We start from the raw sequence: 70,433 nt of genomic DNA, 5'->3' as shown, positions 1-70,433 counted from the left end.
ATATCCCAGCATGCTGTAACAATAAGAATTCCATAAAATGAAACCAAGGGGCCATGCCCAAACCTGCAAGGAGACCCACACCTTAAGGACATATGGAAATGGGGGTCCAACAACTGTTATGGTTAGGACCCTCCCTATCTGCTAACTCCCTGGTAAGCGTAGCATTTGTGTTGGTTCTTAAACTAGATTCTGTCTCGGAGTCTGGTGAAAGGAGTTTCTGTTTGTCCTGAATTAATTTAACTTTATATCAAACAATTATGTTTGATATCCTGTTGTTAATTCTCCATCTTCTCTTGAGGCTTCTTCAGCAGCCGGTGTTGTCCTCTCTGAAGAGTTTTTCAGCTATCAGAAACAAAAGTGTATCGTCTTTGTGCTCCACAGCATCATGGAGAAGGTGATCGTTCCACTTTGCGTGTTACAGCTTTTAACAAAAACACTGTTTAGCAGGCTTACGTGTGCAATGTGTGAGTTCACGGCAAACGTTTCTATCATCAGCTCTCACCATTTATTTCAGTAATGACTTTTCTTTCAGATTTTTGCATTACACCCTCAGACCCGTCTGCTTGCAATTTTGGAGGCAGCTGTTCTGCAATGTTTCTGACCATTTTGGGCCTTTTTTCTCCATTTCACAACCTATTTTAGCCAATTCTCTAAACATTTCATCTTTTTGTTGGGAAATTGGTCGCTGAGCGTGTCTCTTAGTAGCTTCTTTTCACACTTTCAGCCATGCCAACATGTAATTCGAATCACAGCGTGGGTTCCTGTTTTCCTTTAACACTTTTTACAGGAAAGGCATTTTTCCTTTGTTGAAAGACTAGTTTAGAGGCCACTACTTCCACTACTGCCACTGAAATCACAAAAAAAAATAGATATCGGTATATGGCGGCTTTATTTGCCCAGGTTTTAAAATATATGTCTCTGAGATTTCTGCCAACAGTCCAATACAATAGAGGGGAATATAATTTAGTTTGAGCTGCTTGAAACATATCTCTTTCCAGAAACCTGGATAATCCACAAACCTCATTGTAAACAGTTTTAAACTACTACACTTCTACTGAAGAAGTAGTCCCTGTGAAAGTGATTGACACTAACTGGGACACAAATTCTGGGGAAAACATGTAGCTGTGCAATGTAATTATTTCAGTATGGTGGTTTTATTTCTATTTGGTAACCAAGCATTCAAGGGCAACAGAAAAACCTTTTTCAGACCCAGTTTAATGCAGCTTTAAATGTCAAGTTCAAAAGTTTAAATGGTCTTCTTTTGCCCTGTTGCATGGCCATAATATTCAGCTCATGAAGACGTAGTTGATGTTAGCCGGGGGGACAGTTGCCATGCTGACATGTGGTGTAGTTCAACACCTCCTAGACAGCCTGCAGGGCATCAAACCACCGCTGCTGGGGTGACTCGCTTGCCACCATATGGTGCCGTGCTGCTGTGACCCCACCTGTCTGTTCGATCTCTGGTCCGGACTTGACGCTGGCAGAAATAAATCTCAGCAAATCATCAGCATCTCCAAATGGCGTCAGATTCTTTCTTGAAACAAAAACAAGCGTTGTCATCGAGTACACAGAGCACTTTTCACTTCTAATGGGATTAGCGTGATATTTTGTCATCTCACAAGGGGGGCACCACTCACACACTGCTTTCCTTATGACAGGCATCCCAGTGACTTGCTAATAACGCCATCTCCGCCTGTGTGAATTAAAAAAAAAAATCCCTCAATGCACATATTGTTTCCTGCAGGGCACATTTGTTTGATGAATGTAATCCCTTGACTAAAGAAACAAAAGGTGTAACATTTGATGATGTAGATAAACCCATTTCTCCCAAACCCACACAGGCTCCTAATCCTAGAAGATCAAGTGTAACCAGGCTGGAAGTATGACTGGGCGGGAGCCAGCATGATGCTTTTGCTTACGTTGACTCACTCTGTGATCCCTCCTTCCTCAAAACAACCACAGTATGTCATGCTTCTCTAACCGTCTGTTGCTTTTGATTCAAACATTATTCTTATTTTTATTCAAAGGCCAAATGTTCTCCATTTTTAATGCACAATATTATCTGTCATCATCGGCCTACATCTGCAATGTTTCCCTACATTATTCATGACTTTTTTTTACACCTATGCTATTTTGACTGATAGCGGAAAAAAAGGAAAAAGAAAAACTTCTGAAGGCCAAACAGATGTTTATGCAGTAAGGGAAGGGAACATGTCAGGTTTGTGTGCAACCATGCGTGGTCTTTACAGTAAACATCTGTGTGAAGGCTTTGCATGCACTTGTGATTCATATATACGTAACATAGACCTTAACTGTTAATTTTCACAGTGCCGTGGGCAGTAAAGATTAACTGAGCACAAGCAAGAGCCAGGGAGCATTGACATGAGCCTATTTCTAAATCAGGTACTGTGAGTAATGTTGTTTTCTGTATTTGACCGTGAAGGTCTCATTTTACTGCCACATGCTCTTATTTAACAAACAGATTGTGTCCTCTTTTGCAAGAGAAGAGCTCAAACATATCCTGTAATGTGGAAACATTTTACTGATTGTGACATATTCTTTAGAGACTTATCCTTGTTGTGTCATGTTTTTGCTATAGCTTTCATTAGGCACTAATTTCATGGAGAATTCACTTGCATTCACTTGACTTGTACTAAGTATGAAGTGAAAATGCAGTTTTGAAATGCATTGGAATTTTGCAGATATTTTGCAGCCCAGTATTCATTCATGTTAATTACGCCTTGCAGTGGGTATCAGGCTGTGCTGTCATAAATCAACTCAGGCTGTTCTCATGAACCATTCGTACATAAAGCTACGAAAAGTAATGCACTTTAATTCGTATTCCACATATTCTTTCTACGGTTTGTCGTCACATCACCGGCCGGTGGTCGCTGTAATATCGTAGGATATTATACGAATTGTTGTGCATACGTTTTCGTACGATATCATACGAAACCGTTCACGAGAATGCGTTTATCTACTGAGGCCTCTGACAGGCGATGCCATTCTCTAACCCTGACCTAACATGCCTTTAAATTCTTTTTTCAATTCTACTCTCACCCAAGTGAAGTACTTAACATTAGATCTAGGCTAACCTACATTCGCTGTTTCTTCTGAATGTTGAGTTGCCCAGCCTCCATCAATGATTATATAGTTCCACTAGGCTCATAAGTGGCCCCTATTTAGCCACTCTTAACACAAGAATTATGTCCCTGGACCTGTCTTACAAAAGCCAAACACTCAAAACTCTAAAGAAAGCTACCACTGTCCAACATCAGTCTCTGAGCCACATGCAACTAAACAGCATGTTGCCATTACAGACTAAACGAGCCTCCCCAGCACACAAAGCATACAGACTGTAATGAAAGGATCCTCTACCTTGTCATTATCATCATTGTACTAAGGCAACATTAAAGAGACCACACTAATAAAACAAAGAATGTTTGAAATGAGGACAGCCAATTACTTTATGTCCTCTGGTCCTGTGATAAGGTCCAGGAATTTTGTTTGTTTTGTTCTAAAAAAAGGTTTAAATTGTTTAATGAAGTGGAAGATTTGAGTGTGTCCAGGGCTTGCTCGGCTGATGACAGAGACGTCGCGAGAAAGGCGGTGGATGTATTTGTCATAGGTTTGGTACCAATAAACACCTCTGTGTTAGAAGCTCTAACTGAAAAAGGACTTTCACTTTCAAGGCCTGTTCGATTGTTCTGTGAGGCTCAACTGCCGGAACATGTCACCGTGTGAAGGCTGTAGTCCTCTTTTCTGAAATGTATGAATTTAACCATTAAGCCGCCGTGTGTATTTGACATCATCTTGGATTAAAACCTCATGCTGTGTGTACCTGCTAGAGCACCTGTAGTCAGGGCTCAGTCATAATCCATAAAAAAAAAAAAAAAAAAAAAAGTGAGTGAGACCTGGGCTGGGAACAGATCCCATTGGGGTGAAAATCAAAAGCGAAAAGATATAATTTGATGTTGAAACATGCTGGTTAGGCAAATTCTTTCTTTTTATTTAATTTCACAGAGATTACAGTTTTGATCTTATTCACCACGTTACGTTTCAATCTATTCAACAGTGGCAGCTTTGAAGTTGGAAAGAGATTTTAAAACGCGAGGCAGGTATAGGCTAAAAGGGCGTCGCTAAGCCTGTGACAAAAAGACACTGAGACGCTCTCTGTCTCTCCTGATCCACAGGGACGGGGAAAGTAGGCCAGGCTCGGTGTCAGACTGCGGCGAGGATCAGGACGCTGAAGTTGTTGACTTGTAATCAAAGTTCCTTTTCACACTGTGGATGTCAAGAATCTCACAGAGAGAGAGATTTAAAATATTCCTCAAACACACATACATGTAGGTCATATTTTTTTAGAAGTAAGGCTTTCCAGCTGAACACTGTATCACAGTGTCATCCAGAACCACCCAGCCTTTTAATAAATCATCTTTTCTGGCGATGGAAGTTGAACTATTCACCCGCCTACCTCATCAAACTGAAACATGAGGAGAAATAGCACAAAAAATCCTATAGGAGGCCTAATAAGCATAAGACACTAATATTATAAATTCCACTGATACATGAGTCACTACAGGAGCATTATGGGGATGCAACTGGAGACAACATTTCTAATTTTAGCATGTAGGCTCCAGAATGTTAGGGGCAGAGAATATTTACAAGGACATTAAATGTGCCTGGAGGATGAGGATGTGCTCAGATTGAAAGATACATGTACTTGCACTGCACACACATAATTTCGGTAGAAATGAGCTTGTTTGTGTACACCAAGCAAATCCTACTAGGGAAGACGGCGAATTTTCATTTCTAAGTGATTAGGCCAATAAACAGAGCTCATGCCTTGGGTTTAATAGACAGCCATTTGACTAATTTGCAATTAGGCTTTTTGTGTGTTGATAAACTATGTGTTAGGCTCCAGCGCGCAGATGACCCTGAGAGAGACGGAGGCACCAAAACAGCCAGGAGACACTGAGGCTCCTCACGTGTTGTTTGTCCCCCTGACTTCATCGTGAGTTATAATCAGACGGCGAATCACGGAAGCAGCCCACGATGCCGACGCGCGCAATGCAAGCGCACACTCAGTCCGGCGGTGCCTGTCTGGGATTGGGTGGAGGGAGTGGTGGCTGCGGACGGAGTCACAGGATTGGTAGAGTTCAGCGCCAAACTTGTTGACTCATAACTGAGCTGCTCCTCTCTATCCTTCACGGCGCGGAGCTGTCCAGGGCCAGTGGTGCTGAAACTGTCAGCTTCCAACGCGCCGTTGGAGTACATTTTTTCCCCAGTTTGAAAGTTACATGCGCTTTGGTTTAAGCGTCACTTAAGGGATATTTATCCACCGTCACTGCTCTATCTAAGAGCGCATCAAAGCCTTCGACTTCTCAGCCGATCAATTAGAGGACTCTCCGAGGCGCAGCCATGGCTTTCATGGTAAAACACATGGTAGGAGGACAGCTGAAGAACCTAACAGGCGGACTGACGGAGGAGAAACCCGAAGCAGAGAAATCGGACGCCGCCGCGCAGGGGATGACTCAAGAGGAATTTGAACAATATCAGCAACAGTTAGAGGAGGAAAAGTAAGGCAATGATTGAATCTTGTGATTTTGAAGTTGTAATGAAAACTTATGTGTCGGGAAAGCGTGGCATATTTAAACAGTGCATTTGTGTGTGTAAATTGCAGATCGCTCACAGTGCGCCGTGCGCTTTTTTACGCATCAATGCAATAACCCGGGCGCTCCACACACAGCTGCTCCTCTCGCCCAGGGAGCTCTCAGTCTCTTAGCTTCAAATTGTGTAGCGCCGTTTTTGGATTCCTAGAATCGTTCTTCCACGGAACTGTCTACACGGATTCGTGCCTGGGGCAAAACACGTTCCGTCCGTGCGGGTGAATAATGAATCAGACTTAGTGGTAAATAAAGTGTTTTTTCCCCCCCTTATTAGCCGACTTTTATCATGCACATAATTTACTACTCAAGATGGTTGCGATTTATTTATATTATAAAATGTAAAGCCTCTATTATATCTGTAATTAAGTTTTTTTTAGCTGCATCATATATATATATATATATATATATATATATATATATATATATATATATATATATATATATATACACACAAGCAAGAATTTGAATCAAAAGTCATGTGAGACCAGGACTGAGGGCTGTCATATCGTAGAATGATATATAATACAGACTGTATAGTCAGAAAAGAGAAAAATAATTGATTAACAGACCAAGTTGTTTTTCTGGGAATTGGAGTCAAACTAATACAGGAATAGGATATGATAAAATAAATAGTAAAATGTGCTCTCAAAACTGTGATTCCAGCTGTGCACCTTTCATTTCTTGCATCTTTATTTTTCCTCTCACCTGCAAAAGTGAATTATTTACATGTTAATGTTTCGCACTGGGGGACAATATAAGGGAACAACAAGGTCATTTGGCAAACAGAGTTCACCCAGCAGGCAGCAGCTCACTATTGATTAGTGTGATGGTTCCCTCAGAGCAGGACTCCACATGCATGGCCTATTAGATGTTCACGGTCCTGGTCGTAGATAAGATAATGTAGATTCATAATGTAGAATAAAGAATTTAGACAAGAGTTTTACAGAAAAATTGTAGATTCTGATTATATATTTCAGTAATTACGCAATAGGCGTCTAAAGCAGTAAATATGCTCTTTGCTGAGGAGCATACATATTATAAAGACACAATTTATCCAATTGTTTCCCTTCCCTGGTTCATTCCCATTAACACATTTGGATTTGATGAACACTTTTATCCAAAGAGCGTGAGTGGGAAGTGAAGTCCTAACTCAGCATTAACACTCAGCCCACTAAGCTCTACAGGAGGCTTGGCGAGAACGCTCTGCCATCGTAATATGACCTTCAGTAGAAGTGAGCTATTAGTCAGAGGTGCTCAACATGAACATAGATCACAGAGAAACCCATACTGTTCAGATTAAAGCAGAATACATTTGGGGTGTTGCTCACACTGGCATGTCACAAGTAGACATTTTATCCCCCTCAGCAGCACCCGGGCCACAGTGACAACCCTGGTCATCTGAAGACACAAAGCTCTGCTCATTGGCTGCAAAGTGAGCGCTGCATTGGCCCATGTGCCATTCGGCATTTGGCCCACTCATGTTAAAACTCAGGCTCACACGGACAGCACCATGAATGCTGCATCTCCAGTTAAAATGCCCTTCCCCTGACACATTGGGTACAAACACTTGGTCCCCCAGTGTCCCCTCCGCCTTTAGAGGGTGCTGCTGATTTGATCCTTCCAGGCGTGCAATGCAACCTTTGCCACTGTAGCTTCGAAGAATATCCTATATGGTGTTTGTTTTTTAATTATAAGCACCTACTGTATTTCCCTGAAAATGTAATCTTATGTCACTGTATTCATGCTATGTGTGGCCTCAGGCCATACAAGCAAATTTGTTAAGCATTATGTCATGTTGTTGACTCATGATGTTTGAGGCATTTCAGCAAATTTGGCAATGTACGAGGGACAATTATGAGCTACACTGAAGCCATAAATATTCCAGTGACAATGAGTGGCGAGAGCATTGCCAGCATACTATTGTCTGCCCTCTGCTGGAGGCATCAAATACTGTAGGATGGTTTGTTTACAGTGAATAACATTTGAGATGTGTAGAATAAAAAAAAGCCTCAATACCTCCTGTGTATGCATTCAGAGTCAGAGTTAAGGCAATTATGAAGATGGTATGAGTGTCATCTTTCATTTCTTAGATTGTTTGCCTTAAACTGCTCATTTTGCAAAGCTCTTTTTGAGGGTTTACAGCCTTAAAGGGAGCTAGGGAGGCAGACTGCAATGATGCACAGCTAAGGCGAGGTAAATCCATGATATGTATGGGATGAGTTGACCATTGAAAGTGGGGGAGTGGTTGTGAGTTTGCAGTTAGTAGGTTACCTCTAGTAGTCCACATCCCAAGAGGACTACAATCCCTCAGAGGAGCGCTGGACTGGCAGGATGCTGCATCTGGGGCTCTTAAACATAAGCAGAACATCTCTTCCTGTTCCCCACCCCCCCCCCACGGTATCACTGCTGCTGCTGCTCCTTCTGCTGGCTCGACACTCTGTAGTTAGAGTTAAGATGAGACAGGATAATGCTAAGCTCCAAGAACTCCGAGGTCCAAATCCAGCAGGAGCCTCATGATGCTCTTAAAGTAGAGATGAAACTGCACATGGCAATAATGAACATTGGTTTTCTTCATTTTCAGGTACTATGTTATGTTTGTAACATTTGGGGGATATTCATCTTAAATGAATGGAGCTTGGAGTTAGCGTTGCTATTCCAAAACGTCCCAAAGGTGAAAGCGTGCACAGTTGGTTAAAAAAAAAGATATTTCCTAGCCGGCTTTATTTGGAAATTGAGTTGAAATTTAAAATTTGTATGTTCAGTGACACTGAAAAATTCTTGCCCCCCCCAAAAAATTGTTTCCTCCTTTCTTGCAGACAAGAACGAGAAGCCAATTTTGCCCAGAAGAAAGCTGAGAGAGCCACCATTAGAAGTCATTTCCGGGACAAGTACAGACTACCAAAGGTAAACTAATCCAGCTCTGCTGCTTTGTTAAAGAAAAGCAAAGGGAATGCATCTTTTGGATTGAAGGGCAGACCATGTCATAACACACACAAAAATGTCTCCTACAGGATCACTGCCTTTGTAAAAACCCACACATTATTTCAGCCGAGTATTATATTTCTATCAATAGTGGGATATAAAAACCTTATGTTTTTAAATGTGTTGTCCTTCTTTCTCCTGTCCTCTTGGGTATCTACCTCAGAACGAATTAGACGAGACCCAGATTCAGCAGGCGGGGGACGATGTGGTGTTGCCCACAGAGCTGGCCAAGATGATCGCTGAGGACAACCAGGAGGAAGCGCACAAGCAGTCGGTGTTGGGCCAGCTGTCCAACATCCAGAACGTGGACATCGACCAGCTGAAAGACAAAGCCCAGGCCACACTGGACGACCTCAAAAAGCAGACAGAGAATTGCAGTCTCATGTGATCTGGCCAACTCTAAGTCCCAGAAGATTAGAGTTTTACTTGTACAAATATTTTTCAAAGGCAGAGCTGCTCTGGAGGTAAACATATTCTTATTGCTTTAGTGGAATGCCAGTTGGCAGTGCCACATAACAGTTTTTCTAGCTGCGCAAAGTTAGACAAGAGGCCCTGCAGGAAAGAAAGTAAAAGATGAGGAAGCTGAAATCTGAGGCTCGTCTTACTTACTGGAAAGAAAGAATTCTTGCCATAGCGTCATCGAGGTGAGCTAGTTTAGTTAGCTTTCCTGTCACCTTCGAATATCCTAAGAGTCATGAATGTCATCCATATTTTTTTATTGGAATTAGCTAACTCGCACTCTGAAAGACTTATTTGGCTCTTCCCATTGAGATTTAACCAATGAGATTATTTCCGCCTTTAGAGCAACTCCTCCTCGGAGAAATATTCATCCATTAAATCCTTTGCTTCCTTCATTCCCTAACCTCCCTCACTCTCTGTACCTCACATGACCAGTGATAACACAATAGGATTCTGCAGCAGAGCTTTCCGGTGTGTGTGTGTGTGTGTGTGTGTGTGTGTGTGTGTGTGTGTGTGTGTGTGTGTGTGTGTGTGTGTGTGTGTGTGTAGGTTTTCATTGCTTGCCAACACACAGCAGATGATTTCACTGATGAACACATGGAACCTTCAATGAAATGAGAGAGGATCACTGAGATCAGCTGCTTGGTGGGATTGAAAAGTTTAAACACACATGCACACGGCTGACACTGCCTCATGTGAGGAGGCCATGTGTGTGTTATGTTAAATTTGGGAAATACGGAGGATAAAATGAAATAATGGAGCCATTCGTGGGGGTGTTTTTATTCCACGTACAAAAAGCACAAAATCTTCGAAATGAGCAATATTTATTTAGAGCAACAAATGAGGCTTTTTTTTGTCCTAAGTAGCTTACTAATGTTGGCCCCTTGGTGCCCTGATTAAAGCTTCCAGTGAGCTGCACTCATTTTAGTTTTAATCTTTTCCTAGACATATCATTATATAGGCTTTTCTTTATTATTATTTTTTAAGCTTTTTTTCGTACTTCAGCGTGCCTTGGACGTCCGTACAAGGTTGTCTTCTCTAGAGCTCCAACATCTGTAAGCTACTTTTACAAAGATGGGCCTTCTTGTTTGGTACTGCAGGAGATGTCTTAGTTTTATTAAAAGCAACAAATTATGTGCGTACAATAATCGCGCTCCCAAATTTTAGCATCAACTACATATACTGTATAGGGAGCAAATCTGTGTTTGTGCTGCATCCAGAGGTTGTTGAAAACACTTTGACCAACATAAAGGAAATGGCCGAAATGCGTCAAACTGTGTAACTGGTGTAAGTATAAATCCACATACAAATATTTATGTTGTAATGTAAAGATGTAATGTATCCGCTGTTTGCCTATACTGTCAACAGTGGGTGGTTTTTGGCTCCGTTTTCATCGACTCCCTGTGGTGTTGTCACATCACGTTTGACCTGTCCTCCATCTCATTGACCCTTGCGTCTCAGTGGTGCCGTTTTGTGCTGGTGGATTTGTGTTGTTTAGCCGATGTGATACGTCAAGTGGTGTCTTCGTAGAAAAATTACTTGTCCTGTGGCTGAGTGTGCTGGTCGTACTGTTACACAAGACACAGTCACTGTGGGCTTCACGACGTAACTCAGTATTCTGTCTATGTTGTTTTTCTAGCCAAATGTTAAGTGAAGGCGTCGGCGAATAAAGAGGGGATGTTGTTGATGTTGTGTTACATCCATATACGCTACATTTTGACAGTGTTTGCTTATACGGAGCAGTGGTTCTGTGGGGGATGTCAGCATTGATCTCATATCTGTCCCCGCTTTTCTTTGGGTACTTTAAGATTATAAAAGTTTTGAATCTTAAGAATACACATTTAAATAAAAAAATAAATAAAAAAAAAAGGAAATATGGGCAAAGAGTTAGACTGTTTTCTCTAAGAGGAGTTTTAATTTTCTTGCTGCAGGTGCCACACTACTGCTGAATGAAAGCCTAGGCAACACTTAAACATTTCAGTATGGTAGTTGTCATATGATAGATGAACAATACATTCATAACATTTCAATAATATAAACGCAGAGGAAAAGTTGCAATAAGTCCTTTTATAATAGAGCTATTAGAATCTGTCATGTTTGATCATGAAATAGGTGGAACAGAAGCCATAAAGAAAACTGTTTACTTTATTTGAGTGTGTGACTTTAAATAATAATTTAATAACTCAATAATAATAATAATAATAATAATAATAATAATAATAATAATAATAATAATAATAATTACAAATGTCTTTTTTTTTGTGTTGTCATCTGTGGAAATTATTTTTCAAGAAATGGCTGCTGTGGCACGCAGTTTCTTCTTGTTCTTTGGCCATTTCTTTGTTTAACAGTATCGCTATTTCAGTGATTTTGTTGTTTTAACTGCAATAAAATTGATTTTTAGGATAATGAACTTGCTTTCTGTTTTGTGTGATTTTTTTTTTGCACAGGGCTGCGACTGTATGTGGCGAGTTGTCAGTAGTCTTTACATCTGCAGCAAGCAGAACACCAGGTGGAGGCAAAAACACAGCCACAAGTACAGAAGCACCCAAAATGGGAGGCTGCAGATACAGACTGATAGCTTATGATTGACATGTACGCTATGGGATGTTGTGGTCAGTTAGTGTTCAAAAGATTAATTATACAATTTAACATCCCCATCCTGTGGCAACAGTGCAGTGAAAGAATTAGCCAAATAATCCATCTATACCAGTGTGTACTAAAAGCCTACATTAAAAGCAATATTAAATCATGCATGTTTGTACTGCATATACAGTACACTCAGTGGTCACTCTTTTAGGTGCACCCGTACAATGTGTTAATGAGGTGGAATTTATGGCAGAGCGGTTGTACTGAACTGCAACAGATTGTACAGGTGCACCTAATACAGTGGCCACTGGATGGACAAAATGATACAGTTCAGCCCTATTAAAAAATACTGCTTTGTGAGGCTTATAATGTTAAGACTGTAAGACAGAATTTAGCAGTGTTTATTCTAGAAGCTGTGGTGTTAGATCGGACTTTATTATCTATTCTGGGGTTTCTGTTATTTTGTCCACCTGGTGTACGTACAGCACAGAGGACCCTTGGTTTATACCCATGTAATACTGTATTATACATTCTATATGTTTTACCAGTAGCTATCTGTCAAATTGATCTCAGGTCGGGCATCCATCTGGTTTTGTGCAGCTTGTGCAACAGTGACACAGGCTCTCAGTGGGGGCAGACCTGAAGCTGCTTTGCAAAAAAGAAATACAAAAAAAAAACATTTGAATAATAGAAAAGCCTGGCTGTTGGTAGTTCTCAAGTGTGGTGTGAAAGGGTATAGCTGTAAAATATATTGATGCTGAAACCCCTCTCTATTGATAGGCTGCAGTGCGTGGACAATCTTCAGCCTGGAAAGACACTGGGTCACTGCATGGCCAATCTGACACAATTGGGGTGAAACGGTCCAGAAAATACTATTCTCTCCCATTCTCTTCTATCAATCTGGGCTTAAAAACTCTGCAGAATGAGAGGCAGGACGGGGAAAGGGGGCAAAGAGTGACAATTAGCGAGAACCTTTTGAGTGCAAACCCTTAACGGCCAGGCAGTTATCACAGAGTTTTACCTCTGCTCGGTTTGTGGCAAAAAAGGAACAGATTGTTTTTTCCGCGCTGAAAATTGGAGCAGTGAAGTTGCAGATGTGTACTTCTTGCAAAGGAATTCGTTTTGCAAGCCCCTCTCTGCCTCCCTCCTTTCACTTGTGTTTTGCTACAAGAGAAAAGGGGACCACACAGACCCTGTGTTTAATGCAAGGAAAACATGAAGATTTGTATCCAGCCTATCTCGTACTAATGTAGTGAGAGGTTTTGTGCGCAGAGCTGTGCTGCTGTAGGCCTGGAAATGGATCCCACGGCTGACTCCTCAATGACGACCAATCGGTGGCCAGGCTCGGTGGAGAGACGGAGAGAGAGAGAGGGGGGGAAGGAAAACTTTTCTCTTTTTTTTTTTCGACAGAAGGAGGGGTGTTGTGGGGGAAATGATCGGCGGACCGTGAAGCGTAACAGCAAGAAGAGGGACAAAGACGCACATAGCGGGACAAAATGCGACAGACAGAAACCTCTTCCAACTACAAACAAAATCCAACAACATCGGAATGCGTGGATGGATGTTAAAAGTAGTAGAGCTGGGAAAAGGAGTGGAAACCAACAATGGCAAGAAAGATGAGTTCAAGTGTACAAACTGAGTTGTGGACAATAGCTGGTTAGAGTGCGCGTTTCAGTATCCACCTCAAATTCTGCACCGGAGGCAGGGAGCAGACACTTTGGAGTACGGTTTCCCACTTTTGAACGGACATGCTTCCCGGAATGACTGATACGGAGCTGTTTCTCTTTTTTTTGCAGCCACACATGCTGATTTCCCCAAATCAGATCCTGACTTCAACTGTTGCAAAGCTCACCAGGAGGAGGCAAAGTTAAGTTACGTGCAAGTTCGGGGATAATTCATTACGGACCAAGTGTATTTTCTTTCACTGCGTTGCTAATTAACTGTTTGGTTGTTGCAACAACAACAAAAAACCGCATGGATGGAATACTTATGAACTCCAGTCTGTGAGATTCTGTGTGTACCTACAGTGTCCTGATCCTAATGTGCTGGTGGAGAAAGTGCACGTCACCGAACTAGAACTCCATCCAAGCATGAAATGTTGGTGGAGCGCCCTGGCACTTCTCCCATGGGTGCTGGTGGCCTTAGATGCCCAGCTAATCTGCTGGCAGGCGCTCCTTCGGTGCCACGAGGAGCCCGAGTGCGATCTTGCATACGGTCAATACACAGCAGCCTGTGAAGGTAACATCAGAGGAACGAGGAGGCAGTGTCCGAGCCACTGCATCAACGCGCTGATACGGCTGAATCACACCCGCAGCGGGCCAGACCTGGAGACCTGCGACTGCGCCCAGGACCTGGCGTGCCTCGGCACCAAGCGAGCCATAGAGCCGTGCCTCCCCCGTAGACACCCGAGCGATGCCGGGGGGATAGGGTGCATGGAGGCCCGGCAGCGCTGCGAGGAAGACAGCAACTGCCACACCTCCCTCACGGCCTACTTGTCATACTGCGGGCAGCTGTTCAATGGCAGGAAGTGCTCCTCCAAGTGTAAAGCCACCATTCAGCAGATGCTGTTCATCCCAAATGGCATGCTGCTGAACCGCTGTGTTTGCGATGGGGTGGAGAGGCCTTTCTGTGAAGTGGTTAAGGAGAACATGAGCAAACTTTGCGCCATAGGAGACCACATTGTTATTTCAGACCAGGCTGATGTGGATGACATCTATGAGGATGAAGACTATGACCCTAAAAATGACAGAGAGGAGGCGTATTCTGATCATTCCTCTGCTTCCCAGAGGTTGCCCAGCTGCATGACGCTCCCGTTTCTTCTTCTAGCACGGATATTGTACTGAGAAAATGGATTGAAACATTTCTTGGATTTACACTTGTGGAAAAAAAATAATTCTCCGTTCATTTGATCCCTCCAGAAAGCCGAGAGTCCAGCTATAGTTGGTAGGAGTTCAGCATGGCTTGCTGGCACAGGACTCAAACACAGGTCTGCTGGATAAAGGAAGCTATTTTTTCACCTCCGGGCCTCCCTGCCATTCCATTTTAGTTGCAGGGCTACAGTGAGCACAGTAGTGATTTGTGTATGCTTTCCACAACCGTACAATTTGCATAGTAATTCTTCTTCCAGCACATCTCACTCAGGAAAACTGCTTAAAAAAAGTGTTATTCAAACTTTTACATAAATGGCCATACAGTGCTCTGAGTGAACTTCTCACTGTTTTTGCCAAGTTGAAGCCTGTTGACAAAGCCACTTTCAGGTGATGATGAGAGGAAGTGAACCACAACAGACTTTGTTGCAAGGCATTGCCAAGTTAAGTGCCTTTAAACAGCTCCTGTTTGTTTGGTTTCAATGGTACTTGGAGTGTGGCTTTATTAAGACCTTAGACAAACATTGGACCCATCCAGTTTCTGTTTGCTCTGCTCTCCATTTCAGGGGCCTCTGCATTGTTGCAGCAACCACACTTCAAATATTTGTGGGAACAGTCAAAGTGCAGGCAAGGGAGTGGGATCAAGTACTGAAATTAACTGAAGCGCCTCTCCAGCACTCTGTCTGGGGCCCCTCCCCCATAGGAGATTGTTTTATTGAACTTTTCCTGAGACCCCCCTACCCCCTCTTCCTCCTCTCTACTGCCTGACCCCTTTCACGCCTTTAAAAAGACCCCCTGTCTTTTATTACTGCTTTCACACTGAAGCAACAAGCCAGGGAAAGCGATCTGTCGCGAATAGGTCAACTTATATCTGGAGTTTGTTCACAACACTGCTCAAGATAATTGGTTCAGCTGGTTTGACACTGCTTGGCCTTGTTATATATGGGCGAATACCATTTTAAACAAACTGTGGGATTCAACCGGAAGTTGTTGCAATACGCTTTTTTTGAGCTCATCAAACTAAAAAAGTACATTTTATGGACATGAAAACTACTTTGCCTTAATAAATCTCAAGTGGAGCAACACTGCAGCAGCAGCCCAACACACAGTGGATATAGCAGTAGTTACAACAGGAACAACAATGTCTTCACTCATAAGTAGGAGTCTGGTATGAACAGTCAAACTTGGGTTGAATGTATATTAATTACTTTGTGTCACAGTGTTTGGTGTGTTGCTAACTAAACAAGAGGTTGACTAGGCTTAATGTAGAGCGCTTTTATAATGCAGGATTGTCACTAAGTACTTTCTAAAGAAATGCACAAATACAGATGAAACTCCAACTAATTGAAAAGACAGATTGAGCTCAGTTCCCTACTAGTTCATTGTGCTTTGAAGGCTTTTATTTTGTGCGTTTTGAGATTGAGTATTTCAGAACAATTAATCACATTTGTTTTCGTAGTTGCTTTGTACGGCTACTGAGCAGCTAACAGGGCTAATGTTACCTGTTCCAAGGTCCCCACCGATGCTCCAGGGATTCGAACCAGCAGTCTTTAAGTCTCACTTCTTTCGTCCACTATTCCACATTAAGCGGTTCAGCGAAAAGGGAAAGTAAAAAGCTGTATTGATCATCTGTAACAAAGCTGCCAATTTGTCTTTGCCATTTGAAATTATGTCAAAACTAGTCTTGAAAAATGTTGCTAAATGTTAAATTATGAAGCTAGAATATGAAGAATGTGTACATATTTTACAATTATATGCAGTAAAATAAGCCAGTGTCTTCCCACATTCACTTACGTACATTCAATCCAATAGAAACACACAAACGTAGCTCAGATTTTGTGCACACAAAACTTGACATGATTTATAGAGTTTTCAGTTTTTCATCTCATCTTGTGGGAACATAGCAGTTCACACTTCAGAACAGTGTCTTGCATGTGGGAAGGTGAGTTTTATAATAAAATGTTTGAGTTAAAAGTTGTGTAGTGATGTGTTTTGTCCACAGAGATCAAGAAAAAGATCAGTTCATTTTTAAAGACTGATTTTCCTCTAAGTAAAGTTATAGACAGACAGACAATACTTCCCAATATAAGATTTACTTATAAAATATTTTTACATTGCTTTTTAGGTGCAATATACAGTATGTGAAAGCAAAGAAAGCAGGTTATTGTTTGAAAATGTCATTCTCAAGTCAGCCATGTAACTCCAAAGTAAGCAGTGAATGTGGCCATGTTTCACCATCTGATATTTAAGGGATTAGGTCAGTGTAACTGAAACCTGGTGAGGAATTTTAAGTGCCCTTAGTCCTTGCGCAATCAATCCACATTGTAGCAAAAAGACATAGCAGGATTCTACTTACAATTAGACTCAAGTTGTAATCAAACCACCATGATTTTTTAGAGGCGGAAGGCAGAGAGCCAGTAAATGAAACATGTCAATTGATCCAACTGAGCTGACTTTTCAGTACATTTACAATCCTTGCTAAAGACCATAGATGTAACTCTAATGAACCAACTGTTTAAAAGCAAGCAGGCATTTGGGGCTTGTTCCATACTTGTTTAGGTATTTACAAGTCATTAACAAATTGTAAAAGAGTCATTTAGCATCTAGGTGTGAGGTGTACACCTGCTCTGCAAATGGAACTTTAGTCACATCCAAAAGGTACATAAGTGCAGTGGCCGGCAGCAAGAGTAGAAAAGTGACGTTCTGTTAAGTGTTTCATTTCTACACACCAACTGCTGCCAAAATCTTTTGATAAAATGGGTTTTTATGACCCATGGGTGGCAACTTTTAACATATCCAAGCCTGGAGAGAAATCTGCACAGCTTCTCCTGATTTTTAGTTAACTGCAGGAATTGTTATTAATTAGTTAGTTATTAATCCTAGAGCACTACCAACTGTCTATTGTGTCATAAAAACAGCGAGATAGGTCTTTGGTCTAATCTGTCTTAACCATTTCCATGCCTCTTAACGTCCTCCAACATAACCACCCTCCCCTTCAACCCCCAATTCTGGGAGCAAAATCAAAACAAACATGAGCGGAGCAGCCTTGGGGAGTTGAGTGTTTGGAGGGAACAGGGATACAGAGGCAGCACTGTGCTGGAGCCCATTTTCTAAATTATCTTTATTCAACATTGCTCTGAACCCTCCCCCCCTCCGCCTCCCCCCTCTTTCAGCGCTCCAAAGTGGGAGTGACCCGGGGATTTAGGAGGCTCTTGTCTCTCATAGGTACAATGTTCCATTCATGATAGCCATCGAGCCACGGTGAATAGCTGACCTGCTCTCTGTTTTCAGTGCATGGGGGTGCTGGAGTCAAGGGCACCCAGTTCCTCCAGGTCTAGAACATAGAAACCCCTCTTTATGGGTGACATTGATGCCAATATGACTCGACCGCTGTCCCATTAACAGTATCAACAGAGCCAGAGAAAAGAGTGAGACGGGGGGAGCCTGAAAGGGAAAAGGGCAATAAGTAGTGTTGTTGGAGTTACACCAAAATGGAGGCCAATTACAGCCACAATGCCGTAGGTTGTGGTTAGGGAGAGGAGACTGGGGGGGTGTCTTGGAGGATTAGGGTCGTGGGTTAAGGTTTCCATTTCAGAATCTCCCTTTCTGGGTTGCATTACTGTAAGGATATTCTACGCAATTTTCAGGGGCAATATAAATTGGCAGAACTCCCAGAAACAAGCAACAAAGCAGGCACAAGGGTCACAACTGCATCCAAAGTTTTCCTGGCAGCAACATGCTCATGTCATGATTAAAGCAACGAAGCCGAGCCAACACCACGGGGCACCGCTAGCCAATTAGAGCCCCCTCCACAGCACAGCCACGAATGCAGCGCCCGGTGGTTCTCCGTCCTGCTGCTCCAGGACTCGGGGCCACGCTGCTGCGGTTCTAACCGTACAGTGTGGAAGTGATTTACACCTGACATGCCAGGTGAATGTGATTAACCAGTTGGTAGGGAAGAAAACAAACATTACTGGGAGTCCTGGGCAGATTTGAAAACCACTTGTTAAACCTCAGGCAACTACAGCCACACCGTATTTAACTGCTTGTAGGATAACTAGACATACCTTTCCCCAATTCATTGAAACTTTTGTCTTTTGAGTCACTATTTCAAAAGGGGTCCTCCAGAGAGATTTATTAATTCAATTTTATTTATAGTATCAAATCATAACAAGAGTTATCTTGAGACACTTTACAGATAGAGTAGGTCTAGACCACACTCTATAATTTACAAAGCCCTAACAATTACAGCAATTACAGTAATTCCCTCAAGAGAAAGCAGTGCGACAGTGGCGAGGAAAAACTCCCTCTTGGGAAGAAACCTCAGACAGACCCAGGCTCTTGGTTATTATTATTTCACTTCAATAAACTTGACAGACTCTCAAGAAACACATAAAAACAGAACGGTCCAAATTAAAGCAGCAGAAGCAGAGATATCCTGATTTTTTAGTTCCTTGTGTCCAAATACACAGGCTCCTACGTTTCCCACGATGCAACTCGATAGCATCTTTCAGTAGACCCACTGCCTGTTAACCGCGCACACCTGTCAAACTCCACACATCCAGTTCGCAAATATGGCTTCCTGTTATAAATGTGGACTCTCCAAGCCTGCATAACCCTGATGACATCACTATGACATCATCAGGGTTATTTTCTCAGCTTTGACAAAAGTCCTCTAGAGCCACAGAAAACATAACTGCTTTCACAGGTTAGGGTTAGTAGGAGTAGTAGTAAACTGATCTTTGGGTCTAAAATCTATAAAATGACCCTTTAAATCCAATTGTTTGACTTTACATTATCTGCTATTCCTAATCTTAGTGGCGCTAATCAAGTGCTCCTCCATCTTTTAAAATGGCAATATTTTTTGCTTTTCGGTTTTTTGAGCAGCTTATTTCCACTTGAGGTTGCTTTTCTCTTGTTCGGAGAAAAGTGCAACGGGTATTGGCTTATTATGAGCAACCAGTAGAAAGAAGAGCAACTGTTGAGAGCTAGAGCTATCCTTCCCGTCAACCTTGAAAAAACAAACAAAAAAACCCACATTTTTTCACAGTTTGTTTTTGCCTTTTCCAATGTTTTAAATTGTTACATTTTTCTTCTTTAAATTTTCAGCGCTTATTTCTACGACCCATATTTTGTGATATAAAACAAAAATTGAAAACGGGTCAATTCGACCCTAAGTCAACACAAGGGTTAAGAGCAAGAGCTGTCATTAATGGCAGAAGCGACAGGGGCAGTAAAAAGGAAATAAAGATAATATAGCCTACTCGTAATTCATTCTGTGTGTAATTCCCATAGTTTTTGAGATCTGGAAATTTACAAATTCAGTTTCCAGTTTTCCAGACTACCATATGAATCATATAATTATCAAATGGCCTTACTTTCTTGTGCCTGCCTTCCTCTGTCCTCCCCGTGTGGACATGAGCCAGCTGTCTGAAGAGCGCCTTCCAGATGACGACGATGGCGAGGGACCAGCAGCGTTGCTCCCACGCCGGCACATAAATCTTTCCATAGGTTCTGAAAAACGAGCATTTGCCTCCTGCTGTTGACAAAATGTCTCAAAACGTTACGGACTAGAGAGGCTTCAGAGGTTGCCATTTTATTTTTCATTGAATTTCTCAATTAATAAATACATACAATATAAAATCAAACCTGTATAAACATTGAAATAAAAAAATAAAACAACACAGCAGTGTGGAAATCTCGCCAGCAGACATATTTATACTTTTCTCCTCTTTCAGGTATTTTCTCATGTTGCCTTAAAAATTTGATTCACAAAGTAAGGCTGCCTTTTGGATATTCAAGTGCTTTACCTGTCTAAAAATCATAACAGTGTGTGAAAACCTACAACAGCGACTGCCACCGACTGCCAGCTTTTTACTGTTTCACAGAGGCCTAGTTATGAAGGCTTTGCTTGAGCGCTATAACTCACTTTATCCCTCAAATACTCGGCCAGTGCCAAACCTAAGAAAATGCAAGTCTAGTGTAAATAAGGCAGAGGCCGCACCTCTCCAGTTTTCCCCTCATAGTGGTGGAGAAGGCTCCATCAGCGGAGAGAGCATGGTGAGCCGGTGGTTGACCCACAGTAAAGGCAGTGGGGAAGGGATGGTGAGGGAATATGCGCATGTTTGCGGAGGCCTCGATGTAATATACTAAATACTACAGTTCAGAACCGATGGGATACTTCTTACTGTCACAGCTCCCATCGGATTGTATTTTCAGGTTTTCACAGTTTTTAGGTGTGCAGCAAATACCGTTTCAACGTTTTGCGCAACAATAAATGCAACAGTTTCTGTTTAACTCGTTTACCATGACAGTGTGGTATTGTCATACAAGCGGTCCAGCATTTACATATCAATAGTGTGTCAAGGGGAGGGGATTTGAGGCTGAGCAGTGCAACAACAACACAGTGTAAAGAGCGGGGAACTAACTTTCACATTCACCAGTGTGCAAATGCAAAATTCAAGAGCTACTTTCAGAATTTTACCAGCTAGACTTTTTTTTTTTTTTCCACATCTCAAAAAGTATAAACACAAGTTCTCAAACTGCCAAATCATCAGTTTTTTGGCTGGAAACTGTAATATCCCACCCGGACAGCGTTCGGAGTTGGTTAGTGGGACGTGTGGCGCAGGTTTGATTTGGCCCCGACAGAAACCTGGTCAGGTTCAGGTTCTGTGTCCAACCTGAACACTGGCGGGCAGTCCGATGCTCCGTGGGGTGTCCCCAGCCCAGTTCCCACGGTGACCGTCATGCTCACTGCAAACAGCAAGCTGAGAAAACAGAAATGATTAATGTATGTAAAGCTTCACTTTTTCAAGATTAAACAACACACATTTATTTATTTATATATATATATATATATATATATATATATATATATATATATATATATATAAATAAAAAAAAAAATATATATATATTTTATTTTAAGATTATTTTTTGGGCATTTGTAGGCCTTTATTTGGATAGGACAGCTTAGACTTGAAAGGGGACAGAGAGGGGGAATGACCTGCAGCAAAGGGCCGCAGGTCAGAGTCGAACCTGCGGCTGCTGCGTCGAGGAGTAAACCTCTATATATGGGCACCCGCTCTACCAGGTGAGCTAACCAGGGGCCCATATACTATATTATAATACTATATACCTCAGGGGCCCATATACTATATTATAATACTATATACCTCTCAGGCCCTTTCACTGATGCACACATGCAGTTGATGTTAATGTAAGTCTGTGAGCGTTTAGTGCTTCAGGCTTCAGGGGGGGCATCTAAAATTGTCTGAGGGTTACAGTGTGATGGTTCTCAGCAAAAACGTGCTGCTTGTTTTGGTGTAGTCTAAGGTCACCAGACAGACTTGGGCGTTGCTGCGACCCTCTCTAGCACAGCTGCTGTTGGATCAGCTCCAGCTAGTACGGCTGACTGTGGTGTGGTTTTATTAAAACAACAGAAGCAGAATAAGAAGCCACGTTCTTGAAACTTGAGTGGCCTCTAGAGTCATTGGTGCTCTTCCTCCATCCCCATTTTTTTTTTTTTTTTTTTTTAAATTCATAATTCCCCAGGAATGTCTTGCTGAGAACAGGATATTGTCTGGGCTTTAGGTATCCACTATCCATCCAGGAACTGAGCCCAGAAAACCCTGGGAATAAGGCTGTGTAGGTTACAGCTCAGGAAGTTCAAGTATATCAAAATGTAATTTATATCAATAATGCATTGCTTTTTATATACTTTAGTAGAGTTTTAATATAGTGTAGAGACTAGAGAGACGTTTCAGTATATCACATGTTACTGATACACTGCTTTTATATTGTTAACGTTGGATTTGATATGCACTGAATGTAAACTGATTCCTAAAATATATGTAAAGCTAATTTACATGCGAGTATGTGAAAGGAATGAAGCGTACACGTGTGCTGTTGTTTCTGGCATTTGTGTGTTAGAGGGTAACTTTTTGCTCTCACTTTCACAAGCTTGGCTTTACAAGAGGGCAGAGGACAGAGCAGCCCAGGGCTGCACTGAAATGAAATCAAAGAGCCAGACAGTCCTGCGGGGTGGCCAGCCCAGCAAGAGAATGGCTCATATTTTACTAGTGGAAAAACCTTTAATGAAAGGAAATTTCATTGCAACTTAAGGCGGCCATTCCTTACTTGACCCCCCACAACCTTCCCGTACCAAACCTCCATATAGTCACTTTTTATCAAAGGCTGCAAAGTTTTAAAAAAACACACACTCTCATGAGCAGACGAGCAGTTTATACAACACAGCAGGGAAACTCACAGCTTCTGACAGAGTCCGCAAGAGGTTCTCGATCAAGAGACACGTCCCGCTGATTCTCCTGCATCTGAAAAAAAATTAAACACATACCTGTAATCACCGAAAACTAATAACCAAACAACAACAACAACAACAACAGAACATGGACATTCAGTTACAATAATTTAGTAGTATCCAAAAATAAGTCTTATCCTTGCCTTCTACTCTATTTCTGACATCAAACATATAGTAGTGTGTTCTCAGTGGCAGACTTACTAATACAATCTGATATTGTGTGCCTGATCCTTTAGTTTAATATTTGAAAGGAATGCATGCTTACCTTGATATGCTTTTTGAGGTATTCAGCTCTGGTCATGAGGCTTTTAATCTGGTGAGAGATAACAATAATGTAATTACAATTTACACTTTCAACGCAAAACACAAAGTGTTTGCTAATGCTTTCATATGTGCTGTTAATATGTGTTCCCCTGATGGTTTTTAGCCATGCACATCTTTAGTTAAATGTCTCTACTGAAAGAATTGCGATGAAAGTCGGTGATCCCTTAACTTTTCATCTTACGGCATCATGAAGTCAAAATTGTATTTGTCCAATATTTTGATTTATGACCAAATAACTGCAAAAGCGATGACATTCCCATCAGAATCACACTTTGTGGTTAATGCTAATAGTTAGCAACTGTTAGCATGCTAACACGATAAACTAAGAAGGTTAGCATGGTAAGCATAATACCTGCTAAACATCACCATGTTAGTTGGGTTGTCATTGGGAGTATGTTAGCATGGCAACATTAGAATTTAGCTAGTACTGCTGTGTCTGAGTAAAGCTGCAGTTGTTAGAATGGCATTACACTCTTAGTCTAGCTTTATTTACTTTCGGGGAGCTCTGGTGTACAGTATAATCAGAAGAGGATTCTCCCCCAAATTAAAAAAAATCAATTACGAATATATATTTTCGGAGCTGTGCTCGTCTACTCTAAACTGCGGTGTCGTGCAGCAGAAAACCCCTAAACTTTAAGATGCATGGGGACATAAACGCCATGTCAAAATCTGATTTAAATGATAAGCTGTGCTGAGGTCATTCTTGCTCTGCTATTTTTTGAGAACATTTCATATGGTACACATGTGCGAGTATTAACTGCTGACATCGTATGCTTGAGGGTGCTCTTTACTGTGGTAGTCAGTCCTCTGGTGATCAAGAAGGTTCTTGGCTGCACCTCATACCTAGTTATATCACCACTACGTCATAGTATAAAGCAAGCCCTCCTGGGTATTACTGCAGTAACATCTGAGGGTCATAATCACAGGAGCCCTAAACTGATGGCTTCCATAATGTCCCTTTAAAACACCAATCTGTTGCGGTAAATAATTATTCTGACCACAGGTTTTTAGTATTCAGCCCAGACCCCAACCTTATGTAGCCACAGCACTTTAATCACAATCCCCTTTAATCACCAAGAAAAACAAATGTGGAGGAAATCTACATGGAGGAGGATGGTTCATGGGGTGTATTGATAACTTGCAGACAGTTTTTTAAAAAAAAGCTACATATACTGAAACACAGGCCACAAAACAAAACAGGACCTCACGTATGTTTATGTTTTATATGCCATAATGACATACGTATCAATATACACTGAATAGATCAAAGCTGTGGCTCACATATGATAATTTGGGATATTGAATTACAGCTTTGAAAAGGCTGAAGTGTGCTCTACAGTAGATATGAGCGCACATGGAGGCCAGTCACGGCAGCATGTGTTGGCTCTTTCGGGTTCTCACATACACACATGCTTTCTATAGAATCCCCCACCCCCGCCTCCCTTATGCTGTGTTAGATTATCACAGCCGCATCTGAATTTACTTAAGACAAGCACCCATAAAACTTCAAATAGGGAGGTCTATAAGGCCCACTCAAACCCCCATCCCCTTGTGGGGTTTGCTGGAGAAATAGGGTTGTCTTGTTGTTGGCTCCGTTACTGGCTAAACAATGCTACAAAACACAAGGGTTTTGGGGCATTAATGGCAGACAAAGTCCTTTGCATGTGTTTGTCAAAGTACAATCAATGCTACTACTCAGGGTCTTAATTCCTGAACGTGAATTGTTTGGGTTGATGTCCAAAAGCATGCATGTACAGGAAAAGTCTCATTTGTGTAACAAGACAAGAGAAAGTAAATGGCAGGAGTTTGTTGGTTTTTTATTATACTATAATTTATTTATTTCATTCATTCATTGATTGGAACAGAAAAGCCATTTTGCCATCTAACTAAACCAAAAATAAATAAATTGTAATGCTTATCAGATACATATTTCTAATTTTATTCTTTCCAGTTATCTAGGTCTGTTAATTTCAATTCCAACTTTATATTATATTTGCTATAGTGCGCAACTATTTTAAATTAATGAACGTCCGTTACATTCAAGACATTGCCAAATGCGTGGATACAAAGCTAATAAAGCCTATCAGCTCCACACAACTCTGTATTTCTCAGTATGGCTACGTTTACCAAATGATTTAGTCCGGCGACTTTCGTGCGCAGCAGCTCGAGTGATGCGTTTTACGTCACCGCTGAGAAAGGAGAATAGCAGCGATCAGCTTTGGAGATGAAGACGACATAAAAATCTAAATATAATTACCTCTTCTGAAGAGTTCATGTTTTTTTTAATCCTCCGTGTCCTCCTTGATTTGACGGGTTAAACGCTACTAGCAACTGTGTGGAGGAGGGGTGGTGCGCAATCATCAAAGGCTTGCGTCACGTGTACATGACTACAGTGTTGTCTTTACTTAAAATTTCTCAGGAAACTACGCACTATAGTTTTAATGACAGTGACAATCATAAACTAATTTCATTTTCAAAAGTGCCGCTTTAGTGCGGTTACAGTCATTACCCGACTGCAACGATGGTACAGAGATGCCGTGAGCACAGATGTGGAAGACCCAGAGAGCGGAGCTTCAACAGAGTGTTTCAGAAAGAAGGTGAATACAGGTATATTCAGACAGACAGTATAAGAAAAATAATGTTTTTGAACATTAAAGCATGTAAACATTTTCTAGTAGAATCCCAAAGTATGAACCTGAAAATTTGCTTTATATGTCCGCTTTAGGTTAATTTGGCAAACTTATTAGCAAACAGTTGCTTATTTACACATCCAGCGGATACAGAGCAACATTAGCATTCATTTGGAGTCCTTTTTCTGGCCATCTGATGAATGTAATATTCAGGTGGTCACTCTCCTTTTAGATCTTTTTGTCTGACTATTTTTTTTTTTCTCCGTGAACCATCACCTTATCGTGGTGGAGAGGTTTGTGTGTCTCTGTGAACCTGAGGGCTGTGTTGTCTGGAGCTTTGTGCTCCTGGTAGGGTCTCCCAAGGCAAAGTGGTCTCAGGTGAGGGGCCAGACAAAGAATGGTTCAAAAACCCCAATGAAGAAGCAAGGTAGAGATGGAGTGACCCTGCCCGGAGGAAGCCCGGGGCCCCGCCTGGAGCCAGGCCCAGGCGGGCGGGCTCGTCGGCGAGCGCCTGGTGGCCGGGTTTGCCACGGAGCCCGGCCGGGCACAGCCCGAACAAGCTACGTGGCTCCCATCTCTCCAGCCCATGGGCCCACCACCTGTGGGAGGAACCGTTGGGGTCGGGTGCGATGCCACATGGGTGGCAGTGAAGGTCAGGGGCCTCGGCGGACCAGACCCGGGCGGCAGACGCTGGCTCTGGGGACGTGGAACGCCACCTCTCTGTGGGGGGAAGGAGCCGAACTGGTGCGGGAGGTGGAGCGCTACGGTTAGATCTGGTGGGGCTTACCTCTACGCACAGTCTCGGTTCTGGAACCATACTCCTGGATAGGGGTTGGACTCTTTTCTTCTCCGGAGTTGCCCAGGGTGTGAGGCGCCGGGCGGGTGTGGGGATACTCACAAGCCCCGGCTGAGCGCCGCTGTGTTGGAGTTTACCCGGTGGGCGAGAGGGTCGCCTCCCCACGCCTGCGGGTTGTGGGGGGAAAACTCTGACTGTTGTTTGTGCATATGCACCAAACAGGAGTTCGGAGTATTCGGCCTTCTTGGAGACCTTGACTGGAGTCCTGCATGGGGCTCCAGTGGGGACTCCATTGTTCTGCTGGGGGACTTCAACGCACACGTGGGCAATGATGGAGACACCTGGAGGCGTGATTGGGAGGAACGGCCTCCTGATCTAAACCAGAGTGGTTGTTTGTTGTTGGACTTCTGTGCTAGTCATGGATTGTCTATAATTGAACACCATGTTCGAACATAGGGATGCTCATAAGTGTACCTGGTACCAGAGCACCCTAGGCCAAGGTCAATGATCGATTTCATAATCGTTTCATCTGATCTGAGGCCGTATGTTTTGGACACTCGGGTGAAGAGAGGGGCAGAGCTGTCAACCGATCACCATCTGGTGGTGAGTTGGGTCAGGGGGTGGGGAAGACTCTGGACAGACCTGGTAAGCCCAAACGTGTAGTGCGGGTAAATTGGGAACGTCTGGAGGAGGCCCCTGTCCGACAGACTTTCAACTCACACCTCCGGGCGGAGCTTTTCGTGCATCCCTGTGGAGGCTGGGGGCATTGAACCCGAGTGGACAATGTTCAAAGTTTCCATTGCTGAAGCTGCGGCGAGGAGCTGTGGTCTTAGGATCTTAGGTGCCTCAAGGGGCGGTAACCCACGAACACCGTGGTGGACACCAGTGGTCAGGGAAGCCGTCCGACTGAAGAAGGAGTCCTTCCGGGATATGTTATCTCGGAGGACTCCGGAGGCAGTTGCAGGGTACCGAAGGGCCCGAAGGGCTGCAGCCTCTGCCGTGAAAGAGGCAAAGCAGCGGGTGTGGGAGAAGTTTGGAGAAGACATGGAGAAGGACTTTCGGTCGGCACCAAAGTGTTTCTGGAAAACTGTTCGCCACCTCAGGAGGGGGCGGGGAACCATCCAAGCTGTGTACAGTAAGGATGGGACACTGTTGACCTCCACTGAGGAGGTAATAGGGCGGTGGAGGGAGCACTTTGAGGAACTCCTGAATCCGACTAATCGCCCTCTATGTTAGAGGCAGAGCTGGAGGATAACGGGGGATTGTCGTCGATTTCCCAGGCGGAAGTCACTGATGTAGTCAAACAACTACACAGTGGCAAAGCCCGGGGATTGATGAGATCCGTCCAGAAATGCTCAAGGCTCTGGGTGTGGAGGGGTTGTCCTGGTTGACACGCCTCTTCAACATTGCGTGGAAGTCTGGGACGGTGCCAAAGGAGTGGCAGACTGGGGTGGTGGTTCCTCTTTTTAAAAAGGGGGACCAGAGGGTGTGTGCCAATTATAGGGGTATCACACTTCTCAGCCTCCCTGGTAAAGTCTACTCCAAGGTGCTGGAAAGGAGGGTTCGGCCGATAGTCGAACCTCGGGTTGAGGAGGAACAATGCGGATTCCGTCCTGGTCGTGGAACAACGGACCAGCTCTTCACTCTCGCAAGGATCCTGGAGGGAGCCTGGGAGTATGCCCAACCGGTCTACATGTGTTTTGTGGATTTGGAGAAGGCGTATGACCGGGTCCCCCGGAGATACTGTGGGAGGTGCTGCGGGAGTATGGGGTGAGGGGGTTCTACTCAGGGCCATCCAATCTCTGTATGACCAAAGTGAGAGCTGTGTCCGGGTTCTCGGTAGTAAGTCGGACTCGTTTCAGGTGAGGGTTGGCCTCCGCCAGGGCTGCGCTTTGTCACCAATCCTGTTTGTAATATTTATGGACAGGATATCGAGGCGTAGTCGGGGTGGGGAGGGGTTGCAGTTTGGTGGGCTGGGGATCTCATCGCTGCTCTTTGCAGATGATGTGGTCCTGATGGCATCATCGGCCTGCGACCTTCAGCACTCACTGGATCGGTTCGCAACCGAGTGTGAAGCGGTTGGGATGAGGATCAGCACCTCTAAATCGGAGGCCATGGTTCTCAGCAGGAAACCGATGGAATGCCTTCTCCAGGTAGGGAATGAGTCCTTACCCCAAGTGAAGGAGTTCAAGTACCTTGGGGTTTTGTTCGCGAGTGAGGGGACAATGGAGCGGGAGATTGGTCGGAGAATCGGGCGCAGCGGGTGCGGTATTGCATTCAATCTATCGCACCGTTGTGACGAAAAAGAGAGCTGAGCCAGAAGGCAAAGCTCTCGATCTACCGGTCAGTTTTCGTTCCTACCCTCACCTATGGTCATGAAGGCTGGGTCATGACCGAAAGAACGAGATCCAGGGTACAAGCGGCGAAATGGGTTTCCTCAGGAGGGTGGCTGGCGTCTCCCTTAGAGATAGGGTGAGAAGCTCAGTCATCCGTGAGGAGCTCGGAGAGAGCCGCTGCTCCTTTGCGTCGAAAGGAGCCAGTTGAGGTGGTTCGGGCATCTGGTAAGGATGCCCCCTGGGCGCCTCCCTAGGGAGGTGTTCCAGGCACGTCCAGCTGGGAGGAGGCCTCGGGGAAGACCCAGGACTAGGTGGAGGGATTATATCTCCAACCTGGCCTGGGAACGCCTCGGGATCCCCCAGTCGGAGCTGGTTAATGTTGCTCGGGAAAGGGAAGTTTGGGGTCCCCTGCTGGAGCTGCTCCCCCCGCGACCCGACACCGGATAAGCGGACGAAGATGGATGGATGGATGGATTTAAGCTGCAAAATGCTCCACTGTGTTCATCAGCTAGTTCGCTAACTTAGTCTCTCTGCTGTTTACTGCTGGGCAGGTAGCATAAGGAGAGCCAATTGGCAGAAGAAAGCGGTGTGCTGCAGCAAAAAACAACGATAATGAGAGCGGCAACCAAAACAGTAAAGTTGTGGGCCATAAAATCCAAACCAAGGAGCTGAAAGACATAAAACTTTGTAGAGTTGAGGGATAATTGTCTTCGTTGTCACTGCGTGGGACTCTTTTCCCATACAAGTGGTCATATGATCCATCGCTTTAAGTATCCAATTATAAAGTGGACAGTGATCTATGTGTATGTAACAGTTATATAGATGATGGATTACGTCATTCGGCTTCTACCACAAAAATCATGCGCATGTGACTGCAGGAAAAAGGCTCATGGGCCACGTGAAGGAGCGTCTACTGTGCTAGGTGATCGGCCGAGGGCTCGATGGAGGTGACAGATAGCCATTCCTACCGTGAGCACTCAACCAGAAGCCGTTGCTCGGCTACTCACCTCGCTGTGGAGCAGCTCTCTCCTGCGACCCTGGGGCTCGGCTGGCTCACAAGGAGAAAAAAGAAAAAAGATGGAGAGAATAATGAGGAGAGGAAGGGAGGAGAGAGGCCGCTACCTAATCACCTTGTTTGTTCAAGAAGAGGTCAACTACTAGATTGGATTTCGCTAGCGTGTAGACTGAGGGCTCAAGGGTGGTTTCTAATGTAGGCCAGTGTTTTCGCAGACATCGACCTTTTCACAGTCAGTCGTCCCAGAGGGGAGAGTGACTAAGAGCTGTTAGCCAAACAAAGGACCAATGTTTTCAACAATCCCCCTGGTGGAATCCAGGCCTGTAATAATTATTAAATAATTGTCTAATCGCAATTATTTTTACGTAATCGCAGTTTCTTTGTTTAACCGCAATTAATTGCTAACATTAGCTAAAGTCTTCAGGGTGACTGTTTATGGTTATTATTAATTTTTCTTAGATATGCCAAATTGTAATTATATAATTATTGGTGCTTATTTTTTATTTATTGATGATGATAAATGTTTTACTTTGTTAGTTTAAGAAAATATGCAATGCTTTAGGATAATAAAGAGGCATGTTTTACTTCATAGGCTTTGTTATTACATTATCTGGGTCAAATTACAGATATAACCAAAAGATGTATCCTGGGATTCATTCTAATAAATAAATAAATAGGTTTAAATTTGCCTGAAAGAGACAATTACTGTATATTGTTAATCACAATTATTTCTGAGACAATAAATTGTCCAGCAAAATTTGGAATTGTTACAGCTCTAGTGGCATCTGCTGTGATACACAACAAGGCTCCGTTACACTGGAGAGAGAGGCTGGTTAGGATGGCATGGGATTAGTTGGACCACGAGATCATATATTACTGATCCACTGACAAGACGAGGTTGTAACATCTACAATCTGTCAACTCAAGTCGAAAGGTGTCAGTGTTTTAAACCCTACTCGATGAACCTTCAATAGCTCTTGCTCATTAGAGATAATAGCTTTTATTGGTTTCCAATGTGAAATAAAGAAATGAAGTATTCAGTCTGAATGTGAAGCACATGGCAAGGATCTCATACCACACACAGGGTGCTGGCACAGAGTCTCATCCCGGCTCAAAGCCACATCTGGATCACTCTATTCCACCTCTTCCATTAGGCTGATCTTCCAGATGAGCTCATGAGCCCAGCTTAATGGACGCCTGGCAACAGAGAGAGTCTCCTCTGTAGTGCCTCTCTCTGTTCGTCTGTCTGTCTGTCTCGTATTAAGTGTCCTCGTCTCTCTCCAAGTATATTGCTTCACTCAGTCTCTGTCTGTCAGTCAGTTTGTCTTTTTACACTTTCTAAATCACTTAATCCAAGTTATTTTCCATCTCTTTGAGACTTTCACGGAGTCTTTTTAAATATTCATCTCTGTCTGTCTCTCTCTCTCTCTCTCTGTCCCATTTAGTCTCTCTCTGTTTGTCTCTCCTTCTGTTTCCAGTTAAGTATCTCTATATCTTTACTCTCTCTCTCTCTAAGTTGTTTTTGTCTCTTTTCCTTGAGTATCATTTTTCTTTGTTCAGCCATCTCGTGACTTGTTTGATATTCTGGCAGTACCCTCAACTCTAAATTCATTTCTCTACATCACTTTATGTGCTCTTATGCCTATCTGCTCAAAATGACCTTTCCTCCAAATCTCTCTTATTTGGTTTCTCTAATAACGAATGTATGCAAACACGCCTGAGCTCTGAGGTGATGTCTCCAAATGCAGAAGAAGTATCAGATGTGGGACTACAATATGGTTTAAATATTTTCTTCCTCAGTCACCCACTGCTGCCAAAATGTCCTTGAACAAGGCACTTAAAACTTTGGCTCCAGTGGAGTGGCTCAGTATCCTACAGCAGTAAGGGACAGGATAACTGTATAAAACCATCTCGTTTGAAAAGAAAGTTGTTTGTGTACCTGCTAGTGCCAAGAGTAGTTCTCCTAAGCACTGTTGGTACACATCCAGGGCCTCATGGTCATCCAATCCACTCTCCTCCTATAATGGAAGGTTGAAAATGAGGCAAAACATTGCTTTATTTCTTGGGCCACCCTGTTAGTTAGTTTAGATATTTAAGTCTGTTAGCATTGCAAAAAGGTTATTCATTATTGTTCACTTTAAAAAAAATTAGAGACACAAAAATAAAAAAACGTTTGCATGACTAACACATTGTCAGACGAGCAAAACCGCAGAATAGATGTTTTTGGTTCACCAGTGATCTTAAAGGATGTGGTTTGGAAAGTGATTTTTGAAAGGTTATTGGTTTGTATCCTGCTGTTTTTTTTTTTTTGTTGCATTACTTCTGCTTCACCCTGGCTTTGTGTGCATCTTTATAGCAGTGGCATCATCCAGCAGTAGGCCTTTCTAACCTTAGCAATGGCAGCAGAAGCCACTTCCAGAGCAGCCAGCAGCCGTGGTTGGTCTCGAGACATTTCTGGAGTAGAAAGAAAACAGAAAACGCTACTTTGAGGCCTACTGTATATGAGTCTAAATGCACCCTGAATGCAGTTTACTAAAAAAAAATATGCTGAAAGCTTTGTAAGCAGCAAGCCCCTGCCGTATCTTAAAGCTTTAGTGCGTAACTTTTTGATATTAATGAACGCCCGTTACATTTAAGCCATTGCCAAATGAGTTGCTACAAAGCTAATTAAGACCATCAGCTCCACACAACTCTCTCTGGATTTCTCAGAATGGCGGTGTTCAGACGCTAGTGTCGTCCGGCAACTTTCGCGCACAGAAACTCGAGTGAAGATAACGACCTCTGCTGAAGAGTCCATCATGTTTTTCTAATCCTCCGTGTCCTCCTTGGCTACGTAGCAACCGCGTGGAGGAGGAGTGGGGATGGTGCGCCAACAGTTTTGTTGTCATTACTTAAAATTCTTCATGGGGCGACAGAAATTACGCACTATAGCTTTAAGACTCCAGTATTTTGTAGTTTTGAGATAGATTTTGAAAAGATTTTATAATATTGACTTTAGCCGCAACAGGTTAATAGAGCATAATGTGTTCTTGAGCAAAACACCAAATCCCTAAGAGACCCAGAACTTCCATTCTGTAGCTATGGCTGGGTACTTCTAATTTATTTAATTTATTGCATTTCATCTATTTAACCAATGCTTAGACTGATGGAATAAATGTCTTGGGACCACGTAGGTAGGGTGAAGGTTTCTTCTTCTTATAAGTTGTAAATTATATTGTATAATACAAGTTTCCTTTTTTATTCAAACAATGTGATACTACTTATAATGTGTATTGTTTGCCAGTGTCTGGGCCCCTATATACATGCTTCAAAAAGCTTATCAGGGTGTCCCATTTCACATATTTGCATTATGTCTTATGATTGTACTTGTCTTTTAACTTTTGTGAATAAATTGAACTGAACTGAAATATCTTTGCTATACAGCGGTTTAATGCAATTTTCCATTATTTAAATAGCACATTTTTTGAAGATGTATGTACAAGAACATGTGTACATACATCTCACGTACAAGGCATGAAATGTCACGTACAAGACATGAAATGTCTGTCCAAAATCCTGAAATGTTCTGGTGCACGGATGAGGACCGATTGGAGTGGTGGTTTAAATTTAATATTTATAAGTTGGCGACTTTTGTTTCTGAAGCTTGGCAAAAAAAAAAAAAAAAAAAAAAAAAGACTAGAAGGTTTATTTGTTTAAGGTATGTGGTTACCTTGGCATCTGGTCCTTTGTCCTAGGTAACTGTGTCTTGTAAGCCCGTGTGGGCTGGGCATATTTTATTGTATGCATGACACAATAATACAAAAATATTCATTCATATATTCATATTCAGTGGAAAAAATGACTAAACACCCATTACAACACACGTATTAGTCAGCTTGTCCTGTCATACAGCTCCTGACCAAAAAAGGCTAATGCCAGCATAGAGTGGCCCTGCCTGTGCACGGAGATATGTTCTTTACCTCGGAGGACATCCCTGGACGTCCGGGCCTCCTCAAAGCTCAGTCTGTTGTCTGAGGCCACCAGGGCTTTCAGCTCCTCGGCTCTGGACACATACTGGCTGACCTGCGGGAAGTCCTCTTACATTGACTCAACTTAATCATGTCAACCACTCCATATGCTCTCCATCCACACCATATGGTATTCATAGGAGGAGAATTTTCTTCCAAGTGAAAGCCACTGGAGTGTGAAAATTAAGACCAATTGAAAATAGAAAGTAATCCAAATGTGAATGCTGGGAGTGTTTTCAGACCTACCTTCTGCCTGAGGGCATCTTTACGTTGTCGGTCTGTCTCGTCTGGGGAGTGCGGAGAGAAGAGAGGGCTCGGTTTTACATGTGGTGCGTTTACTTTGCCAGTTTATTGTGGTGGAACAAAAGCTGTGCATTGTTGAAGGGCTTAAGCCACAGACAGACTACGAGAGTTAGCTGTTGCTCTTACAGTGAATAGAGGGGACAAAGTGCTCCAGGGCACTGCAGTAAAGAGAGAGAGCCGCGGACCTCTCCCCTTCCTGGTCCTTCTGAACGGCCTGCAGGACCAGCTCTTTCTGAAAAGAGGAAATAGGAAGTGGCATCACTGAATGCAAACTGCCACAACTCTCCATTTCTGATGCATGCATGCAGAGTCATGCGTGAAGGCACATGTGGGTTAGGCGTGAGCACGAACCTACTAACACATGTGTACATGTGCTCAGCCAATTACACACACATTATTCATGGTCATCTTGAGTAGACACACACATGCCAGCGTATACTTCGCTTTTCTTCTTATTCTCTTACCGCTTTCACTAGGCTCTCTGCACTCGGCATATGCTCCATATCTACAAAAGGGTGGGTGAAAAACTCTGCAAAGGTGATCCGGGCATCTGGATTTCTCTCTAGCAGCCGCAACAGAAGGTCTCTGCAGTCCTTGGATACCCTGGCCCCAGGAGGGAGCTGATGCACAAAACATGACCTTATTATGTTGCACTCAGTCCACAGGACAATCCCAGAGGAAAGGACAGACGATTGTTGCCAGAGACCTTCTACTCTCACCTCACTATTTTCTTTCAATCAAAAGACGACCTTAAAACTCTATGTGAATCCCTGGTTAATGGGCCATATGCTGATGCTATCCATTTAGCTCATGCCTAATGTTGGACACAAGCATGCAAGTGTTTTGAAAACCCTCCGTCATTAAAAGTACAGTTATCCTTCACTGTCACAAATGGTAATTAACATTTGGTTTGTATACACAGCAGGCATATCAGGACAGAGACACAACTGTACGTTTTATTTGCCAGCAATCAGGAACAAGACAAAACTAATCTAATTAGCATTTCTACCACATTAATTATTTTTATTTTTTTACACATATATTGTTAATTCAACTCATAGATAAGACATAAGCATTTTAAGTTTTTTTTAACTTAACAAACGGGTCAAAAAAAAGTCTTAATTTGTATTTAATTTGTAGTGGGATACAGGTAAAGTGTGAAAGTATGCCACCTAGTGGTTTAATGGTGAAAATTCACAAATACAGTGAGAAAAAAAAAAGCTTAATAATTAGTGAAAGTGTTTAAATAAACTTAAGTGCTTTTATTCAGTGTGAGCATTAAAAACTTAATTACAAAGGAAAATATGCTAACAGAGGTGAATTCAGCCTCTAAAAGACTAGTTTATATGTTTTTAAGTTCTCCAATTCCCAGGTGATGTGATGGTGTATGCATATTTGGCTGATTCCATTTTATTTTATTATTATTATTTTTTTACACCCCAACAACGTTACTGAAACGATCACTGAATGAAATACAGCACTTCATGCACTGACTTTTCCTGCAGTGGCAAACTGACAACTAGTCACTTTTGTAAAAAGCAACTCCTCTGAAAATAAGCACTCCTGCTTTACAGAGACACTTGGAGTATGCTCAACATGTGCATCCATCAAATGACAAATAAGTACCACAATGAAGCACTATTTTAGAGCACCAGTGCGAGCAGTGAGTCATTTACATATATTGCAGACCGTCTCAGTCCAGCAACTCACAAATGATGGACTAATGTATTGCTCAAAACTTACCTCAATAGGTTGGTTACTCCGGATCTTCTCCTCCAATTCAGCGTATGATCTCGATGCAAATGGTGCCCGCCCAAACAGTGCCTCTATATGCACACAAACACTGTTGAGTAGCCTATCTGTAATATAATCTATAATCTGCAGTGATGAAAACTAATGCCCAACTGTACTTTACTTCAGTTTCAGGTAAAGGGTATGCATGCTTCAATTGCTTATACTGCATTCAAAAATTATTTTAGTTTAGCTACCTTAAATATGTCATGCATTAAACTGGTCTTTGTCATGAATGATGGTGTTTACAGGACTAACAGTTACTAGGACTCCTACCATTTTGCACTGTACATTGTCACTCCACACAGTGCAATTACTGTCGTGTGCTATTGCACTATTATTGTTCAATCACTGTACCACAATAAAAAGGGAGCAAACCAGGCTGCTATTTTATGATTAATGGCAGAATTTTGTTTGTGACCTGCTTTTTTAAACCTGCCCGATTAGCCTTTAGTTGTTGAAAAAGAAGTTATGTTAGAAATGATTAAGGGGAACTCACGCTACACTGCATAAGAAACAGTTACAATGGATTCTGTGCACGGGAATGCATTTTGGTCCTCTGGATGTATAATAAAGCAGCATTACAATTAACGGATTATCTGAAGAAGTGTGCAATTCCTGTTGAGGGTATTCCACATTTAAAAAGAGATGGACAGGTGAACACAAAGTACTCACCATAGAGAATGACTCCAACTGACCAGAGATCCACCCTGGAGTCGTACTGGCGTCGGCACACCATCTCAGGAGCCATATAAAGAGGAGAACCTCTTAGGACACTCTGCTCATCCCATGGCGACATGTACTGGGCAAAACCAAAATCTGAGAGCAAACCCAGAGTGTAAAAAAAGATGTTCACTGTGACAGGTTCCAGTGGATACAATCCTCCTAAAACGGATGTGTTTATAACACCAAATGCACAAATGGGGTCTTGTTTAAAGCCACAAGTTTAAGTTGAGTTTAACAAGCAAACGTGGCCTGTGCCCCGCAAACACAACAGCGCTCTAGCGCGATAATGATTACATTCTTTTGGTGTCTGGCATGTTGCTGAAATTATCTCCGTTTCCTGGATCGTTTGACTGTGTGAGGGAGCATGGGATCACCTGCGAGTTTAAGGACAGAGCCACTGAGCAGGATGTTCTGAGGTTTCAAGTCCAGGTGTGAGATGTTTCTCTCATGAAGAAACTGGAGGGCACAGGCTGTTTGTGCAGACACACACACACAAATCCACACAGTGATACTAAATCCACATCATACAGTGCTAAAGTCTGCACTAAGCACAAACTTGCATCAAATAAGAATGTTATTTCTACCACAAGAGTGAGTTACTATCAAGTTTTCCAACCAATTATATGTATTCATGGCTGTCAAAACCCTAGATTAAAAAAAAAATAATAATAATAATAATAATAATAATAATAATAATAATAATAATAATAATAAAGTTGTTAAAAAGAAACCAATGCTGATGTGGTGATTTCTTAAAAATGCATGACTCACCTATCTGTTGCAGGAAGCACCGGGCCACCCTCTCAGGTAAAATCCTGCGGCTGCGAATGAAGCGGGAGAGATCTCCACCAGAACACCACTCCATGATCAGATAAATATTATCAGCATCCCACTGATGGAAAATAAGAATTCAGACAATCAGGGAAGGATTTAAAATGTATAAAGATTATAATGATTTCAATTTATTCCAGAACGTACATATATATATTTCTTTGACAGAAAATTTGTAACCGTCTATACCGAGAAAGTAATGTTTTTTTTGCTGTGCATTCTAATGATGTCATGGCCTCCTTTATCAACATATAGCTTGCATGGATAGATACACACCATTGTTTAAAATTACAGTAGGGCATAATTTCATAAGATCATATGGACTGGAATCTTTTTTTTAAATTTGTATTCACAATCTATTCCTTGTAGGAGCTACGCCAAATCTAAAAGCAATAAATTAGCTTACCTGAAAGTCTTTTAGCTGGACTATATGAGGGTGACGCATCGTCTTGAGGATTTCAATCTCTGTGAGCAGGTTTTCTGTAGACGCCCTGTTTAGACTCTTCTTCCCAACCACCTTCACTGCCACGACCTCTCGACTGTCCCCCTGCAACATCAGTCAAGAACTAATCTCAAACTTTCACTTTTGCTTTTAATGACTAAACTAGACCAGGGATCTTCAACGTTTTTTAGGCCAAGGACCCCTTAACAGAAAGAGAGAGTACCCCCTACTACTGTAATATATAAATTTGAGTTGGATGTTGAACTGGGACGGATGGATGAAAATGAATGGCTATATATTATTTATACATCATGTTTTAATGTTAAACATACATGTGGAAGGCACAGTGAATACTTAAGCTTGACTGTATGGCTACCTTACCCATAGTAAGCTTATCTGCAATGTGTAAATTAAAAAAAAAAAATTTTCACAAATAGGCCAATTTATCTTTGCTAATAATAGGTTGGATTCATATTATTGTACATTTTCAGACATTTGAATTTTTGAAAAAAGAAACTTTCAAAAACATTTTAGACATCAGGTGGCGTGGCGTACTGCACTTACTCTGAGGACCCCCTGTTGAACATCTCTGAACTAGACTGAACTTATAATACCAGTGTCGTTCAGTGATGACTATCACATTGACTTTGGGTCAGAATGCAAGATCAATATGCTATGTGGAGTGTAGAAAGCACATTTAATAATGGCTAATATCTTTCACATTCATTTCTACATTATAGTGTAGCAAGTATGGTTAGCAAAGTAAAGTGTGCACAGGGAACCTCACTCACAAACCTCGAGATCAAATGGAAACATGTCATAAAACATGTTTGGACATTTAGCAAACTCACCTTTCTGTAGGCTTTGTAGACTGTAGCATAGGTGCCACTGCCCAGCCGCTCTGTGAGGATGAAGTCGGACAGTTTTGGAGGAGCAAAGCTGGAGTTTGAAGCCATGCTGAGGACAGCAACATCAGATTTCCTTAGCAGGTCTGGGCTGGAATGTAAGATCAACATGCTAATTCATACTAAATACATGTTCACCCTTAGCTGCGGAATATTGACGTATCTATGGTCTTGTACAAGGAGGGGATGCTTTTTAACACGAGTAACGCTACATGGGCCTTCTAGTGTCTATCTACACCATTCTACTTTAAAACAGTTAAATTAATCATTTCACCACTGTGTCGATTATTTACAGAGTGTAATGTTTTTCGATGTAACTTTAGGTGCAGCTCCTACGCTGATGTTGGAAGTATTAAAACAAGTTCAAAGTTTACTCAATTAGTTTACTTTGTTACTGGCGCTCACGTATCCCGATTACACGCTGAATTTCAGACAGGCTCGTTAAATGTCTAAGCCGTATTCTGGTATGCATCTGTCTCCCTAATACGTAAGGAAACTGACTTAACTAAATTTGGTGTAGCTACATCAGTTTGGGAGCTAGCTAGTTCTAGCTAGCTAACGCAGCACTTGCTGTGCTGCTGGCAAAGCTAGCTAGCTAGTGTCAGTCAACCTTTAGTAAAAAATAAGACAGAATTAGGTTTTTTAAATAGATGCAAAAAGCCGACACTTACCTGTAGGCTAACAGATCCACGTCACATGAACGGAAAGTCAATGTTTAACGTTACATTGTTGACCGCTGTTTCACAGTCAGCTGTACTGCAGTGGTCTGCGGAGTTATAAATGTATTACTGTCTCCTAGCGTCGGTACTCCATTACTGCAAAATACAATCTATTCACCAAACATATTTGAAAGAGAAATCTAAAAATAAATAAATCATAAGTTTTTTTTATTTTTTAAATAGCGTATTCGTATTATTTGATGTTCAGTTAAGTGGATTTGTATTCTGGTTGCTTGCTTAGCCATAGATAGCGATTTGTTTTTTGTTTTTAAACTCTCACCGGAAGTACAATCCTCACTTTCCCGTTTGCAAAATTACGAATCCCACTATGGCCACGCCAAGACCCGCCCTACAAAGCAGCTCGATTGGTTGGGGTTAGGCATTTCACCTCGAGTGGTTAAGGTTAGGGTTAGGGGATTGGTCAGGGGATAGGACCTGTACATGTATGCATGGATGCCTGGCCAATAGTAGTGTGTGAACGCTATTGAAGGGCGGGTCTTAGCGTGGCCATAGTGGGATTCGTAATATCGCTTCCCGTTTCCCATCACCTGAAGAGGAACACACACACAGACAGTATGGGAACACACACATCACAATAATACGCTTTTGTTGATAGGATTTATAGTACTATAGTTATAGAAATACTTGAGGCTAAATAAGTTCAATTTAAAATGATGAACGACATTTACCCAAAGGTTAAACTTTAACGAACTAATTTGGATGTTTGTGCTTTCGGAGACACTGAAACATGTTTTTTTAAAAAGAGCTTTTGGGATGCTTTTTAACAATTTCATTATTTTGGCAAACTATTTTATACGGAAGCACACTGTACAAAAAATATGTAAAGTGTCCTAATTCCTGACTGACCACTTGTGTTTTTCTTCTTTTCTTTATTTCACTATTTATCGATGCCTTATTTTGTTTGTTATTGATATGGCTCGCTTGCTTGTTGTAATATTCTCTCAAACATGACGTGCCTTTTTGAATGTGCAATAAAAAAATTAAAATAAAAAAACTCAACGGAAGTTAGCTGTCAGCGTAGACGGTAGTCATTTAAAGATGGCGGAGTGCCTGGCCGCACGTTTGTCCGCTCAGGAGGAGCAAATTCGGCTCCTCTCCAAGGAGATCTCCACTCTCCGGGATGGGTTGAGCCGAGGTCTGGATGCCGGCGGTGCTGCGGGGGTCTCCCCAGAACTGGAGAGCCTGCGGACCGAAAATGAGAAGCTGAATTACCGGCTGCTGCACCTCCGACGGGCTCTGCGGGCGGAGCAGGAGGAGAAGCCGGGGAAGAAACAACAAGGAGTCAAGTGTGGCAAAACTCCGGAGAAAAACCACAACAAAGAGGAGCATACGAACAACCGAGCTAATAAAAAGGTATAGCTAATAGTGGCCGGGTTAGCTCCGTTGGTAGAGCGGCGTGTTAGACTCTCCGACCTGCGGCCCTTTGTTGCATGTCATTCCCCTTCTCTCTCCTCTTTCGTGTCTTCATCTGTACTGAGGAAATAAAGGCCTAAAATGCCCCCCCCCCAAAACAAGTTTTGGTTTTTCGTAGCAGACAGGCGCTTGTTGTGTTGCAGCCATGGAGCACATTAAGCGTAGTCAACTTATTACAGTTATACTATAAAACACTTGTTAAACAGCACAGGTGGTTTAGCAGGTTCATAATTAAGGACATTGTATGGGGAATTGTAGGTGGTTTAAGAGGTTCATCATAATTAAGGACATTGTATGGGGAATTTGGGACACTAAACTGCACATATACCAAAAAAATATATATAATAAAGACTGTGACCGAACAAATTACCCAGTTTAAATTCGTAATATGATGAGAGGGTGAGTAGTAGCACCTGCTATTGCGACATATTATGAGTAGTGGGCCTGTACCCAGTGAAGCCAAATGACCAACTATACTAATGTTACCCCCATTTCCATAAATAGCTGCCCCCACTCAGTGTCAGTGTGTGCACGCTTAAAATACTGAACATGTGCATTGACATCAGTAACCGGCTAATAATGTGACTCAGACACATCAGTGATGCAAGCTTATTGTAAGTCAAAAGACTCTCACACGCCTCTATTTGTGGACAGGTGGCAGCCCCGGATACCAAACCAGGTGACAAAAACAAGAAGGAGAAGAAGCAGGATAAAGGACAAGGAAACGGAGCTGTGAAAGAGGTGATTATTATTAATATTTTTAAAAAAGTTTTAAAAGTTTTCACTCAACAGGAACACAACTTACACAATTTCAAGTTATCATGGACAACAAAGAATGTTTTCACCATAGCCACTGCCTTTCACAAAACTTAAACAGTGAACTATTAAAGGTGCTGTAGGTAGGATTGGGAAGATCCAGGATTTAGCTAAAAAATTTGAACATCAACAACTTCTTAGTCCCTCCTCCCTTTCTGCTAAAGCCCAAAACCTGAGCCCCTCCCCCCACAAGGGAGAATTGCACTACAGGCTGTAGGTGGTGCCTACAATTTATAAATAACCTGCTTCACGTAGTTCCACTTGAACATAGGGTCAGTTTCAGCAAATATGACAGAAAGCTAGTTTTATATGTCTTACCTACTGCACCTTTTTAATACTCTGATGGTTTCTACGACAAAACAACATGCAAAGCTCTGGTGATGCTTTAATTTTTTTCCTAAATGTATTTACAAAAGTAAAGCAATTTCTTTGAACAAACTTTGATTTGCTTTTTAAAAAAAACATTATACACTGTAGCAGAAGTCATTGCCTGGATACGTTGCGGAGCGTCTCAGCCTCTACGAGGAGCTGAAGAGGGAGAGCGACGCCCTGCTGGCAAAGAGAGCTGCCGACAGCAAGCCCATTACTGTGGAGCTGCCAGACGGACGAATGGTGGCGGGCAAAGCTTGGCTCACCACACCATACCAGTTGGCTTGTGATATCAGGTTAGTCTTGAAACAGCTGGCCAGATCCACGGTTTTGTATCTTCAATGTATTGCTGCCAGTGTGATCAAATCATTATTTATTTACCAATAAAACACTAAATTGTCTGGAGCAGACGCGTTAGAGGGAGAATCGACTCTCGGTTTCCCACTTGGCTTTTCCCCCCAATATTGTTCTTAATTGTCCTTTTCATTCAGTCAACGATGGAACTAACTCAGATTTCAGCAAGTCCAAATTGGACACCTTCAAAATTTGGCATTTCTGAGGCAATTATCTTGCACTCGATCTTTCAGCCAGGGCCTGGCTGACAACGCTGTGATTTCTCGGGTGAATGGGGAGCTTTGGGACCTGGACAGACCACTCGAGCGCGACTGCTCTCTTGAGATCTTGCGCTTTGACAATGAGGATGCTCAGGCTGTGAGTACATCAAACTTTTAAATTGATTGTTGAAAACCCATTTCAACACATGGCTAGTAGCTACAGAGGAAAACCTCCAATGTATTTTGTTGTACACCAATATCTGTGATCTGCAAATCTTTTGATTTACTATAGTCATTGAATTCATTGTTTGTTTTTGTTTGTTTTTGTCAAGAATTAATATATAAACATCATTACCTTGTGTCCTAGGTGTATTGGCACTCCAGTGCCCACATTTTGGGGGAGGCAATGGAGCACTTTTATGGAGGATGTTTGTGTTATGGACCCCCCATTGAGAATGGTTTCTATTATGACATGTTCTTGGATGGACAGAAGTAAGCAAGTGTTTTTTACTATCAGTGTTTTCTCTGCTCTGGCCACATTTTCTTATCTGTGTTAATTCATCTAGAATATTAATATTCAGACATGGATTCTAGTCTTAAAAAAAAAAAAAAGTCGATACATTCCAGTCTCAATCATTGATTCCCTGCTTTGCAAATCAGTTGATGGGTTTTGCTTTGTTTGAGAGTCTTTTCCTTTTTAAAAAGTGAAACGCGCAATCGTTCGATATGTCAAAAACCTTTGGGTAACTACAGAAACGTCATGATACTTGTCAGAACAGCACTGACCATGTTTGCGGTTTCCAGGGGAGTGTCCAGCACTGAATTTGGGGATCTGGAGACTTTGTGTAAGGCTGTGGTGAAGGAAAAACAGCCCTTTGAGAGGCTTGAGATCAGCAAGGAGACTCTGTTGAAGATGTTTAAGGTGAGAGGGAGAGAGCACTGCCTTCTGCTGAGATACTCTGCTTGTGTGAATTATGATTTAATGATGGCATATTTGTTGGAAATATGTGAGGGGCTATTATCCTTTGTCGCAGCTGTTTCATGAACTGATTAGTAAAATGTTCACTAGCCATAAACTGACCAAGCCTGGTTTATACAGTCTTGCCTAGTTGTATTTTTTATTTACATATATGGAAGTTGGCATAATTGGTTTTCTGCATGAATGCATGGATTATTCCTCTGACCAGGATAACTTTTAAGGTGTTTGTATCTTTCAGTACAACAAATTCAAGTGCCGCATTCTGAATGAGAAAGTCAGCACCCCCACTACTACAGTCTACAGGTACGTTGCTTATTAGAAAGAAGAAGAATTATGAACTGGATCTTTTTATTTCACGAGGATGTGCAAGTTGTTTTTGGGTCGTTGTAAAACTAACTGTACTGAACTGTAATTTATGAATCCTGGTTAGATGTGGGCCCTTGATTGACTTGTGCAGAGGTCCCCATGTCAGACACACAGGCAAGATCAAGGCTATGAAGATCTACAAGGTATGTGGAAGTCCAAAATCCACAAGCCCCAAACCAATGAATGCTGTTCTCAGATAATTTTTTTTTTTCCCCCAAACGTTGTCATCTTTCAGCTTAGTTTGTCTAACAATTTAACATATGATTTCCAAGTTTATAGCTCCTTTTTATAGTCTGTAATATTGTGTAAAAATGTAAATATTTCTACCTCTGTCATCAGAACTCTTCAACCTACTGGGAGGGCCGCTCGGACATGGAGACTTTACAGAGGATCTATGGGATTTCCTTCCCAGACTCAAAGATGCTGAAGGAGTGGGAACGTTTTCAGGAGGAGGCCAAGAATCGAGACCATCGCAAGATTGGCAAAGTGAGTCACTGTAGGCAGTCAAGTTCAAGCCCACCCAGCTGGCTGTGGCCTCAAACTGCAGACTGAAATCCAGTTCAAAGTGAATCATCTCCTTTGAGGTCTCTTTAGGAGTTTTTCCTCATGAGAGTCTGTTTGTGGTTTGATGGATGTGGTGAAACCCTGAAACGAACCTGGATCACAGTTTCCAGGCAAACATGAACTGTAAAGATGCATGCAACAATATACAAACAAAATACAACATTACGTAGAGGTTAGGAACAGAAAAAAACGTTGTCACCCAGGGATCAAATTTGGTTGCACTTTGGACATGGTTTTGTTTTGCATTAAATCATCATTACTGCTTTATACCAGCTGAGGGCGCTGTGTTTCCTCATATCGGCACATTTGGGGGCACTGTGAGTCATCTGAGCTCCCCAGCTGGTTTTGCCAGCATCGGAGACACAGACGCCAGCACCTTAATCAGCACTGGTAACAACACGGATCCGTATTACACCCCAGAGTCAAGATGTTGCTGTAGAAGCCAGTTGGAGGGAGGTGACAAAAGTAACATGTTGTTTTAAAGGTGGTGCTCTGTGGCAGGATCCTAAGCTGACTTTTATCATCTGCATAGTGTGTCGTGAAAGCCTGCTTTGGAACATTGCAGTACCTAATGGCGTTTAAGTTTAAAAAAAAAAATAAAAAAAATCCCATCAGGTGCATTAGCAGTGATCTCTCACATGTGTCTCTCACATCGATTTTAATCAAAGTTATCAAACATGTACCTCTCCCAGTTTTGGCATGTGTACAGAGGAAATAAAAGCCCTAATGTGTGGCTATAAAACATAACTCCAGAGGGGTTTTTCATGAAGCAAGATTGTTAAAACCATGCTTATTTGTTTGGAAGCATAACTACAGTGGGATGTAAAGATGCAAAGAGGTGAGGGCTGTTATAAAGTCACGTACAAGGAAACTATTTGTGTCAATGCTGTTAAAATGAATACGGTTTACCATCACAGGGTAGTTGCGGAAATCCCAGGACCTGCTGACACTGTTTATACTAATATATGTTTTAGTCTTTAAAAGGGGGGGGGGAGTGCATAAGATAACCGCTGTTTGTCCTGCTTTCAAGCTACCAGGGCTCACTGGTAACTCTGAGTCCATTGACCTTTTGAATTTTTTTTTTTTTTTTCCCAGCAGTCAGTCTTTTATGTAATGATTGGATAACTCCCCTACTGTTTCTTCCCGGCTGTATCTGCAGATAAAACAAATATGTGTAGTCATTAAAAAGTCTTCTTTATCTGCCTCATAGGATCAGGAGCTGTTCTTCTTCCATGATCTCAGCCCTGGCAGTTGTTTCTTCATGCCGCGCGGAGCCTACATCTACAATACACTCACCGAGTTCATCAGGGTAGGAGTGGTGACCAAACACCGACCAGTGCCTCTTTTATTTACAGTACATTTGTCAAGTTTCATTCCAAACTATGAAGGCCTTCAGATAAAGACCCCTTTCTTTTAAGAGTTTCTGTTTAAACATAAAATAATATTAATTTGCATATCATTACTATAGCCAAAATGAGTAAGTACAGCTTAGAGAGATGTGAATGATGTATAATTGTGTTTTATACATCCTCCAGGATGCTCAAGAGGCAATGTTTTGGTTATGTTGTTTTTTCAAATTTATTACAAAATATTTTTTGTAGCAAGCTTTGCTTTTTTTTTCTTCTTCAGTGATGCAGCAAAACAGGGCTTTATCATAATAAGCTTTGGTTAAATATTTATTAGGGGTCTCAATTGATGAGATTCTGTTAGGATCACTGAACAACAATTTATACAAAATCCACAAATGTGATTTAAAGTGTGTTTATCGTTTTAAAGAGGCCCTCCAAAGATGCTGAAACACAAAACTACTTAAAACCTCTCTCGACCCTAGTCCATGAGGCTCAGGATATGCTTAACTTGCAGTGGTTTCCAGCTCATTGACATGCAGCCCACTAACTCTTTAACTTTTGCAAAACATGCAATCACCAAGGAGTTGGAAGATGAGCTGTAACTGCAATAGTGACCTGAATATTTTAGTTTCGCTCAGTCAGTTTAAATCGTGCTCCGAGCCCCAGAAAAGCTCTGGCCAGTCCTGACTGCTGTATAAAGTCTGATTTATGGCGTGAGTTTTTCAGTCGAGCATGACATGTGAAAAACTGAAGTCAGATGTGTGCCAGACAATTTTATTTTTTATTTTTTTTTTTCTCAAGATTTTCAAATTGTGGTCACAATGAGCTTGTCAGCAGCAAAGCAGTCTTCAGGTAATTTTTCTTGTTTAGTTTAAAGATGGTCTATATCGACGACTATTCATTTAGGGGATTGTTCTGGTGCTGCCGGATGTCCCTCGCCTTCCGCTTCCTTTGTGTTGGCATTTTAAACTCCAGTGGATTCCTGAGAACTATGGTTAACTGCTCCTCAGATCTCTGCAGGATAGCTAGACCATCTGTCCAATCTGAGTTTTCTGTTGCACGATTAAAACAACTTTTGAACAAGCACGTTCCACCAAAACGAGGAAGCGTTATTGCGTCCGGCGCTCGGCGCTGCCCAAGACGATTGTGATCGGTTTAAAGAAATGCCAACAAACCAGAGCACGCTCTTCTCCTATCCCGGAAATGCTGTGTGGACTAGCCAGACCTTCCTCCGCAGCGCTGTGGAGGAAGGTCTGGTGATGCGAGACTAGTTTAAAGACAAACTACTAGTGTTTGGAAAGCCACCAAATTGCCACATTTCCGTTAAGAGCAGATCGCAGTCTTGGCCAAAGTTGAGCAAACTTTAGTGTGACTGTACAGGAACTTGTCTCTGTGACGTATTCACAAAGATGTGTTGACATCTTGAAAACTTTCACAGCACACGCCCACACAGCGGACCGAACCAAGGAGACCTCACATACATTGCACAGAAACGGTGCAAGATCATTATCACGTCTTAAGCATGCATGATATTTTTAAGCTCCTTCCTGTTTCATATTCACAGTTTCATATATTCATAGTTGCCATCTTTCCAGTAAAAGTTTTCTGCAGTTGACTGCTAAACGGCTCAACTGAACATTAAAATGTTTTTCTTAAGGAAAACAAACGGATAAATAACACCCACAGGATCAGACTTCCATTGCAGTAGCTTCGAGAGTCGTGCCAGAAGTCATGATTCAGCTAAAAGAAACAAAACAACCTGTGCAGTCCAACTGGCGAGTGGCGCTTGTTGATGTAGTTTTGTTGTTTTTCTAGGATGAGTACTGGAGAAGAGGCTTTCAGGAAGTAGCCTCCCCCAACATCTATAACAGCAAGCTGTGGGAGACATCTGGCCACTGGCAACACTACAGCGAAAACATGTTCTCCTTCCCCGTGGAAGACGACATCTTTGCACTCAAGCCCATGAACTGCCCCGGACACTGGTCTGTTTACCATTGATGTAAATCAAAACTGTACATACAGTATTTCAAAGTGTGTCCCGAGTCATTTGATTTCCTGCTCCCCTGGTTGTCCTGTAGTCTGATGTTCAGCCACAGGCCTCGCTCGTGGAGGGAGCTTCCTCTGAGGCTGGCAGATTTCGGGGTTCTCCACAGAAATGAGCTGTCAGGAACACTAACTGGGCTGACCAGAGTGCGGCGTTTCCAGCAGGATGACGCTCACATTTTCTGCACCATGGATCAGGTGACCACGTTGTTTTACAAGCGGGGGCAATTTTTTAGGTCTTTGAACATGTAAAAAGCAGTTTAGAAAAAACGAGTAATAACTTATTGGGAGTCATTTCCTGAATTTTTAATCTTCTGTATTTCTTTTTTCCCCTCTACAGATAGAGTCCGAGATGAAGGGCTGTCTGGACTTCCTCCGCTGTGTTTACGATGTGTTCGGATTCTCCTTCCAGCTTTACCTCTCCACTCGTCCAGAGAAGTATCTGGGTGACATCGACGTGTGGAACCAGGCTGAAAAGGTAAACTGCGTAATTAAATCTAAGTACCAGACGAACTCTAGTTGATACAGATAGGAGACCCTGCTTTGGTGTAAACCTGTTTCAGTCGTGACTCACTCGGATCTTTAAATTGAGTTGCGAGTCTCTAGTATCATTAACTCTGATCAGTTGAGGCCTACTACAATTCAATCTAAAATGATAACAGTGCCACAAACCTCTTGCAACATAAGCAGCTACTAGCCTTAGCCATCTTAGCTGCCAAAAGCTTTATAACTTACAATTTCGTAGGCAACCACAACTCCACAAGTCAACTCAAGCGACTGAGTGAGCAGAGAGACAGTCCGAGACAGGTTCTAGGAACTTCCCGACCCGCAGACTCAGAGCAAGCTCGCATACCATGGGACTCACTCGAGGACCCATGAGTCATGATGACTCATGAGTCCTAGAGTCACATGAATCAGCCGGCTACGTTGTCATGTGTGGATCTGTAGTGCGAGTGAAGTCTCTCCTCGAGTCAGGGTGAAACGCAAATCCACAACAAAAGCTATTCTTTCACTTCTTAAATAACATGCTTATAGGTTTGGTGTATAGATGTAGCATATCAAAATTAGGTTGATCGATATAAAAAAAAAAAATAATGTATTTATTCACTTTGGGCATTTCTTTGTTCCTGTTTCCATGTCTAAATTGAAAGCCTATATATCAGATCTGAAATGGTGAGTCTGTACCGAGTGAATCCACAGAACTTTCTACTGCGTTAGTGGTTAGAGACAATGGGCTAGGACTGAGGTTCCTTGGCGATTTGGCAATACTGACCTGAAGTGACTCGCACAACCCGGATCAGTTTAGTGAGTGATTCAGAATAACCCGTTAGCAAATACATTACCATGTTGTCTCTGAAAGAGTTAGCTTACAGCCCACCTCACCATCAGCGTATACCTGATAAAAGTTCTTACTTTATGGAAAAGTCATGAGAATTCGTATACATTCATTTTACACGGCAGTATTAGACGTTACCCACAATTCCAATGCCAAGCCAATCATTTTAAAATTAAAGCAATTTAAAATCTGAAAACGGTGTCTGCAGTGACTATGTGAGAGTGTGTATCCAACATGGAAATGGCCATAGAAGACAAGTATGTACCCTCAGTGAGACTAGGTCGACATTGGAGGCCTTTTAAATACAACTTGATTACGTTTTAAATATTGGTAGTTCGTGATCCAGCTGCGATACTCGGAGCAAAGTGATGTAATTGATGTATAGAGATGGTCCATGATAAAGAGCCTTAGAATTTGATACTAAAGCTCTCTATCTCAGTCTCTCAAGTTTAGAGACCAAAGCCGTTGTTGGTGCATGTAGTACATCTGTCAGCACAGAGACTGTAAGTCAGCGTGGAAAGCTACCTACATTTTTCAATTGTTTAATGCAAAGACATTTACTTTATTTATTTTTTTTTTTTAAGCTTTGACATCAAACTCATTTAATGGCCTTTGGCATAATGCAGATAATGGGCTACTTGCTCTCTTGTCTGTTTGAAGACAGCTATAAAGTATTGTCTGACTTTTTTTTTTTTTTTTTTTTTTTTTTTTTTTCGCAGCCTAATAATACCGTAATCTTTAAATACAAAAAAAAAGAGCCTATAGGTCTTGCCTTATAAGACCCAACGTCTCACTTCATGTCTAAACAGTTTAAAATGAGGGTACAAGGCCGGGTATTGACTTTCCAGGAGATAAAAGAAAAGCTTGGGGGAAAGGGCAGTGCAAGATATTCTGCCCTGCGCTACTTTGAGCCTGCAATAAAGTGCCTGTGTTTTTTTGTTTTTTTTGACAGAAACGTTTAACAATGATTAGTTGTTGGCGATATTAGGATCCCGGAGATGTCTGTATAGTTTTGCTTGAATAGATGTGTCCAAAAGCGCTGCATAATTGTTAATTATTCACTTTCCACCACTCTCCAGCACGCCATGGACATATGCTGAATGTATTTATGTAGGCTATGAAAAGATATTGCTCCTGGTAATAAAATAAAATCCCTTCAGGAGTAGTTCAAGAAACCTTGCACCACTGCATGTAGCCTACTGATGAAATGCTTTATCTGGAGGTTTTTTTTCTTTTTTTGGGGGGGGGGGGTTCTTGTACGCCTGTGCCCTCCATTTTTTTTTATATTTTCGTTCTGTTCCCATCATTCTTTTGGGCATCTTGCACTAATAAAATGATGAATGGGGGATGTGCGTTTTTTTTTTTTTTTTTGTCTGACGTTTTGCACTTTGATTGTTAGGACACACCATTTCAACTGCAATTTGTTTTCAATTTAAATAGAATTTTAAAAAAAATTGATATTCCTGAGTGGGCGAATGATATGTTAAATTATGAGGCTCCAGGAGTAGTATCAGATCTGTGAGTCATTGTGAAGTTCCTTGAATTTCTGTAGGTGTGTTGTCAATGAAAAACATTGCTCATTTGTTTGACTTATTTTCTATCATGAATGTTGCACAGTGGTAAATTATATAATTAAGGGCATCACTTACAATGTAAATGCAGAATTGCATTTGGCAGTGCAAACTGAACTGTGTGTTCTGTACTTAATCTTGTACTGCAGTTTTGACTTGGCCTGCTTCACAGTAATTGCTTTTAATTATTTAGATCGAACGTGTATGTTCATGTGTGTCCCATGTTTGACAGCAACTGGAGAACAGCCTGAATGAGTTTGGGGAGCCATGGAAACTCAACCCTGGAGACGGTGCTTTTTATGGACCTAAGGTCAGAACATTTGATATTCCCTGCCAAACGCAAGATCATTTCAATTGTTCGAGTTGTGTAAAGTCCTGTGCTCCTTTCTGTGCTGCTACAGATTGACATTAAGATCAAAGATGCAATTGGACGTTACCACCAATGTGCAACCATTCAGCTGGACTTCCAGCTGCCTATCCGCTTCAACCTGACGTTTGTGGGGTGAGTTGCCTAATCAAACATCGAGACACTGCTTAGGCTGTGCGCTTCACTGCACATAGGGCTATATGTTTCGCACATTTCACAGGAACCCGCAATATTCTCTCTGATGCAATGTCTTACAGGAAAGATGGGGACGACAAAGCCCGACCAGTCATCATCCACCGTGCCATCTTGGGCTCAGTAGAGAGGATGATTGCCATTCTCACAGAGAACTATGCAGGCAAATGGTGAGGTGCTTTTTGGTTGCTTTTGCATTTAAGAGCTTCAATTAAAACAAAACAATTTCTTAAATAAAATTTAAAAAAATAAAAACATAATCCACGATGCCCATTGCTTTGATCAATCCATATACAGTAATGTTTCAGAAGATAAAGCAATCGTCATTATTCTAGATATTTTGTGTTGCAATACAATTTTTAGGGTGGTTGTAATTAACGTGCCGTGTTAACTATATGCTCTGTATAGACCTTTTTCACGGCAGACATGTTGACATGTCATAGTAGGAAAAGCACAGATGTATTCAAAACCATTAATGATGGCTGCATTCCACTTAGGAGAGGCCCTGGTATTAAACCAGTAATGATGGCTGCATTCCACTTAGGAGAGGTCCTGGTATTGTGCATGCTGACTCACTGAAATAGCTTACTGGGACACTTGATGGAATTGAGCCATTGTTAAGGTTATCAATTTTAGCTGTGCTTTTCCTACTATGACAAGTCAACATGTCTGTAGTGGAAAAAGGTCCATTGTTAGTAACATTTTAACCACAGTAGAGAGGCGAAGTCCCTCCCCTTCCGGTGGACCTCATGGGACCTTCATTCTGAAGAAATATGAACTGTAGTGAACGTGGAGAGGCAAATTATTTTTTTATTCTGTTTTGAATTGATCCATGGATTACAAATATGATGTTCGTCAATTTAAAAGATAATTTTTCAACTGAAGAATGTCTCAGTTGGCCGTAGGTTTGTCATAGTACCACTTAGTTTTGTGTGAAACTCCTCCATGAACTACATCTCTCGTCTCACACAATTTACGTCACCTAGCTTGTTGCTCAACTTGCTCGCTAGCTAGCTAGCTTAGCTCTGTTCCACAACACGCGTAACGTTATCTTACCTGATGTGTTTTATCCAGGGAAGTGTTTTCAGCAGAGAAGCAAAAGAACAAGAGAGATCCTCGGCTCATTTGAGTAACGTTATATTGTAGCTTCAGCGAAACGTCATCCATGCGACATTGAAGTGTGTAGTCTTTCTAATTACGTATTTTCACAGTCTTATACTTCAACAGTTTAACAATAAACTGAGACTTTCTTCAGTTGAAAAAATAATCTTTTAAGTTGACTGACATCATATTTGTAATCCATGGCTCAATTCAACCGGATAAAAAAATAATTTGCCTCTCCCCGTTCACTCCCGTTCATATTTTTTCGAAAGATAGGTCCCATGGACCGGAAGTAGAAGGGCATGACTTTGGCTCTCTATGTCATGCCCAGTAGTTCCTTTTTTGTCAGGGAGGAATGTAGGTGGTAAAGTTATTACACCAGTATATCTTTGTGAAGATAGTTTCATTACAGTCTGTCCGTCCTTCCAACAGGCCTCTGTGGCTCTCTCCACGTCAGGTGATGTTAGTGCCTGTCAACCCCTCTTGTGAGGATTATGCCAAGAGGGTAGGTCTTCCACTTCCCCTATCTTGACCACATTTAATTACAATCATATGAGTGCAGACAGTAATTATCTGTGGCATTCAGATTTGTGTAATGTGGAACCATTTCTTTCTCGACTTGTCAGGTGTGTAAGCGGTTTACCGAAGCTGGTTTCATGGCAGATGCTGACCTAGACTCCAGCTGTCTGCTAAACAAGAAAATCCGCAACGCTCAGTTGGCCCAGTATAACTTCATTCTTGGTGAGAAAATGTACTGCCCTATGTGCAATTGGGAGCACTGACTTACCTCTGATTCCTGAACATTTTCACCTTATTTTGCTGCTCTCAGGATTGCCGGCTGCAATCACTTCAAAAGTACATTTAATTTACTTCCACTGCGTGCAGTACCCCCTCAGTCACAATAGCGACGCCACATTAAACTGCCGTGACTTCATCAACGCGACACTTGCTGAATCCTTTCATCGACAGCAATGTTTGCACTTTGTCAATTTCTTGGGAAAGTGTACAACGGATTTCTGTGGGCTGCCATTTGTATGCCACCGTGCCATTGATAGCAGTGGAAGCGTTACATGTTGAGGATGTCCGTGTCACTGTGACGCTTTTTTTGGCCATAACTCAAGTATACATACCCTAATTATGACATTCACACATTCATTAATTTTAAATACAATTTAAAATTAATGTATTACTTTTTATGTACAATCTGTTGTTAGAAATCACTACACACAGGCTTGAAATACACACAGGAACTATTGATGCACAAATGGAGAAATGTAAGTGGGCTGCCTCGCTACGGACTGAGCTACTGCCACCCCCACATGTATAAAAGGATAAAATGATCAAGTGATGACATTTTATACCCAAAAGGTCAAAAATCGACTTCACTTAAACATCTTTTCTGGCCATTATTGAACGACATAACTCCGTAACCGAAACAAAGTTTTGGTCAGATACTGAATTGGTGGAAAAAATCTTGGGTGCCCACCGTGAAACTGTGGTGACTGTGTAGATCTTCTGTGCTACCTGGTTGAAGGTGTGTGTGTGAAGAATGCATGTTTCAAAAAAAAATAGGCTTAATACTTTTTATTAAATTCCTTCAAATTATTCACTACATATATTATGAGTCTGGACAGACATGGATGTAAACTGCAACTTGGCTGGTCGGGGGAGGCATGTAACCGCAAGGCGGTAATTCTAGTTTTAAAATTTGGGTCGAGTGAATAGTCACTACTGACGATAGCTTAGGCTATTTAAAAATGGCAGGTTTGTGCAGCAAAAAAATAGCAAGTACTATTTACAACTTTTGCTAACCTAACAAATGTATTTTTCATATCTGCTTTTTAGTTTTATTAGTTACATTATTGTTGCATCAGAAGCACTGCAGACTTGTGAAAATCCATCTGCAGTTCCAACTAGTGTTTTTTTTTTTTTTTTTTTTTTTTTTTTTTTTTTTTTTTAAGCATTCAAAAACCCAAACACAAATGAAATGTTTTCAAAAATGATCAACAGAATATGTGATTTGTAGTAAATAGGCTAAAACATGAAAAGAAATGAAATGCTATGGTCCTTTTTAGACTCTGGGGCTGTCGGTACACAAAATTGGAAGAATAATGAGTCAAAATAAACATTTTTAATTGTTGACTGTAGCAAGTGGACCTCCAAGCTGGCTAACCACCCACAGTTGTTGAATTTAGCCGCACAAAGCGGGGAATGTGTTAGGGTAGCTGTATTTGTTTGTGGTGTGACTTGGCCCATGTCAAGCTGTTGTGTCTTATTGTGTCTTGGCAGTGGTCGGAGAGAAGGAGAAGATTACTAACAGCGTCAATGTGCGCACGAGGGACAACAAAGTCCACGGAGAACTGTCGGTGGCCGAGGTGCTGGCTCGACTGACCCTGCTCAAACAATGCCGCTGTCCAAACGCGGAGGAGGAGTTCTGATCAAGAACAATCCAGACTCTTGCATTGGAATGCTTCAACCACAGTCAGATAAGCAGAAAACAGACAAGTGATGGCACATGCAAAGATGGTACAGTGAAAGTGTAGTACATAGAGCAGAAATCCGACAGAGGAACGGATGAGTTGATATTCTGTAAGTAAACGATGAATAGGACTACAAAACTGTGACATGCCCACTGCTCATGTGTGAAGGGTAGAAAAGGACAAGTATGTGTACTTACTTACTTGGTGTGGGTATTAAATTGTCAAATGTAAGTCTATCTGAAGGGAAGTTACTTCATGATTTAATGAAACTATGGGCTTGAAGGTTATATGAATTTGGCACTGATTTTTCACAAATGTATGTCTCTGTGGGGAACCCCAGAAATAAAATATAAATCTATTGAATGAGTGTTTTTTTTTTTTTTTTTTTTTTTTAACTCTTACAACAGAAATGAGTGTTGTAGAGTACAAACCAATCAAGCTTGACACATTCTGGGATGGCTGCATGTCTCTACCTGTAATGCCAGATCCTATCACTGTCAGGAACATACTGTATGTCAGACAGTGAAATGTATTTCTCCCATACTTCCTGTTCCCATAAATGTGCTCCTGGTGCTTATGAAAGGACAGTGTTCGTGTTTAAGTGTCGTCCACAGAATTCACCAAAGTAAATGACCTCATTACAGGAAAAACGTAAATAAATGGTAAACAGTTTATAATATTTAGATCACAGGGTTTTGTAGGTGGAGCGCAGAAAGTGTTGCTGTTATGCTGCATTTACCGTCATGGGAAAGATCATGGGAAAGTGGGGTACAAACTCTTTTCCATATCTTTTGGTTTTTATTCTCATTACTGTATAGTCACAATTGATTACCAAGATTACTGTAAAGATTGCGGTTGATGGTTTTTATTTTTATTTTTTTATTTATTTGCCAATTGCTTAGATGGATCTAATTTAGGACACATGTGAATGGTGGCGTGTAACAAACGCTTTATGAGCAATTGGTGTCAGCTGAATACTTCTTTCATGCCATCTTCACGGCTTTAGTTAGATAATCAAACAACCAAAGAAAATAAACCGACTGTAAAAAAAATCATATCACATTTGACTATGTTAAAAATCTACTCCCCAGACTAGCAGAGGATTGCTGACAATTGCGGTTTTTCCTACATGACTTGAATGTAGCTTTGGCTTGCTCTGCTGCAACAATGGCCACTATCTGTCAGATATGGAGACCGGACCGAGGACGGTGCTTCAAAACCTCCGGAATTGTTATCGTTTTGTTTATGGACCTGGTCTTACAGTGTGTTAATGGTATGTTTATGTTTCAGATTTCAACCAGCTTGTCTCGCGTTTATGGTTAGCTTACGTCTGTCGTTGTCGTGCTAGCTTCCTCCTTCCTAGCTAGCATTAACGTTAACTAGCCAGCGAGCTAAAGCTAGGCAGCTATGAAAACATTTGATGCAGTGAGTAACTTAGAGCTTATTGAGCAGTTGTTTGTCTAATACAACAGGCATTTTGGTTAATTACATAATGTTAGTGTTTTTTTATTTTACAAGAAGTATCCCTAACGTTAGCCAGTTAACCTTAACGCCTCGCTAAAGTTAACGTTACTGTTAGCTAGCTAAGCATTAACGATAGCTAGCTTAGCTTAACGTTAACGCTAACTTGGATGTTTTACTAAAACAAAAATCTGAATTATTAATTACTCATTTAATTTAATTACTAACGTGTACTGGACTTTTTAATTTATATTTAACCATACGTTGTTGGCGTCTCTGTCTCGTAACGTTACCCTTCTGCAGCAAACCTTAGTGGTGGTCATTAGCTAGCTAGGTTTCTTAAAGCTGGAACGTAATTTTAAAGATTTTCATTTAAATTAATGTCCGTTAAGTCACTAACTTTATCTATCCCTGAAGGACGGAACACAATGGTGATTGAGCCTATGGCCCACTAATGAAAGTATCGTAATATTTAAATATTTGCAGTAACTGGGTGTCTGGCGTGACATCTGTATTAGCTACAGTTTTTCTCCATTGTATACACACAAAAATGGAACTATGCACACCATTCAGAAATCTTGAAGCCCGACAACAAGACTCCAGACCATAGTGGTGGGAATAACCACAGGACCCACGATATATTATCACAATACGATATTATTGCGATTTAAAACATATTGCGATATATTGCAATTTATTACCTTTTTTCCAACCTCAAATACATTTTTTTCTGTTTGTTCATCTCACTTCAATATTGATTAAAAAGAAATTGATATCATTATTCTAGTACCAAAAAGTGTAATTCTCACAGTTTATATTATAATAGATCGGTACATGGCATCCGTGTGCATACAGTATTGCCACGGAAAATATCGCCATACTATGCTGAATAGATTTTTCCGCCACCCCTAATATAAATATTAATATAAAGGATATATATATATATATATATATATATATATATATAAGTTTGATGTAAATGTATGACTTTATAATCTCAGAATATGCTAGTTTTTTTCTTGTAAATTTATGACTTTAGTTTCAGCTTCAGTTTTTTTAATCTTGGAATATTATCGTGGCTCTGTTATTTTTTTTCTTTTTATAATGGCCTAATACCTTGTCATAGATAGCTGGTGCCACTGAGGGAAGCCGTTCATCTGCACACACAGCGCCATGACACAGCTGGTTTAAAATTGGCAAAGTATCTCTAAGTGTACTCTATATTTAGAATATTGATACTTTACATTGTGGTCAGACAGGGAATAGAAGCCTTTATCTAATGCTCTCTTCAAAGCCACCAGTCTCCGTTGACAAAACAGTAATTTTACCTCGTAGAAAATGGGAGTTGCTGTTCTACTGCTACCTCGATCGGTTAGTTGCTGATCTACTGCTGTCTCGATCAGTTAGTTTGTGTCATTGTGTGCCTTTCTTTAGAATTATGCAAAATAAATGCCCTGTGCTAGCTGCTAGTGTAGGCAAATGTTACCTGTGTTGCTTTCTTAGTAAGCACCTCGGTATGTACACGCAGCCAGCCAGCTAGGGCTGCTCCATTATGGCAAAAATCCTAATCACGATTATTTTTGGTCAATATTTAAATCACGATTATTTAACACGATTTAACACTAGAGTTTACTTGCAAAATGTAGGCTATTGTGAAAATTGTAATTGCTATAGCCAGCCAGCCCAGGAGGGCCTATTTTATGGTGAAAATTATTATTTATTAATAAAAATCTATTTAAATTGGAATGTGACTATAACTTTCATATTGCCATACTCAATGACATTTTATAAAAACAAAGGCTCACAAGGAGCGTTGCGTCGTGCCGAACAACGCCCCTTAGCTGGGATATAATCCCAACATACCACAGCCCGTTGTGAGCTATTGCTTAGGTATTTCCACAATCAGCACATGTATTGTTCATAAACATGGTTACCTGGTTGCTTAACAGGTTACCTCAGCTCTCCTCATGTTGGCCAGGAACCTCCCTACACCAGAGATGCCCAGCATGCACCTGTCATCACCAGCCCAGTGGTCCCTGCTGCAGCCTCAGGTAAACACATCAGTTATTAATCAGCATTCATCATATTGACTGTAACCTGGAACTGGAGTTTCTTTTACAATGAACACATTGTTTTTTAGCACATACCTACAAAGGACTACAGCACTATTGAGAGTAGTAGGTAACCTAAGTCTCTGATTAATTACATATTGTTTCATATTTGAAATCATACATACAAGCATTTTCCTACAGCTACAGAATAGCAAGGAATTCCTAATACATAGCCTAGTAATATTAACTGCAAATCTGTGCATCTATCTATCTGATATAAATATATATGTCAGATGTCTTCTTTAAGGTCTGCTGTGTGTGTATATATATATATATATATATATATATATATATATATATATATATATATATATATATATAGAGATATAGATAGATAGATACATGTGTGTATATATATATATATATATATATATATATATATATATATATATATATATATATATATATATATATATATATATATACTGATATATATATAGATACATGTGTATCCATAAATATATAGATTTATCTGGTTATGTAACCGCTGTAATGTAACACCGTTATCTTTCTGAAAACTTAATTTCTCTATGTTATAACATACAAACAAGACCAGAGAAACAACGGCTTATTCAGGTAGGATTGGTCAGCTTTCAAATGCCTCTTTATATTTTAGGTTTTCCACCTTTTTTATAAAATATTCTTTCCTACCCCGTTTCACTTCAAAGATAATATTGCTCTAGACCTCGAAGAGTTAATTTCTTTTCAACAGAGCAACAACAGTTTCTCTTTTTCTTTTGCTGGCCAGCAGGCAGCCTTAATGGAGCAATCCGGAGTGAATGGCCTTGCTCGAGGATTCTTTGTTGGTCTTTTTGTGGAAGGCAGTGTTAGTCATTTACCTCCCACGGCCTTATTTTCTTAATTTGGCAAGATATTTAGAGGGATGCAGTTACAAGTGTATTCCCAGACTCATTCATGATCCCAGACATAAAGTCATAAAATTAGCTTTCACCAAAACTTTGTTACATGAGGTTGATTATTCTGGCTAGAAATGAAAAGGAAAAACCTCCTGTAACTTAATGTTTTCCGCTCTACAGTGTCTCCCACAGAAGAAGAGAGCTACGCTTTCAAGTGTCCTAGTGGGGGTCCATGTAGTCGCCTGCCAGCTGATTGCATGCACTGCAATTACCAACACAACTGCACCTACAGGAAACCAGCTTCCTTCACTTGTAAACTCAAAAAAGGAGTTCACTGTATTGTGAGTAGGAGTTCATCTTGTGATAGATCTATTCTGCATAAAGGCAGAGTAAGGGTGTGTCATGTTAAACTCATTGATAAAAGGGGAAATGAAAAAATGGCCTATAATATCATGTTGTGCTTGTAGGATTTGTGTCAGCTATGAAACTGGAAGTGATCTAAATGTGGCTTGACAAAAGTCACCAAGCCATCTGTGTGAAGGTTACGAAGACGAAAGGGGAGGGCAGAGTTGTTGCGCCCTTAAGCCGGCAGCGGAGATATTCACAGAGCCGTAATGGCGTTGAACGCACGCCTGTGTGCAAGGGACAGCCGGCATAGTGGGGCCGCATTCAGTACGATGCACGAGTCGACCCACTGGCAGGTCAAAAAAAGTGACAAAGCCGCGTTCTGAGTAGCCAAAGTTATTAATTACTTTGTTTACAAAAAACATTGAGGTCCACCTTCTCTTCCACTCGCTCACTGCCTCTCTCAAACACACACGCTCACTACTATAATGAATAAAGGTGGCGGTTTGTGGGTCCGGTTGAGTTCGCGTGGTTGATTAACGGTGCGGTTCACACACATCATTCATACACATCATGCCACTGTTGCTCCTGGAAGGCCAGCATGCTATGTGAAAGCACACACTGGGGCAGCATTATGCCACCTTTGCTTGGTTCTGTGTGAATCAACAAAGTGGGCGTTACGGCAGACCTTTATTGCGGCTGTATTGCATAATCTCAAAAGGGGCTAGTGATTTTAAGAAACAGCTGTGGTGCTTTAATGTGGTAATATACTGTATGTGTTTTAACTACCTGTTTCTTTGTATTTGTAGGGAGAGTCGGGACCGCAGCAAACCAACTTCTCTCTCTCCATCACCTGTCAGTTCTGCTGGCAGCTGGACCCGTCTCAGTACCGCTGCTCAAACTCTACCTGTATGACGGTTTCCTGCCCACGCAAACGCTACAACGCCACCTGTGACGTGTTAGACCATGTACATTGTTTAGGTATGATAAAGGCACTGCTGTAATGCCTGCTTTGTTTCTTTCTTTCACTTCAGTGCGGTAACTTTGTCTCAGTCAGGCACTGTAGACTGGAGAAAGTGAGGGTTTACACATTTTCTCACCTAGTTAAAATTTACAAAATGACCCTTTTGCCTAGAACAATAATGTGAATTGTTAGCCATTCATGGTTGCCCTTAAGTTTCCTATGTAGGGTTAGGCTGTCTGTTAGGTGATAATAAATGTGATCTAAAAATGGGAAGATATATCTATATAATTTTTTTTTTCTGTCAATATAGCTACGTATCATACAACAGCAGTATGTGAACATCCCCAAAGAAGTATTTTTAATGTGTTTGCCACCAGCTGCCTGGTCACTTGTAAAACAGTCTCAGTGGACATTGTAAGTTTATTAATGGAAAAAAAGGCGGTGGAGCAGGTCTGTGAGGTAGGAAGGAGCCTGTTTATGGAGGGCTTTGTGGGTGAGGAAGAGGAGGACTTTAAACTGGATGCGTCGGGGAACAGGGAGCCAGTGGAGGTTCTGAAGGATGGGAGTGGTGTGGGTGAGGAGGCGGGCAGCAGAGTTTTGGATGTATTAATTATTGTATTAAAATATTCAGTGCATATGGCATCGCTCAATATAGGAACCCAAATGAAAACCAAAAACACAATTTGTCAGGAAAACTAACGTCAAATCTCTCTACATATATTGTAAATGTGCTAATGGAAATGTGTTTTCAGTCATTAGTTCTCCTGAAATGTTATTGTGGTTTCTTAATTTGTTTGGGAAATGTTTTGAACATCAGGTCCACCGTCTGTGTTCACCGAATGTCTTTTTCTTCCGTAGGTAAAAGACGTTTCCTGAAACGTTTATTTTGTAACTGGACAGGTGGATACAAATGGTCAACGGCGTTGGCACTCAGGTAAACCCGCCACTAGTATCGCACGAGTTCTAACCAGCTTAGATGCTGGAAACATTCTACAAAAATGGATTTGAATCCGGATGTGTGATCTAATGGCATTTTGACTCTGTTGTGCGTTTTTCTCTCGTGTCTTTCCGTAGCATCACGCTTGGTGGGTTTGGGGCTGATCGGTTTTATCTGGGCCAGTGGAGAGAGGGCCTCGGCAAACTGTTCAGCTTTGGAGGCCTGGGCATTTGGACTTTGATAGACGTTCTTCTGATAGGGGTGGGTTACGTGGGACCTGCTGACGGTTCTCTTTACATCTGAAGCAAAGCTCCGGAGACACGGCCGGATGGTTTGTGCCCTCTTTCCCTTCACACACGCTTCGCTCTCAAAGATGGAAGATCTGAGATGCTGTGCTCTCGGAACGATTGCCTGCCCAATCTTGCTATGCGACACGTCCTCATCCCATCTGTTGACAGGCAGGAAGTGTTTTCGTCAGTGACTCTACCCACACAACCATCAGATCAATCCCAATCATTCTTGAGAGTCTGCAGATGGATCTGTGCAGGGGGATGAGGAGCTAGTCATTATGGCTATCTGGTTGCTTTGACTTAACTGGCGGTTAGGCTCTGCCGTGCTGAGATATAGACTGGTTTGGTTTCCTGTGGAGCGGTGCTTTCACAGACATCCTGCCACCTTGGAGCCGCGTGTTGCTCCTTCCTTATAACACAGCTGTTTATAGTGACACCAGACACAATAGACGAGCTGAAAAGTAGTAATCTCCTGAAAGAAAGCATGATGCAGAAAGGAATGTGTTCTAGTATTTTGATTCACAGTGGGTCTTGTGGATGTGTTCGACGGTTATTTTACACATTCTTTTTTTCCCCACTACGTTGAGTCAGGCAACGACTGTAAGAATATCGCCTTAAGAGCGAGATAAATAATACCTTTGCCTAAATCAAATGTTGGAAATCTTGTTGATAACGTCCACACGTTGTAAAACTAAATACAAAAGAGCTCTTGTATCTTCAAACAGCAACTGGAACTGGTCGAGAACCGGATAGAAGTGCAGAGGCATGAACTCTTAATTTATGTCATCACTTACTGCAACATGTAGTCATATTTTGGAAACGCAGAGATTATAATTTCTGACGGTGTATGTTTGTACGTGATTGATATTGAAACCCTTTGAATGTGTTGCACTAGAAACTGCTGTTACTTGTGGTTTCCCTGTGTTGGAGATATTGGAGATATCCCGTGCATTCAGCTGGTGTTTTTCCTCACTCATCATTATGCTCATATGTAAAAAGAATTCTGTGTAAGATCTTTGCTTGAGACCGTGTGTGGCACAAATGGGCTCACCCTTCACTTCATGTGAATATGTTTTCTGTTTTCAGTGTCAGGTAATTTGAATGTTTCAAACACTGTAAATGACGTTTTTTTTTATTTTATGTAAATAAAATTGTGGAATATTAAATGTAGTTATCGAATTGTACTTGTAGTACTAACAGGTTGTCAGTAGATATACAAGAACCACAGCTTAACATTTTCATTCAGTCGTTTAATGGTAGCATTTAACGGGGTCGCACTGCTCCAGGGTACAATTTTGGTCAGGTTTTTTGCAAAAAGAGAACTGGATTTTGAAGGCATAAGAAAGGGTGACCAAGCCATCAGTTGGTGAGACCAAGCACAATTTTGAATGTTGAAAAGCCACATACTGAAAGCTAAGACATTTCAATTCTAAAATTCAGATAAGCAGAATTTAAATTACTTTTTTGTGTTAATTTGCAATAGGCAAGCAGCATTGTTTCCTTAGTTCCACAATCATCCTGGACGAAACCTGTTTTTTTTCCCTGACCTGCTCAATACTTTAATAAGAGGTCAGCATCATCTCGATATGGGACTTGAGCAGGACAAGGGGCCATTAGCCTGGGCCATCTATTTGAATGCTGTTCTCCTCACAGCCTCTGATTGGAATCCTCTATTATTAGCTGAGGTCATTTTCACAGATGTCTGTGCTTTTCCTCACATTAAACACAGAGTTGTGCCAGAAGCCTGTGTTACCCAGTGTTACAGGCGTATGACAGAAGGAGGAGGGGGGGTCAGGAGGGTGACCTAGTGGCTGAGGAACACTCCCTAAACTGTTTAAGGGCTTTTGAGCCAGGCACCGAATTGACAGAGGCAGGGGTTAAACATTAACAGAGTAACAGGCAGTCAGTGCATCTGTTTTGTCAAGTATTTCATTCAACAAATCATGTAGATATCTCTGTCCTCAGGTTACATAATGTGAGTGGTTAAAAAAATAATTTCCTTTCTAGTAAGTTCTTGGTATTTGTGTTGACTTTTCCAATTGGCTGCTTTGCCGAGACTGTTGTAAATTTACTCCACCCTTATTCTAGTTCCTCATATTTGTCACCACCCACTCACAGCCACTACAGCTCCCTCCCACAGACTGATGCAAGCGTGTGTCACATTCTCTTGAGTTGAAACGTGAAATGCTCACCTATATTCTGCAAGAAGGAAATTGTTCTTCACCTGTTGGAAACCTGTAATTTCAACATTGAGAAAATGCTCCCTATGAGTGTTGCTGCCGATTGCCTCAACGTCAGCTGTCTGAATCATACTGTGTGGTTATGTGTGTACAATTACCTGTGACTGGGTATAGCATTTAAATCATACATCATTATTATATGGTACATGCATTTTAAACTGATAAATAATAATATGATGGACTACTTTAGTATAACATAAAGCTGAATGTACAATTACATGAAATCAACTAACTTCTACAATACAGCGCTCAAACAAAGAGCTGGACAATCTCTGGAGTAAATTACATGCATGAAATATCTGTTTATTCACGCATCAATGGCTCCTGCCCAATTACAAATAATGGCCAGAGTGGTATTTCGTTTTGCTATTATCACTCTTTATATTTCATTTTGCTGTGAATAACGGTAATTACATAGAACTTCATCTTATGAGAATAATAATTACATTTTGTGGTACTTATCCCAAACAATCATTATTCACACTGTTAGAATTAACAGTTATTTGGAGTTGAGCCAAAATGTTGTCTGTCAAAGGCAGACAAAGTCACGACTTCCTGATTTTGAATTGCTAATCATGCAAAAAGGAGAACAAAAGTTTATTCATCTCTCTCTTACGCAATACCACTTAGTCCCATTGCAGCTCTGGATGTTGGAGCATCGGTTCTGGCCCTCTGTATCCAGCGCTGTCTAACAGTGTGTGTCCTCCCATTAAATTCACTCCTACGTGAGATATCATCTTGAACAAAAAGTGCGTAAATAGAACGCTGCTGCATTCACTTGATTTCAAAAATGTAATAACTCTGCAAGCATCCAACTGTCATGACAGAACTCATAGTGCCTGTAAATGTATTCACCACTCTTGGGCATTTTTGTTTTGTAACACAACATTGACCCACAATGGAGTTTTTGTTGTCGACAGTAATCAGCAGAGAGGACCATTTAATGAGTGAAAACAGAGCTCTACAATATGATCTAAATTAGAACAATTAATTGCGTATGTGCTTACGCCCTTTGCTATGACATGCAAATCATCACATCTGCAGCCAGTAGTGTTTTTAAAAGGCATTTTATATTTGAGTGGAGAGATCACCTGTGTGTAATGAAGAAATAAGCGATTTTAAGATCAATACATCTGTATCTGAAAAGTTCAACAGCTGGTTAGTCATTTTCCAGGCAAAAAAGAACAAAGAAACATGTGAAAATGCTATTGAAAAGTGCCAACCTGGGGAAGGATATTAGGAAATTTTGCTCTGTACACGGGGCGCATGCTCATCCAGCAGAGCTACCCAGGTGCTCAGTTCAGGGGTTCTTGATGTGAAAAAAGTATGGGAACCTGTGCCCTAGAAGGCTTGTGGAAGGAAAGGTTAATCTGAATGCAATAAAATATATACTTTCCCACAAGGCAACAACCACAAACCTAAAGCCAAAGCTAGACAGGAATGTACTGTATTCAAAACAATTCTGTCCAATTCAAACCTCTATCCAACCACAAATTGAAAATTGCTGTTCCGTCTCCATGCAACGTGACAGAGCTTGGACAATGGCTGAATGGGGATGTCTACAGATGAGCCTACCTATCCATGCAAAGTTGCAATTGCTGTCAAAAAAAAGGTCCCTCTGCTACATATTGACTGGAGGTGGTAAATACTGCAACCTGTTTATGTGGTGTTATATAGTTATATTCAATCTGGATCATTTGTAAATATGACTTGTTTTCCTGTTGATCCGTGTCCAAAAAAAAGCCAAATTAAATCCACTTTCAACATTGCATAACTAAAACATGAAAAGTCAAAAGCTAGTGAATGTCTTGGCAGTGCAAATTCGAAGATACAGGCAAATTGAATAAATTACTTGTGAAACTGATCCAACATTTAGTCAATGTTATGTTTGTGGATGGTTGATATATTTTATAATCCATCATCTCTTTTATCATGCTCCCATCTGTGCAATCCATTAAAAAAAAAAAAAAAAAAAAAAAACACCAGTGTGCCAATTCTGCTTGCCAAGTGTCAAACAGCTTCTGCAGTCTTGGCACAGCAACAATATCTCACTTAAATCTTTTTTACATATTGAAATAGAAAATAGGATTGGATCATTGTTGGTTCATACTATCATGAACCACCCACCAAAATGTGCCACAAACAAGAGAAAGTCAGACTAGTTGCAATTTTAGTGATTTATTTGTACAATAGGAATCGCACTGTACAAATACCCCAGCTCAGATGTATAGGCAAGAACATAAGAGCATTTTTTTTCTGCCTGACCTGAACATCCCTCAAACCTCACTGTGAGCTTAGAACGATGGAAACCGATGCCAAAAAACAAATAAAAAAGAAAGCTAAAACAATAAATAAAGCAGCTACGTGTCAAACAAATTAACATTTACCGGGAGAGAAGAGAACCTTCCCAACTAAGTGCCAAAGCATACTGAAAATACTGAAATTAAAAAAGGCAAAATAAAAAAAAAAAAAAAAAAAATTTCCAGATTTTAACTGTCCAACCTTTATGGCAGTGGAGTGATTATGGCCTCAGTTTAAATAATATGTAAACAAATTGGAACTCACAGGAGACAAACACAGAAAAAGGCATATGGGGATATTTCTATCAAGTCCATGTGCCTATGCCACTTACACATGTATACACCATCCACGTACAATGTTGTGAGCTTTTACAGACAAGGACAGGACACTTTTCAATAAAAAAAAGAAAAAGTGGAATTCCCTCTCCAACCCACCCCATGTAGAACAAGTTTAGACAGCAATGGAGGTGACATGGTCCATTTCAAAGCAATATCAATTAACATTCACTCAAATTTCCATTAGTAAATCACTTATGTTACCATGGTAACTCAAAACGTTGTATAAAAATATAACAAAAGACTGAAAACCGATGCACTCAACAAAAATATATCTACACAGTCTCAAATGTGTGGTGGGGACTGGGCGACACAGCCGAGAACAGCTCAAATTTCCAACGTATCATTTCTTTTCCTGGGGGCAGGGGCGGGGGGAGATAAGGAGTGCACAAGAATGCTCCACATATCAAGTCTGAGTAGCGGCACTCTTCCCCCTCTCGGCAACCGAGACGCAGTGAAAGCCGCGGGTTCCGTCGGGACCCCTCGGCAGCCTCATTACGCCTGGCGGCAGCCCATCGGCGTTCTGGATCTTTCTACCCAGCATCGGGCTGCCCACGGGACTGCTCTCCTGAGACGCCACCTGCTTGCGCCGCTGAACCCACGGGCTCCCCGAAGGGGTGAGGCTACTGTCTGAGGAGTAGTCTGCCCAGCGACGCCCAGCCTCGGGGCTCAGCCTGCCCTCGCTGGCTAAGGGAGACTTGTGGGAATGCGGAGATTTGCGCTGAGGACAGGGGCTGGCCCGGGGGCTAGACCAGGGACTGTTACGCGGGGACATACCAGGACTAAGGTGATTGTTCTGGATGTTTATGCCTGCGGTGGTGGGGCTGAGCTTGTTGCACGACTGGGACTTTCTGGCCAGCCTAGGGGACGTAGGGTTGCTCTCCGTGTCCGAGGAGCTGCAGGCCGAGTCGTCCCCGTGGTACTGAAGCTCTCGTACTCTGCTGTTGAGCGAGCGACTTTTGCGCATCCCTCCTTCTTCACGCGGCCGTTCTTTCGGCACCTTCTTCTTGGGCGGCTTGGTGCCAATCAGGACTACTTTCAGCCCCAGCGAGCCGGCCCCTCCATCCTCACTCCCCACAGCTTCGTTGGCTTTGACAGCCGCCTCCACCTCCTCAAACTCCACAATCGCACACTCTTCGGTGCCCAGCTGAGTGTAGCGGCCGCTCAGCCTCTTCAGGTCTGCCGGCAGGTCCTTCCCGGGCTTCAGGACTCTGACAGAGGCGATGGCGCCGTACGTTCCGAACTCCTTCAGCAACAGCTTCATCAGCTGCTCCTGCTGAGTGGCTCCTCCCTCACCGCCTCCGTTATCCTTAGCGAGAGCTGCCAGCTCCGGCCAGCTCTGCAAATCACTCAACAGCAGCATGCGGCTAGGTAACGACTCGCTGGCAAAGACTGGCACTGCAGATTTGCGCCGCACTTTACGCCCCTCATCGTTCAGCTCAAGTATCTTTGAGTGTCTCAGAGCGTAAGCAGTTGTTCTCCAGTCACGAGTCAAGTGTTTCACCTGCAAAGAAACAATGCTTGAGTTACATGGGTGTGATGCCAAGTTTAAGAGGGCCAGCTCATAACAATTAGTTGATCTATTGATCCGTAGAACTGCTTCTCAGAGAGTTATGAATCCTTAGTTAAGATCAATTGGTTAAATAATAACTTAAGCCTGTCAGCAAGGTCGATCAGCAGTGTGGACTGCCTTCCTTTCAGTCATACTTCCTGAATCAATAATTGTACCAAACATCCTGGTTTCACTGCATTACCCAATTCACTGTATAATTTGCTCAGGTTTAAAATGAGTCACCTCAGTGTCATAAAGCTCATATGTGAATCCTTGTTTATATTATAAATGAGCATGTGCATGGGGACTCCGATCACTTGCGGCATAGACAAAAAAATGTAAATAATCTGCATGCATAGGCCTAATGTAGCACCAGCTGTTGTGAATCAATGCGAGAATGTAATTGCATCCCCAACAGTTAGTCCCGTTGACAGTAGAAACATCAGTCATTGCTATTCAAAATTCACAAAAGCCTGTTCGTCAATGGAAATTAAAAATTGAAAAACCCCATTTTAGCCTTCTCCTCAGCCTTGCTTTACCTTAATTTGTACATTTTGGCAGTGTTACAATATCTAGTATGTAGAATGTGGCTAAACATTGTATTGAGTTGACTATCAGCTCAGAGATATCGAAGGGACAGTTTAACACCTAAAAAGGCCCACTGTAAAATGTTTATATAAAAAATATGTTTAAAAATATTTTCACCACTTTACCTTGCCATCAAACGGCCCATTCCCACAGGTAACTGAAGCCGTTACATAGGCTATATCTATGCTTTCCTCAAAGCCACCAGACTACTTTAACGAAAACAGTCATTTTACCTTGTGCTGTTGCTGGTCTATCGCTGCCTTCATCGGTTGGTTAGTTTTTGTTATTGTGTGGACGGTGAATCCAAACTAACCCTTTAAAAACACCAAAGTCACACCATAACTCTAACCAATTGAGGCAGCGGTAGACCAGCATCTCCTGTGTTCTGCAGGGGGGAAAAAAATTACAATTTTTGTTAAAAAGGAGTCTGGTGGCTTTGTAGAGAGCATAGATGGATATAACAGCTTTAGCTCCCCGTCGGAATGGGCTGTCTGATGGCAAGGTAAAGTGGTGAAAATATTCTAAAATATAGCATTCACTATTTTTTTTTTTTTAGTTGGCTAAAATACATTGAGCTGCTGCCATCCACAGCAGTGTATTGCTTAGCTTCCGTTTCAAGACTGCCTGCTTCTCCAAACTGTGGGCGTAGGTAATACACTGACTGGATAAGTACCTCCTACAACCCCATTTGAAAAAAAGTCTGAACTATCCCTTTGGGCCAGTATTACTAGTACTATAGCATGTGGTATGTATACTATGCTATAGCCAATAATAGCAAAGGCTCTGTGTGTAATTTTCAGGACAAGTAATTCCAGTTATTTCCGAATGTTTCCAGACAATACCTTTGTTCCAAAGTGCTTTGCAGCCACGGTTACCTTTTTGAACGAAGTGAGCAACTTGACGCTGACAAACCCCAGTTTGTTGCGTCTGACATGTTTGAGCAGAAAGGCATCATGCTCCAGGTTCTCATCGGACAGGTAGTACTCAATCTGAGCAACTAACTTCTGGATGAGCTCGGAATCTGGGGGCTGCCAGCTCTCCTCCTCCAACTCCCCTCCACTGGTCCCGGCACCGCTGTGTGTGGGAAGACAACATGCATCATGGTCAGCACAGAATCTTCTCTGGTACATCACTGAAACAGCAGAATGCTCCATATCCTAAACTGTTCACATCTCTGCAACTGTTCACCTTCATTACACACAAGTTGTTCCCAGTAATGA

The 70,433-nt window shown here is 41.7% G+C and overlaps 6 protein-coding genes across 8 annotated transcripts in view; 4 read left to right on the top strand and 2 right to left on the bottom strand.

The window, feature by feature from the left end:
- Positions 1-5,421: 5,421 nt before the first annotated feature.
- On the top strand, positions 5,422-9,564 carry cplx3b (complexin 3b). Its single transcript, XM_028586231.1, has 3 exons — positions 5,422-5,579; positions 8,486-8,573; positions 8,815-9,564. Exons 1-3 carry the CDS (start codon positions 5,422-5,424, stop codon positions 9,037-9,039), a joined length of 471 nt encoding a protein of 156 aa, XP_028442032.1. The 3' UTR covers positions 9,040-9,564.
- Positions 9,565-13,120: 3,556 nt separating this feature from the next.
- LOC114557555 (growth arrest-specific protein 1) lies at positions 13,121-16,499 on the top strand. Its single transcript, XM_028581089.1, has one exon. The coding sequence runs from the start codon at positions 13,790-13,792 to the stop codon at positions 14,540-14,542; it is 753 nt and encodes a 250-aa protein (XP_028436890.1). The 5' UTR covers positions 13,121-13,789; the 3' UTR covers positions 14,543-16,499.
- A 4,792-nt stretch (positions 16,500-21,291) lies between these two features.
- Positions 21,292-39,976, bottom strand: ulk3 (unc-51 like kinase 3). Of its 2 annotated transcripts, XM_028582165.1 has the most exons (17): positions 39,664-39,976; positions 38,939-39,083; positions 38,052-38,192; positions 37,586-37,706; positions 37,189-37,284; positions 36,764-36,907; positions 36,041-36,123; positions 34,762-34,917; positions 34,424-34,529; positions 34,241-34,281; positions 33,947-34,049; positions 32,377-32,441; positions 31,927-32,005; positions 29,980-30,020; positions 23,152-23,199; positions 22,836-22,899; positions 21,292-21,333 (listed from the first exon to the last, which is right to left on the bottom strand). In XM_028582165.1, exons 2-17 carry the CDS (start codon positions 39,041-39,043, stop codon positions 21,317-21,319), a joined length of 1,410 nt encoding a protein of 469 aa, XP_028437966.1. In that variant the 5' UTR covers positions 39,044-39,083; positions 39,664-39,976; the 3' UTR covers positions 21,292-21,316. The 2 variants fall into 2 exon arrangements, with proteins under 2 accessions (XP_028437966.1, XP_028437971.1); XM_028582170.1 differs by lacking the exons at positions 21,292-21,333; positions 29,980-30,020 and having other exon boundaries at positions 22,864-22,899.
- A 760-nt stretch (positions 39,977-40,736) lies between these two features.
- tars3 (threonyl-tRNA synthetase 3) lies at positions 40,737-55,595 on the top strand. 2 transcript variants are annotated; one of them, XM_028584413.1, is made up of 19 exons: positions 40,737-41,085; positions 41,800-41,886; positions 42,442-42,626; positions 42,918-43,041; positions 43,252-43,376; positions 43,689-43,806; positions 44,102-44,166; positions 44,294-44,372; positions 44,569-44,715; positions 46,004-46,102; positions 47,958-48,124; positions 48,221-48,383; positions 48,526-48,663; positions 51,325-51,402; positions 51,494-51,594; positions 51,717-51,821; positions 53,185-53,257; positions 53,379-53,493; positions 55,042-55,595. In XM_028584413.1, the coding sequence occupies exons 1-19, from the start codon at positions 40,771-40,773 to the stop codon at positions 55,188-55,190; spliced, it is 2,433 nt and encodes an 810-aa protein (XP_028440214.1). In that variant the 5' UTR covers positions 40,737-40,770; the 3' UTR covers positions 55,191-55,595. The 2 variants fall into 2 exon arrangements, with proteins under 2 accessions (XP_028440214.1, XP_028440205.1); XM_028584404.1 differs by having other exon boundaries at positions 40,738-41,085; positions 42,439-42,626.
- Positions 55,596-56,297: 702 nt separating this feature from the next.
- tm2d3 (TM2 domain containing 3) lies at positions 56,298-63,363 on the top strand. The gene is made up of 6 exons (XM_028575828.1): positions 56,298-56,505; positions 58,643-58,744; positions 59,842-60,002; positions 60,816-60,987; positions 61,829-61,904; positions 62,045-63,363. Exons 1-6 carry the CDS (start codon positions 56,400-56,402, stop codon positions 62,208-62,210), a joined length of 783 nt encoding a protein of 260 aa, XP_028431629.1. The 5' UTR covers positions 56,298-56,399; the 3' UTR covers positions 62,211-63,363.
- A 3,233-nt stretch (positions 63,364-66,596) lies between these two features.
- The window catches only part of larp6a (La ribonucleoprotein 6, translational regulator a), a 6,579-nt gene continuing 2,742 nt past the window's right edge, over positions 66,597-70,433 (bottom strand). Inside the window, exons 2-3 of the mRNA XM_028586529.1 lie at positions 70,089-70,287; positions 66,597-68,577 (exon numbers count right to left, since the gene is read on the bottom strand). Coding sequence (XP_028442330.1) covers positions 67,480-68,577; positions 70,089-70,287 — 1,297 coding nt within the window. The 3' untranslated portion in view covers positions 66,597-67,479. The remainder of the gene's footprint in view (positions 68,578-70,088; positions 70,288-70,433) is intronic.

Source organism: Perca flavescens, chromosome 1 (assembly GCF_004354835.1).
Source record: "Perca flavescens isolate YP-PL-M2 chromosome 1, PFLA_1.0, whole genome shotgun sequence".
Lineage (NCBI taxonomy): Eukaryota > Metazoa > Chordata > Actinopteri > Perciformes > Percidae > Perca > Perca flavescens.
Note: the sequence above shows the minus strand (reverse complement) of the source record. Positions and strands in the feature narration are given on the sequence as shown.

Excerpts from the sequence above, each read along its gene's own strand:
- cplx3b (XM_028586231.1), top strand. The coding sequence starts at position 5,422 with ATGGCTTTCATGGTAAAACACATGGTAGGAGGACAGCTGAAGAACCTA. Across the intron at positions 5,580-8,485 it reads CAACAGTTAGAGGAGGAAAA|ACAAGAACGAGAAGCCAATT; the intron begins GTAAGGCAATGA and ends CCTTTCTTGCAG. Across the intron at positions 8,574-8,814 it reads ACAAGTACAGACTACCAAAG|AACGAATTAGACGAGACCCA; the intron begins GTAAACTAATCC and ends TATCTACCTCAG.
- ulk3 (XM_028582165.1), bottom strand. The coding sequence starts at position 39,043 with ATGGCTTCAAACTCCAGCTTTGCTCCTCCAAAACTGTCCGACTTCATC. Across the intron at positions 34,282-34,423 it reads CTTTGTCCCCTCTATTCACT|ACGAGACAGACCGACAACGT; the intron begins GTAAGAGCAACA and ends CGCACTCCCCAG. Across the intron at positions 22,900-23,151 it reads ACCTCAAAAAGCATATCAAG|ATGCAGGAGAATCAGCGGGA; the intron begins GTAAGCATGCAT and ends ATTTTTTTTCAG.
- tars3 (XM_028584404.1), top strand. The coding sequence starts at position 40,771 with ATGGCGGAGTGCCTGGCCGCACGTTTGTCCGCTCAGGAGGAGCAAATT. Across the intron at positions 44,373-44,568 it reads AGGCTATGAAGATCTACAAG|AACTCTTCAACCTACTGGGA; the intron begins GTATGTGGAAGT and ends CTCTGTCATCAG. Across the intron at positions 46,103-47,957 it reads CACTCACCGAGTTCATCAGG|GATGAGTACTGGAGAAGAGG; the intron begins GTAGGAGTGGTG and ends TTGTTTTTCTAG.
- LOC114557555 (XM_028581089.1), top strand. The coding sequence starts at position 13,790 with ATGAAATGTTGGTGGAGCGCCCTGGCACTTCTCCCATGGGTGCTGGTG.
- tm2d3 (XM_028575828.1), top strand. The coding sequence starts at position 56,400 with ATGGCCACTATCTGTCAGATATGGAGACCGGACCGAGGACGGTGCTTC. Across the intron at positions 56,506-58,642 it reads GGTCTTACAGTGTGTTAATG|GTTACCTCAGCTCTCCTCAT; the intron begins GTATGTTTATGT and ends GTTGCTTAACAG. Across the intron at positions 60,988-61,828 it reads AGACCATGTACATTGTTTAG|GTAAAAGACGTTTCCTGAAA; the intron begins GTATGATAAAGG and ends TTTCTTCCGTAG.